The sequence below is a fragment of the Mytilus galloprovincialis genome, chromosome 4, assembly GCF_965363235.1.
Source record: "Mytilus galloprovincialis chromosome 4, xbMytGall1.hap1.1, whole genome shotgun sequence".
Classification (NCBI taxonomy): domain Eukaryota; kingdom Metazoa; phylum Mollusca; class Bivalvia; order Mytilida; family Mytilidae; genus Mytilus; species Mytilus galloprovincialis.
Genome location: NC_134841.1, coordinates 26,370,642 through 26,442,730, shown reverse-complemented (window position 1 = coordinate 26,442,730; position 72,089 = coordinate 26,370,642). Strand labels below are relative to the sequence as shown.

At 31.2% G+C, this 72,089-nt stretch overlaps 2 protein-coding genes across 3 annotated transcripts in view; both read left to right on the top strand.

Moving 5' to 3' along the window:
- Positions 1-19,941: 19,941 nt before the first annotated feature.
- On the top strand, positions 19,942-61,622 carry LOC143071717 (neuronal acetylcholine receptor subunit alpha-2-like). Of its 2 annotated transcripts, none has more exons than XM_076246216.1 (5): positions 19,942-20,657; positions 48,547-48,591; positions 48,903-49,012; positions 57,059-57,594; positions 59,935-61,621. In XM_076246216.1, the coding sequence occupies exons 1-5, from the start codon at positions 20,475-20,477 to the stop codon at positions 60,486-60,488; spliced, it is 1,428 nt and encodes a 475-aa protein (XP_076102331.1). In that variant the 5' UTR covers positions 19,942-20,474; the 3' UTR covers positions 60,489-61,621. The 2 variants fall into 2 exon arrangements, with proteins under 2 accessions (XP_076102331.1, XP_076102332.1); XM_076246217.1 differs by lacking the exon at positions 19,942-20,657 and adding an exon at positions 20,740-20,845 and having other exon boundaries at positions 59,935-61,622.
- An 8,922-nt stretch (positions 61,623-70,544) lies between these two features.
- The window catches only part of LOC143071715 (matrilin-1-like), a 5,207-nt gene continuing 3,662 nt past the window's right edge, over positions 70,545-72,089 (top strand). Inside the window, exons 1-2 of the mRNA XM_076246215.1 lie at positions 70,545-70,577; positions 71,079-71,169. Of these exons, the coding sequence (XP_076102330.1) occupies positions 71,100-71,169 (70 nt within the window). The 5' untranslated portion in view covers positions 70,545-70,577; positions 71,079-71,099. The remainder of the gene's footprint in view (positions 70,578-71,078; positions 71,170-72,089) is intronic.

Below are 72,089 nucleotides of genomic sequence, written 5' to 3'. Positions count from 1 at the left end.
TTGACAATTAGATAATATTTGTTGATTTGATTGAGTAGGTTATTAAGACAAGTTTAACATATCAATTATCATCTGTGACAAAATATTATACCATAACGTTAAATCGCGTTCGTATAACTAAGACAGACGAATTCACTTTTACCGTTAAGACTCTTATAATTAATAATAATAATAATAATAATAATAATAATGATAATAATAATAATAATAATAATAATAATAATAATAATAATAATAATAATAATAATAATAATAAATTCTTTATTTAAAGAGGGTAACTCAATTAGAACTAGTCTTATTTTCATTGAGGCCCTCAAACAAAATACATTCATACATTTTCGACCACGTTGTGTCCTGCTCTTTTTTGAAATTAATTTTAAATGTAGTAGACAGAGAACTCTTAAATGGTGTTCCACATAAAGTGTTCTCAAATTGATGGTACATGAAATGAAAAGTTGAAGATAGAAAAATTCAAGTCTTTTCGCTAGTTCTGGTATCAAATTATAGACGTGAGTCAAGACGCGAAACAATGCCTTTTTTCTCGATACATATTTCGATCAACATTCATCGTAAGTTATTATGGAACGTTCATAATTTTAGAAATTTAAACTCCTGAGAGATGTGTTACTAATCTACATTATATCTGTGACATTCTTTATTCTAAGTTCATTTTGATGCGTCCCACCAACCTTTTTGTATATTGAATTCAATTAAGAAATATATGTATACTTGTCATTAAATAAAGTTAAAATCTATCATGCAGAACTAATTTTATTGAGTAATTAAATTTTTCAAATTCACTACAACATGCATGAGCTACATACTGCCTTGCTTTACCAAATCTATCTTGCAGGGTAAAAAATGTTTTAACACCAATGTATTATACAATGAACTATTGGACCTCAAATGCATTGTGATAATTCATCAAAGAAAGCAGGCTTATTAATTGTCCAAATATACTTAGTATGTCTGTTTGGGTTCTTTAACATTTTTTTGTCAATATAACGGAACTATAAAAAAATTTCACACAAGTTGGAGGTTAAACTAGCTATAAAACCAGTTATCCTCATTGTTTCTTCGAAAAATACCTGTACTATCTCAAGATTATGGCAGTTGTTTTCCACTTGTTGACAGCGTTTTATTTTTGATTTTGTTTTTTAATTTTCCAGGGAGTTTTTGTACACCAGACGTTGGGTCTGCATTATACTCATCATAAAACATTTGTATACTTTTCATTGAATAAAGTAAAAGTCTATCATGCAAAATATTTATTTATTTAAATTTTTAAGAAGCACCACAATTTGCATGAGCTATATACTGCCTTGCTTAACCTAATGTACCTTGCAGGGTAAAAAATGTTCTAAAACCAATGTATTATACAATGGACCATTGGACCTCAGATGCTTGTGAAAATTTATCAAAGATAGCAGAATTATAAACTGGCCACATTAAATAAAGGCAACAGTAGTATACCACTGTTCAAAACTCATAAATCTATGGACAAAAAATACAAATGGGGGTAACAAACTAAAACTGAGGGAAACGCATTAAATATTAGAGGAGAACAACGACACAACATTAAAATGTAACACACACAGCAACGGACTAAGCATTAGACAACATCCGATGAGAATAACCAATATAACATCAAAACCAAATACATGAATTTGGGATAGAAAAGTACCGTGACACGTCTTATAGTAATGTGAATTCACACATTAAACTATCATATCTGTTTGGGTTACTCAAATTTGTCAATATAACGGAACTATAAAAAAAAACTTTCACACATGTGGGAGTTTAAACTAGCTATGCAACCAGTTTAACCCCATCATTTCTTTGGAAAATACTTGTACCACCTCAGGATTATGACAGTTGTTTTCAAATTGTTCTGTTGATTTACAGCGTTGAAATTCTGATTTTGTTTTTAATTTGCTTGGGAGTTGAGTATGTTTGTTAGACTTTTTTGTAGACACACGAGTGTCCTCTACATTAGACTCATCATAACACATTTGTGAACACTGCCTGTCTATTAACTCAAGTTTATATTATTATAGTTGTTCTGTTTGATCTGTTTTTCGATTTAAAAGAAGCTAAAGAAGACACTGCAAAAAGGAATGTGTCAATTTGTGTTTTGCTACTTTTTATTTTCTTCCTTCACCGCATAGATGCGTATTATCAGGTGTTGTAAAGATAACCAATTTCTATGCTATTCCCTGGGAGACAAACGGATTTGATGATAATTGGAAAATTATCAGTAAGGAAGTATGCTTAATAATCTTGAACATAGCTATAATATCAATTGAATATCATCCTTTTTATTGACTTGTCAGCACAGTTTATCTGCTTTTATTAAAGTTATTAAAGAGGATATGGTTTAATGGTTTTATCAATTTTCTGTCGAATAAAATGCATCGAAGGTTACATAATAGAGCAACGGAAAGCCTTGAATTCCTATCTATTTTTGACTTCTTTATTTATATGGATAAAGCTTTATGAATAATTGAAGATAACTAAGAAGCTAACAAGGATGTAATATAAGTTGAATACTTCAGGAGTCAAAAGAAAAGATACAATAATAATCTACTGAAAAAAAGACCCCAAAAAAATAACAATTAATATAAAAAAAAAAAAAAATAAGCAAGATTAAAGTTGTAGGCAAATGTTTTAAAATAAAACAACAAAAGTTACTAAAGGTAAGTATTGCATTTATGGAGTAAAAAGTAAAATCACAAAAATACTGAACTTAGAGGAAGATCAATTGGGAAAGTCCATAACCACATGGCAAAATCAAATAACAAAACGCATCAAAAACGAATGGACAAAAACTGTCATATTCCTGACTTGGTACAGGCATTTTCTAATGTAGAAAATGGTGGATTAAACCTGGTTCTATAGCGCTAACCCTCTCACTTTAATGACAGTCTCATCAATTTCCGATATTTTTACATTGATGCGTTAAATAAACAGACACAATAAATATAATAGTCAAAATATGGGTACATCAGTCATCATCGTTTAACAATTTTAAAAGGAACAATTTAACAGAACACAAAAACATCTACTATCTACGAACACATTCATTGATTTGAGTGTTTGACGTCAGAAAATTTTATACGTCACATAAATTTGTCGTTCAATGTACGAACAAACAATTTTAAAATTTTCATGGGAATGTTAGCATACAGGGTTTAAAAATCAAAAGTATGTAAGAATAAATTTAAGAAATAGACCGAGATCTAAACTAGTCCAAAAGTTATATATAGAATTTATAAGAATCCAAAAATAGTTAATTCCACTACGCGATTGAATGATTTTGACGTTTGTGGTTCAACGTATATTGTAATTCATAATAGAAATATATCATAATGCCATATAAATAGAACAATATCATACTGACAGGATCTTTTAAAGTACAGAGTCACGTTATAAGAACAATGAATCAAAAGAAACAAAAAAATCTCTGTACGGCTATATTATTTTATTTGAACTATTTCGGACAATCTGTTTTACTGTTGTGACAAAAAAGAGAAAGCAATCAAAAGCAATGTGTTGACTATGATAGTTATCAAAGGTACCAGTATTATAATTTAATACGCTAGACGCGCGGTTCGTCTGCGTAAGACTCATCAGAGATGCTCAGATCTAAATTGTTATTAAGTCAAACAAGTACAAAATTGAAGAGCATTGAGTACCCACAAGTCCTAGAAGTTGTCCCAGAAAATCCTAGTATAACATAACCCTGATAAAAAAAATTGCATATAAAAAGGAAGATTGGTCAACAGTAATCTCACCAAAAAGACAAGATTTGACTCGTCTGCTTAGGAAAAGACAGCAGTTTATGCTCCACTTTTTACAATCTTGAGTTTATACAACCTTATATATTATTTCAACGAGCTACAATAGATGACAGTAATATAATCAGCACAGAATTATGAAAATAAGGCTTGTTTGATATACTGCTTTCATTAGGTCTTCAAAGTTTTGGTGATTCTATATTTACGATTTGATTTTTTTGTGTTTTAATACCACACACGTCAATCAAAGATTTATTGCTAACCTTTGAAAGAAAAGGTTATATGTTCAAATTAATAAATGAAGCACTTATTCATTACAAGCTTAAGATTTCATAATGTAAAATAATATGGTGAAAAAATCTTAGGACAATATCTAGTGCTCGGTAATGCAATTCTTGGAGAAAAATCATGAAACAAAGTAACACATTTTTTAATTTTTTTTGCCTTTTTTCCTTAAATTTATTTGTATTATTTTCTGCATGTTTAGTTGCGTAATGTCTTTTTGTACTTAAACCAGATTTACAGATAATTTGCCTTTGGTGCTCAATACAATGAAAGTCAATCATGAAAACACTGCTACATCCAAGAGAAATCTCACAATGAAAATGTCAAATGTATATAGGAATGCTTTAAGTGAAATAAATACCCACCAACCCCCTCGAAAAATACAGTCGAAAAGAAAGTGACAACCCCACAGCAAAAAATAAAAACAGAGAAAAAGACAAACAACAGCTACACAATCATATATAGAAAAACAGAACAATAAAGACTGAGCACACACAAACATAACAAAGAAACCGGATGTGATTTCAATCCATATGTAGATCCTGTTAAACATGTTTAACTTGCTGTCGTGTTGCTCGTAGTGAGTACACATTTGAATATGCCAAAAATCGAGGAAAAAATAACATGGGGCTGTGTTTTTGACCATTCGAACATATCGTGGTTATGACCATCCGAATATATTGTGGTTTCGACATTTGGAAAATACCCGTGGTCATATGGGAAACAGTTATTCATTATCAATCAACTAATTCGCGAAACACTTCCGAAGGGATGATTTCAATTTTATCTCTTGGAACCTTAAACACAGCATCAACAATTATAAACACAGTTGTTGTTTTGAATTGTATTAAGACAGACACAACTGGTGTGCAGGAATTAAAGTACTTTAAAGGGTCCAAATATATAGTATTGCTAATGATACAAATTAAAAAATGTTATACGTTAACCTGGTTTTGTAATAGATTGAGTCAAAATTTAGATTAAAATCATAGACTCATTTCTACCACGTTAAAAATAAATTATTTTAGGTCTGATGTTTCCACTATTTAAATTGAATACATGTCAAAATATTTTCAAAGTAGAAAAACAAGAAATGAATGAAAACGTCCGTTCAAATCATTAACATGTGTTCCAAATTACCATGTCAATACATACTTCTATAATTATTACATGAGATTTACAAGATAAAATACTCACTATTGAACATTCTATAATTTATATTCAGGTTTTTTCCCAGAATATTACAACTATGACTGAAACACTCGCTCTCGTTTTTTTCTTACAGTAAATCATGAATAAGAAGATATGGGAAACGGAGAGTTATTTTGGATTTTGATAATTATATTCCTTAGAGAAGGTAAGCATATGTTTAAGCCAAAATTTCAGTTTTCATATTTCTTATGATATATATGTATGCCTCTGTCATCAAGAAGACGAATCGAAAAGCGATTTCCATCGGTTGTCCAGTTAAAGATATAAGAAGATGTGGTATGGGTGCCAATGATACAACTCTAGTCATAATTTGTAAAAGTAACTGTTATAGGTCAAAGTACGGTCTTCAACCAAATAGTTATCAAAGGTACCCGGATTATAATTTAGTACGCCAGACGCGCGTTTCGTCTACATAAGACTCATCAGTGACGCTCATATCAAAATATTTATCAAGCCAAACAAGTACAAAGTTGAAGAGCATTGAGGATCCATTATGAAAAAAACCACGAGGAACGAGAAACACTTATGAACCACAACAACAAACGACAACCACTGAAGATCCCCCGAACATCATACGGTATGCCTGTATGTATTGAAATGTTGATCTATTCAATAGCATATGAAGTGTTTTACATATTGGTTGTGTTTTGTTCATGATCAAATGAATTACTCGAGAAATAACGTCCTTGGGACATGAATAAATGTTTTTATTATTTCTCATTATTCTCGAAGATTTTGATCTGATTTTTTAGTTCTCCAATGAATATTGCTGCCTTTTATAATCGAGTTCACGTTACCTTCCTTGATGATTCACATGTTTGTATTTTTCAAAGGATTACACCCTAATCATACGTGTCGTTCGTATACCCCTCGTTTTGACTTATTTTTTTCAACACTTACACATGTGATATTGTATTTTAACTTTCCATGGACACTCCACAAACTTGAAAGAGAGATAAAGTTTTTCATCTACATCATACCATTGAAAGACAAAACATGGTTTCATTCACTATATTGTTGTGGCAGTGATATTTTGCTTGCAAAAGGCAAATTCTGAATTCAGTACCATTTTGCAGAAATCTCTTTCACTAACCTTCGACAACATCATATTCCAACTTTACCATTAAGGACAAATAAAGACTTCGCTTTTATCACAGTGACTGCGCTACAACCAGAACAAATCAATGGTGTTTATAGACGAGAGAACCATATATGTTAAAAAATAAATAAAAAAAAGTTCGACCACAAAAACAAAGAAGGTCTTTTTTAGTCTGATATTGAAGGACTATGATTTAGTTCCGACCTTATTACTTTTAAGCATCTCATATGTTATCACAAATTGAATATTGTGATTTATGTGCTGTTTCAACAGCAGTCCGAATTAATGTATTATAAAATAACTATCGTATTATCTTAGTATAAATGATGAGTTTATTTGCCCTTCTGAAGTGATTTCTTGTTATACATATGCTATTTTTAAGATCATAACTATAATTTGTATCATGGAATAAGATAATCATTGAAATAATACCAAATAATCAACAGAGGATTTGCTGTTTTTATTTTAAAGATTTTTAATATTCTTACTACTAGTGTAAATATGTGAAACTCTACTTTAAAAAAGACTTTTTAGATTTTTCAGGTTGCTTTTTAACATATTTTTCAGCTAAAGCTTGTATATTTTTCTTTGTCTTGTGAATAACGTAGAAATGTAACAACGATGTAGTTTTGAAAAATCATTGAAACAAATCCAATAGCCATGGTATGATACAAAAGAACCATTTCCTTATTTGACGTTTGACTGAATACCAGTCTTTTACTCTGTTTTAATGTCGTCTGCCGCCTTTGTATTGTCTGGAATGGGAAGGCTTTGGTACGACATCTTCCCATTAACTGATTAGTTTTGAATGATAATTCATCCTTTTTTCGCAATAAATGTTCCGACAGTTTGACCGAAACATTATAAACAAGCTGTAAATCATTATGTTTATAAACATCGTTAACTAAGGTTTTCTTATCGACGTACTAGTCAGTATTTGTCTTTGGATGTATCTGGAAAGAGTATTCCTTAATTAACACACAATGTTGTTACATGTATGATATGCTATACACTTTAATTGAACTGGATGACGTTAAATCTGGTTGTCATAGTTTCTACTTTTTTTCGAATTTGGAAGAGGGTCTTTTTACTTTTTCGGAGACCCTAGGATCACTCCCTGTTTTTGGTGAGGTTCGTTTTACTCAGTATAGTTTCTATGTCGTGTTTAGTGGCATTGTTAATTTGTGTTCGACTTATATGTTTGAATGGTACTTTTCACTTATCGCAAAGGTTCTAATTTCCATAGTATTCTTTAAAACCCTACAAGAAACCGAAAACCTATGTATTTGTTTAATGAATTAGATTGAACTATCAAACAATAAAAAAGAAAAGATGCATGGTTTATATTGAATACATGTACAACATGTCGGTCTTTTGTATTTCACTCACTGAAGAGTACAATTTATAAAGTAACGTTAAGGTTTCACATGTTTTTTTTTTTCAGTAGCTTGTAATCGAATTAAAAACCTATCAATTTAATTACACCTTACACAATCTTGTAATGACCGTATAACTAGAACAAGAAAAACAACACCGGGTTGTTGTATGAACTCTGTATTTTGAGAACAGAAACGAGGCAACGTCATATTTTATAAACCATTTTATTTTTAAGTTAGTGTATTATGCTTGGGATCTGATATTTAAATATTACCCACACATTGTGTCATAATGACAAAATTATTTTTATATTTCTTCCTATGGGACGTTTATATTTTCTGACGTCATATATGCGAAACAATGAATGTAGTTTTTAAAATTTGGTAGATGCTTTTTGTGCTTTTTTTGTTAAATATTTGTTTGGTTTCAGATTGTGACATAATGATGACTACTATACCCATATTGTGACTATTCTTCTATTATGTCTGTTTTGTTCACACATCGTTGTAAATATAATTGACTGTGATGCGACTGTCATACAAGTGAGAGGTTTAGCGCTATAAAACCAGGTTCAATCCACCATTTTCTACATTTGAAAACACCTGTACCAAGTCAGGAATATGACATTTGTTGTCCATTCGTTTGATGTGTTTTATCATTTGATTTTGCCATTTGATTAGGGACTTTCCGTTTTAAATTTTCCTCGGAGTTCAGAAGTATTGAGATTTTATTTTTACCATGTAGACAGAAGCATCTATCTATACTATTACATGCTATTGTGAATTCGTTTTTTAATCAAACTAAAAACTGTATAACATAAATTGGCTTCAAATAAATATGTCACTACAGCCCCAAATTCATTGATGTTTTATCTGATTTTATTTAAAATTACCAATAGCCTCATATATTTTCAAAGGTTTCTTTGTTTGACTAGTCAATTTCCGGCATTCCTTATATTTCGAACTAGTAAATACAATCTAAATATGTAAAAAGTAAAATAAAAAAAATACTGAATTCTGAGGAAAATTCAAAAAGGAAAGTCCCTAATCAAATGGCAAAACAAAAAACTCCAACACACCAAAAGAATGGATATCAACTGCCATATTCCTGACTTGGTACAGGCATTCGTGTGCAAAAATAAGGTTAGTAGGTTTCCTAACTGTGAATGGTATTTCACAACGGTAAATGATTTGAGTAACGATCAAACCATTTAAATTCCTGTTACCTAAATATCAAAGTATACTATACATACTGTAGAAAAAGCATAATGGGTACGCGTACTACAGTTAATAACACAAGTTGTATGAGTCCAGAAGTTCCTGTAGTTATACCGTTCAACATTTCTACTGTTCAGTATTTCTCCAAACATTTCATTGTTATTTTTACAATGTATCTATAAAAAACAATAATTGTATATATTCTTGCGACGACACCAAAAAAGAGACAATCGAATACTATTAGGACAAAACGTCCAAGATAAAACACTTGCACCCGTTTAAAATAAAATTCATCAATAAACTCAAGTTCTGATTACTTTCTTTTAAAGGGAGATTTAAACATTAGTATGGGTTACGGTACCCCTGAAATTTATTTAATCAATTTTACACCAGCTATTATTATTAACTGAAACTCTGTAATTCAAAGTAAGCTCTGCTCTAAAAGAAACTTTTGAATTTTTTTCTCCCAAATTTCTGCGTGTTGGAAAGCAAGTTTAAAAAAACTAATTGCGTTTCATACATTGGCATTAGCTGCAAAGAAGATTAAATGCTGAGAATTAACGTACAACAGATCAGGTAATTTTTGCATAAAGATAAATTGATATGCAATTTTAAACAGAAAGAATTTAAAATATTTTGAAAATACGCATACAGTATAGATTTCATTAGTATTTATGATGATTCGATCTAAAACTTTGCAAACTACAATTAATTAAATGTTGACATAATGTAAATCATCACAGGTTTTGGTCTAAAATCAGTTTGTATGAGTATCCTATTCGACTTTTTCAGAAATAATCATCAACGTGCTATGATTATGACGTAATTTCGGCATGCGATGTTGGTGGCGTTACGTACAGATAAACTATAAATAATAGATTATAGTAACGCCACGGTATATAGGAATTATCACTTAATCGACAATTATATAGTCCAAAATCACATAAAGGGTTGATCAGGGTTTTTAAATATGGTCACTTGCACTTTTCCCATCCGACAGTAAAAAGAGATAAAGAATATTTCCGTTTGACTATGCATGATGCATATATGCCCCTCTGGTAGGATTTGGGACATTTGGTTAGATGTTTCATAATGAAATAGTGCCACAATCTCCCAGTGTATGTAAAAACACTCTAGCACCATCTCTTTTTGATCTGTATGTAATTGTGGATTTGAAAACAAAAGTGAGACAATTCTTCTAAGAAACCGATCGTGCTTTTTAAAAGAAATTTTACAAATGAGGCTGTTATATATATAAAAAGAAGAGACCAAAATGACACAGAAATTAACAACTATAGGTCACCGTACGGCCATCAACAATGAGCAAAGCCCATACCGCATAGTCAGCTATAAAAGTCTCCGAAATGACATTGCAAAACAATTCATACGAGAAAACTAACGGCCTTGTTTACATAAAAAAATTAACGAAAAACAAATATGTAACACCTAAACAAACGACAATCACTGAATTACAGGCTCCTGACTTGGGACAGGCACATACATACATAATGTGGCGGGGTTAAACATGTTAGAGGAACCCCAATCCTCCCCCTAATCTGGGACAGTGGTATAACAGTACAACATAAAGATCCATAAGAACGAACTATAAAAATCACTTGAAAAAGGCTTACTCAGCAGATGGACAAAAATACAAGTGGACGTGGCCGGGTACTTGTACATCCCAATAACAAAAAGATACTAGGAACATATCTGAGAGTACTCACAGTTAACTGACAGCTAGTTCAAAGCCATTAACAACTAATAAAAAAAATCATACATCTAAGACTAAATTATCAATTGTAGATCGATGAATGTGTATATGTATATAGCATACTAGTAATATTTAGTTGGCTTTTAATTTACTGATAACAAAATCAATATTTATACCAATAAAAAAAATATTCAATGATTTTATTACAGTGTTGAATTGGTAACCTTTTAGAATAAGTTTATTTAAAGGAGCGATAAGTTTACAATGATCATTTCTAAATTTTTCAGGCCCGGTAAACAACATATCCGTAAAAATGAGGATGTGCTGTCCCGTTAATAAGTTTTCTACAGGTACAACCAAACTTCAAAACCAAATCTTAATATCTTAGAAAAATTTAGTTAAGGTTTTAAGTAATTTATGGTAACGATATCCCTGGTTTAATAAGTTACCAGTAATACATAGATTACGTTCGTTAAAATCAAAAACGACACAACAGACCCGGACATAGCGAACGAGCTGTGAATTGTAAACTCCGTAAGATGGTGTCAAAGGAACATCACCATCTAAAAATGGAAAATTAACAATAGAAAACGAAAAATCGTCTATTTTGTCGTAAATTTTAGTGTGGAGTTTCTCGTTTAAAACCGAAATATCTAAATCTAGGAAAGGACAGTTATTACCGTTTGAATTTGATTTATTTAAAGTAAGTTCCTTGGGGTAAGTTTCTGCAGTATATTGAGAAAATTCTTGATTATTTAACGAAAAAATATCATCAAGATAACGTAAGTGTTGTTGAATTTATCAATTAAATGCAATTTCGACGGGTCTCTACTGAGTTTAGTCATAAACTGTGATTCGTAACAGTACAAAAACAAATATGATATTAAAGGGGCGCAATTAGTGCCCATAGGGATACCTATAACCTATTAATAAATTTTGTTGCCGAAACGTACATAAAAATTATCAAGGAGAAAATTAACAGCTTCGCTCATCTCATCACACCTCCAGTAAGTATATCTAGCATATTTACCTGTCTCATTAGAGAAGAAGGCTTTAAATGAGTCGCAGCAAATATATTTGCATTCAGATTTACCAAACGACCATTTAATTAAATAGGAAAAACTTTCGTTTAATAAGATAGTGTGGAAGTGTAGTGTAATGAGTAGAACAAGAGCTGTCAAAATGACAGTAAACCGGATTCTTTAACATTTATTTGTGTTCTGGCATTTATCAATATTACAAGGACCAAAACTAATAGGTAAAATTTATGATTATCAATATCAAACTTGACTTCCATGTTGTCAACAATAACAACATATAAACTAGATAGAAAATGACCCTCTAGCAGGACAAACAACCGTAACTCCTGAACGGTAAAAGTCAAAATCGTCATTATTGAACTTGACCTCCATTTTGCTGTCAGTAACAACATATTAAAATTTTAAAAGGTTTGGTTGACTGGTTCATGAGTAAATGCACGGACACGACATTTTTTAAACTTTCAAGAACCGTAACTCCTGAACGGTAAAGGTAAAAATCGTCATTATTGAACTTGACTTCCGTTATGTTGTCAGTAACAACATATTAAAATTTTAAAAGGTTTGGTTGAACGGTTCATGAGTAAATGCACGGACACAACATTTTTTAAACTTTCAAGAACCGTAACTCCTGAACGGTAAAAGTCAAAATCGTCATTATTGAACTTGACCTCCATTTTGTTGTCAGTAACAACATATTAAAATTTTAAAAGGTTTGGTTGAACGCTTCATGAGTAAATGCACGGACAATATTTTGTTGCCGCCCGCCCGCCCGCCCGCCCGCCCGCCCGCCGTACATCCCCAAATCAATAACCGACATATTTGACACAAAAATCCGGTTAAAAATAAAAACTGTCAACAGAATAAAAAGGACCATCAAAAGCAAGTAATTTATCTAAAACATCCAAAGATTTTTTTACATTCCTAAAATGGTTTATTTCACTATGTTCATATATTTTATTACAATAGTTTATGATAAGCTCTTTAATAGTAGTTAATGAACTTGTTAAAAGTACTGAAAGATTAGTTGTAGAACACTTACTAGAGGCCGACATGAAACGATTTTTAAATAACTTCATGTAATCTGTTTCAATATGGCGAGAACACATACCATCAGTATGATACCGCTCAATATATATACAGTTTGCAATAAATCAAAGCTATACCTACACATATACAGAAAACATATTTGTGTTGACTTTATATTGAGGTTTGCTTACAATTTGCAAACAAATATGTCTGCCGCTTCTGAATGTGGTTTCTGTATTCTTAAGCATTTTAAAGAACAGTTTTTAAGATGGGTGTTAACTTGGATTCGCTCTGTGTTAAAATTACAAAGTGGACGATCAAAATAAAGGTAAAAAAAGTCCAACAGATTGAAAAGCAACACAGTAAAAAAAAAAACAGTTGATGAACTTCTGTTCTTATTGCACAAGTGAGATCCGTGTGTTAATGATACTCAAAAATAAACTGAAATTTATGTCCTTTATAAAGTAATAATCGAGAGAACGATGACAGAAGTGCAAAACATGTGATCTCATTTCAGCTAGGTGACATATATTGTTGTTACCTAGAAATAAAAAGTTTACAATGGGAATATTAAAGTCATCTCTTTTGTTGTAAAGTTAAAATTTTGACCTATATTCACTGTCCATTTCAATAAATAAGTCAAGATATGAGTTACACATAGCTGTATCTGTAATATCCTTTGTGAATCTAATTCTTTTTTCATGCCGCGAAGTTTAGGGATTTCCAATAGTTAGGCAAATTAAAACCCAATGCTATGATTTATTGCTGATCATTTTATGCCATTATAGGATGAACACAAAAGAAAAAATAAATCAAAACTCACACGTTCCACGGTTAAATTATTTTTGTGAGTACTAAAACCTCAAAATTTTCTCAGGCTGTCGGATAACATAAGCTACAAAGACGAAACAGAATAAAATTACAGTCAAACAATCATATTTAATACATGTTCATGTGCAGGAGACGAAGCAGTGTACACGTAAAACTAGTGCTGGACAATACAGTATAATAATTTACATATAGATACTAAAAACTTGTTTTCAAGTATTTATTGCTGGCAGAATAATTACCCATTCGTTGATACTAATAAACGCGATTTATTTTATTTTTGTAACCTAGATCTGAGGTTTTCCCTGTTTGTTTTGTTTGAATCATTAATAATTTATATAAATAAACGTTTTTACTGGTTTATCATATAGCACACACGCATACAGGACTGAGGTTTATGTTCTTTTTCACAAACATGTTCTTCTCTTTATCGTGTATTTTATCAGAATTGAATCGTTTAACCTGTCTTTTACGATATTTAATATTTATACAAAACAACATATTTTATTGATTCCAAGTAAACGAAAAACAATGATAACGACAACATTTGTCCTTTATTCAAATCTATATACCAGTCATGACAATATCACACCAGTCATGACAATATCACATCAGTCATGACAATATCACATCAGTCATGACAATATCACACCAGTCATGACAATATCACATCAGTCATGACAATATCACATCAGTCATGACAATATCACACCAGTCATGACAATATCACATCATACCTTTGGTATGCGTATTCATTGCTCAACTCTGCTTTTGACAGTTTAAATGCATTCATTTTGAAGTTCGGTATTTTTACTAAATATTATTTTTTCTACATTTTTTTCGAACATTTTTTATTGTTTTGATTAAGAAGTCACTGTTCTGTTGTGCAATAAAATTCTGATTACATCCCTTAGACCATTAGTCAGTAACATCATATGCGAACAGTAATTTCTACAATTTTCCCTAATAAATCTTTTCCGACCACTTCATTAAGGGCAAAAACTATGTTGTTCAATTATATGCAAATGGTAACCTTCATATGAAGAAGAAGTTGCATCTTTACTGAAAGGATAATAAAGACTTATAACAATATAAATTACAATTAATGACTAACGTAAATACACACAAAGGTATCCCAAAACGCAGTTAATTTTGGTATTTGTACTAAGATTGACAACGATGAAAAAGGAACATTCGACGTAGCTGTGTATTTATACGTCATCAAAAACATTAGAACAAACTCTCTTTTTTTTTAGCAAGAATTGGAAAAGATTGTTTATTTACTTGTTTTATTGGAAAAAGAAGTCATTTGATGTGGTTTAAAAATGTAAAACACCAAATTACCCTATACAACTTGACAAAGAATCAGTAAAAAGAGGTACGACCATTTTCCCTTTATTTTTCCTTAATACCAGGACAATTTTCAATGAGTTTTAGAATATTCACTTTAATTTGATAGAATGAAAGCCTATCTTGCCTGTGTACTCTGTGAGTTGTGTTTTTCAATTTTTACAAAATCATGGTTTAACCAAGTTTCAATGTCGAAAGAGACATCAAAACCGCAAAATTTCGTTTTGGAATATTACATCCTTCAATGCAAACTATTACAAAAGACATGTAAAATTAGCAAATGGTAAAGAGGAAAAACACCGAACTTTAAGTAAAATTCAAAACATAAAGTCCATAATCCAAAGGCAAAATCAAAAGCTAAAATACTCCAAACGAATGAATAACAACTGATATATTCCTGACCTGGTACTGCGGGGATTTTCTTATGTAGAAAATGATGGATTAAAGATGGTTTTATAGCTAACTAAACCGAGAACTTGTATGACTGTCGCATACATTGTCAGTATATTGACAACGATGTATGAACAAAACAAAAAGATTCATGTGAACAATTTTGTAACCAACCATAGCAACATGTAGAGCTGAACTACGCTTTGATTTTATTGAAATATGTAAAAATGTTTGTACATTGTAATATATAGAATCTTTGCAAAAGTATTTGACAACTTTTACATTTTGACCAGAAATTTGAGCTTAATCTTTGATTGGACTTTGTTTGTATTATGCTGCTTTGAAATTTTGTTTTGTGACTTATTTGTGATGTTTTTCTTTTTCTACAATGGTTCTATTTTGTTATATTATTTCTCTTCGGTTATCTTTCTTTAACGGCAATTGTTTCAAAAAATTATAGGTTATCTAGTTCTAAATCTCAATGTTTTTATTACAATCTAACGAGGATTTAATTGAGATCGTTGAATTTTGTCCACTACTCCGCTGTATATCCATCCTATTAGGATTGTAATACGTAGGATTACGTTCAATAACCAGAAAAGGAACTCATACCTGATCAGTACAGTTCATCTACACTATCTGATGTAGTTTTTTTTATAGACGGTTTTATTACTGGGAACACAGCTTGGCAGCTTAGAAATGGAGACAAGTATAAGTACAGAGTTTGTTCACTTTGATTGTAAATTTATTGATATTGGTCAGATTTCAGGAAAAAGTTGAACGTTTAATGAAATATTCTAAACATTTATACCACAAATAGAGCAACATGAATTGTGTATCTTGTCGATGCCCATTCTCACTAATGTTGAAGTTCCTATGGTCTGTTTGATCCTGGTCTTCAGAATTGAGTTCCAATGACTCCAGTTGTTAAATGTTCTTCCGAAAAGGCATACTCACATAATTGTCAACCTGTTGGTTATATAAAGAGAAGATATAGATATCAAAAGGATATCCAAACTTATTCGTCGAAAATATGCCGGCTAAAAAAAGAAGACCAAAGACTAACAATACACAAAACTAAACACTGAGCAACACAAACCCCATCAAAACCGGTGGTGGTCTCAGATGCTGCTGAAGGGTATGTATATCCTGCATCACATGTTGCAACCGTCGTGCTGCAAGTATAATTATAAACCGGATGACAAGTCTTATTCGGTAGGTCACATTCGGGGAATAGAGGACATGATATCCCTCGTCATCTGACTACTAGCATCCATAAAGTTTACGAAACGATGATTTCAAATTAAATTCAATCTCATCACTTAAAACTCTGGGTTTAATTCATTATCTCGGGGAAATCATTATGAGAAATACAAGCACCGGAACATATCAAGACGCTGCTGGAATTTTGTTACACAGAAATGGAAAGTAGCTGGAATCATCTCTTTTGTCGTAAAAAAAACTTGTTTTCATCCGAACCCCATTACAAATTTCAAGATGTGTCAAGATATGAACAGAATAAGTGCATTTGTTGTATCTTCTATCTCAAGTTCGATAAGATTGATGCTTGCAGCATAGTTTACCAAACTTTATATCATTTAGTTAGAGAATGCTGTCATTCTAAGAAGCTGCTGTGTGAAGTCAGGCTTATATGAATAAAGGAAAAAGTCGGCAAGAAGAGGAACATATTTGGTTCTTATTGTTTGTTGAAAAACGCGTGCTCCAAAACGTAACAGATATGTTGCCAATCAAGAATTCAATGGTCTTGAAAATATCAGTTTTATAGAATTTAACTAAAATATAAATTACGGGTTCCGTAAGTTGGCGTACGAAGCTCGTTTACACAAAAAAGTCTTGTATACCAAAATGGAATTGTATCACGAGAAAAAAATAAAACGTGTAAACATTGAATAGCATTAAATAAAAAGAGCCTAATATAAACAGGACAGCCGTGTTTTTATCACAGTTACATGATTTAATTTACGATAAATTTAAAAACAATAAATTGTCAACAACGAAGAGCTATCGTTTGAGCTGGGTTGTAAGTTTAGAAACTGAGATACTTTAACAATAATGGGGTCTGTTTCACGAAGCTATCCTAAGACCTAAGATATCTTGAATTCAATTTGTCCCTGTATCGGTTATAATAACGAATATCATTGTTGACCGTCAACCTATAAATATTTTGTTACGAGAAGGAAAAGGAGAACAAATAAATAGATAATAATTGTACTTAAAGGCGTTATTACAACTTGAAATGTAGACAACTATGAAACAAATAAAAAACCAACCATATTTTTTTGCCTGGACAATGGGTTATTCGTTATTGTTTGTCTTTGTTAGTGGGTCTGTAGGGAAAGATGGGTATATATTATACTGTCAAGTACTTTAAAGTTACACCTCGTTTCCTCTGTATGCATTATTTCTCCGAAATTGGCCCGGTCTCAAGAATATCTGATAAGGGATATTCCAAAACACGAGTCATGCGCGCGGAACTCCATTCATTTGGGTTTTTGTTAAAAAGACTTGTTAACGTTCTAATTTATTCCATCATTCAATATTGCAAAAGGACTTTAATATATTGGTTTTATCATATTTTCTGTCTAACAAATGGATGTTACGTTAGAATTACATAACATCAGAACATTATCAGCTTGTTAGTGTACCAGGTTCATGCGATATTAACTACTAATACCATTTTTGTCAGATATTCAATTTGTGATCGTTTATCTGACCTTTGAATACTACAATGATTATGTTTTGTGGGCATCGATTAAGATGTGGCCGGGTAAAAATATACTTCGAATATATATATATAAATGTGTTAGTGATCGATAGAGGGAAGAAAACGTACACACAAAAAAAGCATGCACAAAAATATAGATCCATGCAGAAAATGTAGAGCTCTTGAAAAAGGTTACTATTAAAAAGAGTTGTATTTGAAAGTATTGACATAGATTTGCAGCTTTGAACACATTCAACTTCTATTATTTATTTGTATACTCTCCCCCCCCCCCCTTTTTGCTTAAAAAAACCTGGGATATGCTGTCTGTCTGTCTGTCTGTCTGTCTGTCTGTCAACCCGTCACCTCATCCGTCGGTCAAATCAATATCTTTCGTTGCATAAGTTTTGAACTACATTACAAGGATTTCTGAAATTTGGTTTCGTGGTTTATAATATGAGTCAGCTTAACCGTGTGATGCGTTGCACATTCATTACTCAACAACTTCCCGTTTACCTTATACTTTTAGCGGGAGGGGGTATCATTAGTGAGAAGTAGATCACCGATTCGTCGTTCCTGTTCCTATTTCACATGATTGACATAGCATGGACTTCGTGTTCCACTTAGTACCATTTGCCACGCTACTGAGAATCTATAAGGATGTACAACAGTACTTAATAAAGACGGCAAGATTGATATATCAGCTGATTACGCGCTATGAGCTTATTTTCAGTAATTTTGAGTTTTCTGTGACTTTATCTGGAATTGTTTTACTGAAGCTTTGTTTTTTTTTTTATTTTAATTTGTTGCATTCTTCTTCTTCTTTGATGACTTATCCCTGTCTTGTTATTTCATTTATTGACAGAGAATACAAATTTAAAGATTTTAAAATCACTCTGGTTCTCTTAATGATAATGTATTGTTTATCAAAAATGTTGTGTCTAATACCGGTATTTGGTAGTCGCTTAAGTAACAGCTTGTCTAGATCCGGTTTTTTTTATGAATACTTGTTATATATCTAATTTGACGATGAAAGTCCCTTTACTGTGGGAAAAAATTCTGAACATTTTCAAAATCGAAAAGGAGTTTATATTCACCTAACAAAAGAAAAAAATAAGAGTTTGAAGCTGACTTGACACACGCATACCCGAGTTAGCGCGCGATATGTAAATAATTGCCTGTTATCTTACGGTTAAGTTTCAACATGGATTTTTACTCTGGAATGAGAAATCGTTAAACTGTCACACACTCTAGCGACAATGAAAGTTTAAAGTAAATTGATTCAAGCTTTGCTGAGTTATTGCGCGATATGGGAACAGTTGTTTTAAAATCCAAAGGTTAATAGTTCCCGTAACGATGTAACGCAAAACATATTCTTTGTTTAATTAATTCGAAAAAAGGTATTAAAGCATTTAATTGCCTTTGTAACAATTGTGGACGCTAAGGAGACGGACAGACGGTCAACAGTATACCATCATACGTCCCGTCCCGTCTGTGAATCGGATGCAGTATAATATCATAAATACAGATACTTCTATACCATGTATACACCATATGTGAATAATAAGCTTTCGCAGGAGTATTCATCAGGAAATGTTAATTAATTAACCCAATGATCGGCAGGATCTACTATTAATTAATTCCAGTGATATTTAATTCTGTCTGCCAACATTTCAAATGCTCTCATTCTATTAAGTTTGTTTAGCAATGGCATTGACTTGATTGAACTTAACAACTAAAAAGAAACATGCTTTCTTATTTTCTTAAACAATTGCGAGATCGATACGGTTGTGAAAAGTGTTAATTTTAATGTATTATCACCTGTCTGTGATGTTTAACTTAGACATGTAATGGACAGCTATTAAGTAGCATGTTTAGAGAATGAGTTTTTGAAGTTATTTACATAATGTTGGTGTTCAAACGAAAAATGACGTTATCGGTCCTTATGTACTAAATATCAAAACTTGGGTTCAAATTATATGCTGACGGCATGTCGGATACCTCTTTATGATAAAAGATGCTGTTACCTTTTTTCTGATGTGATTGAGCTATTTAGATTAATTATTCGTGTTTTATCATGTTCTAACTGTGAAAAGTAGCTTTGATTGGGTGATTCGTTTTACTATACATTGAACAGTTGGACACGTCAAATAGTGCAAGGAATTTAATGGAAATTCATCGTTGTCGTCAACTAATGGATATTTTTCAATTAAAAGTATATTAAATCAATATATGATATACGAATTATAAAAGACAACCGATCCTCTAATGATGTATATTTTATTGTGGAAAGTTGAAAATTAATTCATATTTTTAATACATTGCATTTTCTACACTGATTCAAGGAACTCGGGGAAAATGTCACTTACTATTTGCCTGTATTGAACCAGGAATGAGTTATTACCTTAAAAGTTTAAGAAATGCCAGCGTTGGCTATTCTAATGTCATCTTTTTTCGTCATTTGTTTTGGACGAATCCCAGATGAGCAAAAGTTACTGGAAGTTTTGTTAAAAGACTACAACCCAGGTGCAAGACCCGTATTCAACGCTTCTCAAATATTGTTGGCTAAATTTGGATTAACACTCATTCAGATCTCAGACATGGTGAGTAAAATATTTTTTATTTTTATTTTTCAGTTTTGGGTTTACACCGTTCACAGCAACTGCCAGATGAACAGCGTTTATTGGAGTATATATTAGACCGTTATAATACTGCGTCCAGACCGGTTTATGATGCCTCCAAAAATGTCACTATCAGTTTCGGAATGACACTGATACAAATTGCTGATATGGTAGGAATATAAAATGGTTTTTACTTCAATGCACGTCAAATGAAAGCCTCAATTTTACAATACACTTAAAAGAATTACAATCGCAGTATTTATTCTTTCACAACGAGACACAATGAATACTTATTTATTTGTTTGAATGTTTTTTTTTTAATTTACCAGTTTACTGTTGCTTTTTTATTGAAAAAAACAAATTATGATTTATTTAAATTATATTTTCGCAACCATTAAAAACAATGGGAGAACAGGAATCTATTAGATCACCTTTCTTCCATTTCAATGTCTTCAGATATTAACCTAACTTCTGCACATGAAAGAACATAAAATGTATTAAATAAAGATAATTTTCATGTCTATTGAAAGCGTAAGCATATTAACTTCTGATGTTTAACATCTTAGCAGAACATTTCCATTATTTGACTAAGCATTGATGCTAAATATTATTTGGACGCAGAATGAAAAAGATTTGCTCAAAATTACTAAATATAATACAAACTATAGGGAAATTAACAGTTTGATATGTTGTGTGGAAATGATATTGATGAAGACTGTGTGCTGCACTATATATGTCCTTTATGGTTATATTTTTTGTCGTTAGGTTGCTGTATATTTGATGTATAAGTTTCATCTCCTTTGTAAACAAGGAGCACGTATTTTTTCCGAAAGATCAGAAAACAACTTTTTTTACCTTTTTTGACCGTCCATTTAAGATAGATAGTTTTAAAGCTCATGTACCTTGCATTTATTTTTCTTTACAACCAAAGGTTAGAAGAATTGAACATTCCATGTAGTTGACTAAAGAAAGCTCGCAATTTTCAAATTATAACAAGTTCAGTTGTAAAATGGTGTAGAAATTAGTTAAATTATATCCGTTCAAAAGTTTAGATCCAAGACAACATTTCCAAACAATTCCTTACACAATATTTAGGTTATGATTGATAATGGTTTAAATCACGAATGCAATCATACTTTTTCAAGGAATGATTGTCAGTGTTCTAAGCCAAAGCAGCATAAAAGGCTACTAAAGTATCTTGAGTCTATAAAAACGAAATGGTCGATATAGAATAAACATTGATAGTTCTGTTATGTACCTTTTGTGACTTCACTGATTTGTGAATAAAACAGGGTAATTTGGTAAGAAAGGAACTTTTAAAACTTGCAAAGCATTATTTCTTTGGTTTTAGAATAAAACATCTAGTACTTTAGTAGGAACGAAACATAAAACAGGATAGTTTGGTAGGAACGGAACATAAAACAGGGTAGTTCGGTGGGACGGAACATAAACAGGGTAGTTTGGTAGGAACGGAACATAAAACAGGGTAGTTTGGTTGGAAAGAAACATAAAACAGGGTAGTTTGGTAGAATACATACAGTTTATTATTACTAGTACAGCTAATGAGACATCTACAATGTATCTCCAATCTCCAAAGTCTAAATAATAAGGATGTGAACAGTTTCATGCAACTTAACAGCTTTCATTAATACACAAAACCAATACCGAACAGATAAAGCTATTGAATTCCCGGGTATGGAAAAGTTGCAACAATCAAAACCAGAAAACTAATGTCCTGGTTTATGCTTAAACTTTAAGCAAAAATAATTATGACAGAAAAAAATACTGGATTACAAGTTACTGGTTTGATATAGGTGCATACAAATGTAGTGGGGTTAAACATTTTTTTAAACTCTCAACCATCTCCCTAACCTGGGACCAGGTGTATTATGCTACAATAGAACAAGCATTACACTTTAAAGCTTTGCGCCTATAATGGTTGTCGGCGGTATAGCTTTTGATAGCAGCATGATATTGTCACCCACTCCACTTTTGGGACTAAAACATCGCCTGAAACAGTCACAAGATTTAATCAAATTAAAAAACCTGCCCAAAAATCGGCTGTCTAAAATTATCCTAGATGAAATTGTACCTGTTAAATGTAATGAATGGAAATATATCGAAAATATCGAAACTATTTTACAGACTGCGGGTCTTGACCATTATGCAAATGAAAACATAAACGTTAATATCTTTAATAAATTTATTTTACAGACTGCGGGTCTTGACCATTATGCAAATGAAAACATAAACGTTAACATCTTTAATAATTTTTTTTGGGAACGAAACGACCAATACTCAACTATGTAATATTTTAGGAAAGAGTAGCCTAAACTTATTCCAATCCTTTGTGGTTGTTAGTCGTAAGCAGCCGTATCTATCAAATGTTGACGACTTCCGCTCAATTGTTAAAAAATGTTGATTTTGTATTATTTATACATTCAGTTTATAAGATATTGTTCATCTTCAAGACTAAAGGTCATATCAGTGTATTTATTGGTATATATGAAAACACACTCAACCATAAATGAAAGGATTGCTTATCAATATTTCTTCAGGAATAATACATAAAATCAATATGAACAATTTGATAACATTTTATCAAAATTTATCAGAATCATCAACTCACGCCATGATCCACTTACATCATACGCTTTGTACTGCAACTCACCTTAACCAGAGGTTTCGAGCAGTAACTTCAAAGTATATTATACACTAAAGTACTTTGTGATTATTAGAATCATAATCCGAAATTCATTTCTCAGCTATGATTTCAATTGTGTACTTTTAATGACCGAAACAATAATTTTCTTTTTTACAAGAAGACTTTGTTTTAGTTAAACATGACGTCCGTGGTAAGTCCGGGTCAAATTTATTAAGGTCAGGTCAAACACATATGACGTCATAACTATGCGAAAATTGGTTAACACATTGAAATGAGCCTGATTGATACAGGCACGTGAAAGACCGATACATGTGGTAATTTTATGTAAGGGGTTGACTTGATTTTGAATTAAATGTTAGCTTCATAGCCACGTCTCCTTAAGACTGTGAGATGAAGGACAACAATATGAGTGATGTTATTATGTTCTGATTTTTCCATTTGCTCGTAAGATTTCCGGTAATGATTACATTCTCTTTATCCACTCTTTTCCATATATAAATGTGGTATTATTATATTTACTGCGACCGAAGTTTCATTAGATTTTAACTACAAAGTTCATTATTATTATTTCTATTGTTGTCAATGGTATCTTAATTCACAAGATGTCACAAATAGTACAATTTCCATTTTGACAAAACGGAAACATCATAAAAATGGCTGATAAAACCTTTATGCTCGTTTGATTAATTTGTCATTGGGTTTACAATAGATGCTGCAGAAGTTGTAATTATTAGTCCGTATGTTTTATCTGTTACTTGAATGAACTCCAATAATTGACGTTTGGCATTCGTTTTTCGAGACAACAGAAAAAATCCTTCTGATAATTCAGATTGACGATTTTTTGGTGACTGAATTGATTCTGTAATAAAAGAGTAATTTAAGAGGCACCAAGATTTAAAGCTATAATAATTAAATTGTATGAAAAGGATGAAAAATAACCATAGGCTCTATCAAAAAGTATATGTTGATAAAGACAGACAACCGATAGCTAAAAATGGCGAAAAACAACGGTTCTTAAAACCTCAAACAGAAAGCTAAAGAACGAGCCTCACGAACCTCAACAAGAACTAAGAATGAACTATATGTACGGAATTTACCATCAATCATCAGATAAAGTTATATATGACAACGCTTTCCAATATAACTTATGTTTCTTTTAATCTACGGAACCAATGACAGTCGCAATTTCATTATCTGATCTTTATCATCATCTCTTTGTAATTGTTGAAGCTTTTAAAAGTATTTGCAAAGGATTAATATAAACGTAAATTGACATATCCTGACAAATCCGTATCTTAATAGAATCTACAAATATAGATGAGTTAAACTTAATTAAGTAAGCTATGCTTATAACCACGTCATTTGGAACTGCTTGGTAATTTTGTCATTGGCAATCATACCACATTTGGCTTTGTTGGATAGTTTTCTCATTGGCAATCATACTATTATGGACTCTGTTGGATAGTTGTCTCATTGGCAATCATACTAAATTTGGACTTTGTTGGATAGTTGTCTCATTGGCAATCACACTATTATGGACTCTGTTGGATAGTTGGTTTATTGAATATAAAACCACATGTGGACTCTTTTGGATAGTTGTTTCATCGGCAACCAATCCATTTTTTTTTATAATGGACTTAATTAGTAAAATTTATTCTCAAATTTAAAGATTTATTTAGCATTTCACCAGTGATTATCCTTTCCTCTTCGTTGTTTTGTCAAAGATATATTGTTTGGACTTTGAGCTTGAAGAAATTTAACGATTCATGCAAATGATTAAGACAAGGTTTCTGTAGATAATATGTGGAAAACAAACAAACATTTCATTAAAAATAACTTAAGGGTATTAATAAAGTTTGAATGGCATCAACATACTTTCATAAATAGTGAAGATCATTCTATGATTTTTAGATTGAAACAGCAATAACCGCGTCGTTCCTTTTGTTTTTTTTTTTGTTTTTTTTTAAAGTATGTGCATAGATTTTGTGTCATGAATAAATACAGAAAATCTCAGACAATTTTTTTTATTTGAATTCATAATTTGTTTAAGATTCTTAGAGTCGATAAGAATAAAAAAAAGTGAATTCTAATTTATATAAATGACATTTTTAAATATGAGCCTGATGATTCAATCAAATAATAAATGCAAATTTAGCTTAAACTCAAGCAGAGTTGCGAAAACCTTTATAGCACTGACAAGTTATGCATTCATTAAAACCATAACTTAATCATAAATACATCCAAATGCGTTTATACATGCAGCTTTAGATTATGGCTTGTTTAGGTTTTTTTTTTAATTAAATGAGAAAAAAAACCCATATACTTTGGCTTTCTTAACAAAGTGTTTCATTTAAATTCCAAATGGAGGAAAGTATATATGAGATGAAATTCTTTGCCTCAAACTATTTCGGGTTTGTTTGAATACCATTCAAACATCGTTGTTCATGGCAGTCTGAGCATTTGTAGATTTACTTGATGTCAACTTCAATAATTGATCAAATGGTATTCTTTAATCATTCTAAATATGATAAAGATACTATTGCCTACTAATAAAACAAGAAATTGGTTCTAATTTATATTATGGTGTATGTTTTAGAACTTCAACTAACAGAAATATTAGTTCAAAAATATTTGGAACTAGATTGTGAATTTTTTCTCGTCATTTGAAATGCATAGATATTACTAGTATATGAAATGCGCTCTATGTACTTTACCACAAAGAGAAAAAGTTTGTAATATGGAGTCGTTTCAGATTTGTTGATTTAGATACGACTTGTAACATACTGAGATAGCAAATCTAATTAAAAGTCATCTTATCTTCAAATTAATCTTTTATTGCAAATATCTAACTTTGAGGAAGATAACTATCTATTGCGTTTATTTGAAAACAATGAAAACGGTAATGCATATTTATTTCATATATTGTATTGTATGTAAATTATAAGATAATTTCACTGATAATGAATGAGCATATGTTTCTGAAGAATTTACATCTTTATATTGAATTTATATAAAAAAGACAATTTCACAAATGAATCATAGAAGCAGCAGCAGAGGAATGGAAACATATTTGAAAATCGGTTTATTGCAATCAATATAGATAAGTAATGAAAGTATTATGCACGAAATGTTCATACGGGTACCACGATGTTTAATATTTGGAAAGTCCAATACAGAACAATTTAAGACCAAAACCAAGCTCAAACAGTTTAAACCATGTCCCGCAGACCAAAACGAAGTTCAAACAAAACTGTCTTAACCATATAAAGATGATGTGATGAAACGATGTTATGTTTATAAGAAAAGTGTAAATTTACAAAAAAACAGTTTTCAACTATTGACCGTTAAGTGAACTAGTATACGTCATACACTTCATTATACTAAGAGATAGATTTATAAGATCAACTTTGCTTGTTCTTGAATCCTATACATTTATTGCATGTGCTTTATATTTTTCTGTCATGATGTATCTGAATAAATATTGTTAAAACTAACATTTCATCAAAATTAAGAAAATAAGCAATGGAAACTAACGAGAGAAAAATCTTTGAATGGTATCATTTCATTTGTGAGACGCTTAATAGAAATTTGATCATTTATACCAAAAAACACATGAAGCGAAACTGATTTGATTAACGCTATGTGTCAAATTTACCACTTGCACTACAACTAACTGCTATCAGTATCATGTAATATACTATACATTGCACTTTCTCTTTAGCCATGGCGTTGTCACTTTAATTTTGATCTTTGAGTTGGAATGTCCCTCTTTTATGTAGATCTTTTAGCCTTTTATTGGTATCCCTTTTCTTTCATTTGACCAATGGAATATTATACAATTAGAATTATGATTAAATTACCTTATTCTGGTATTAATTGTAGTTTTGGATAATCGCGCTACAAAAATATTCACTTAAATAATCAATAAAGGTTTTGATTTGGTTAAGAATATTTAATCATTTCATGCAAATAACCATATCTATCCATTACCGTTTTGATTTGATTACAAACACTATTGTCCAATGCTAATTCACAGGTTCAATATCTTTAACGTTTGTCAGAGTTGACAAGACAGAACCTTGATCTGCACTTACCATTGTAAGTCAATGCAATGTGAAATTTACCATGGTGGGCCCACTTAATATTTCTTGCTGTAATATAAGGCATTATAGACAAATTATATAGAAAAGTGCATTATTAGCGCCCTCACGCCTCATTTCTTATCGTTTTTTTAAATTTAATTTTGAGAATAACATAAGATTAGCGTTGTTAACTTTGGAAAACTAAACATTAGTCTTAGATGCATGATTTCTTATTAGTTGTTAGTGGTTTTTATCTAGCTGTCAATTACTGCGAGTACTCTCATATCTGTAATTGATATATTTTTCTTATTGGGATATACAATTACCCGGCCACGTCCACTCTGTGTAGTATTTGTATTTGTATCCATCTGATGAGTTGAGCATTTTTCAACTGAATTTTATAGTTCGTTCTTATGTTGTACTGTTACACCACTGTCCAAGGTAAAGGGGAGGGTTGGGATTTCGCTAACATGTTTAACACCGCCACACTCTGTATTTATGTGTCTGTCCCAAGTCAGGAGCCTGTTATGCAGTGGTTGCTGTTCATTTTCATGTATATAAATAAGGTCGTTAATTTTTTCACGTTTGAATTGTTTTACATTGTCTCACTGGGCCTTTTATACATGACTATGCAGTATGGAATTTGCTCATTGTTGAAGGCCGTACGATGACTTATAGTTGTTAATGCTTGTGTCTCTTGTAGTTCTTTCATAAAAATTGGATTTAAGATTGTGTTTCCCAAAACGGATCTCGCTCTGTTTTGAGTTCAAGCGATTTCCTCATTTTTTATTTATCTTGAATTGTATTAGTTTTGAACATCGGTTTGGTGCTCTTATTTTACTAACTGTTAACGACAATACATTAAGACAGATTCAAATGCAATCAGATTGAACAAAATAAAACGAAAACGAAAAAACCTAAACAAACACAACACAAAAAGAGTGATTGGTTTGAATCTATTAAGCGGAGGTATAATAGCATATTTTATTGAATAAATTAGGAGTGAAATTTTCTGATGCAAACATGACATTTACATCAGCTAAATGAAGTTTACGGAATCTAAAGAACACAGTAGCTATTGAGTCGTTAAATTTGAAATGAACAACCAATTTAACCAACTCATTAATGCATGGTTAACTATATATTTTACACGTGACTAGTTTCTGAAGATTATCGGTTTTGATATTTTAATTGAAAGTCCTTTAACATGTATTTTGAATGTCAGATACAGAAAAACCAATCAATTATAGTTATAGTATCATTTAGAAGTGATGTTTTCGGATTCCAATAATTTTCCCAATGATTCGTCTTTAAAAAAGGCAAAAGAACTGAATGTTATCATAAATAATGAAGCAGTTTGGAGGATTATGATATGAAAATTTCATTGGACTAGTTCCCACATATCTTCGAGACATTTTTCATTTGGTTATGATAAACCAAATTTTTAAGGAGAATATAAAGTTCCATCTACTATTTTTTTAATCACCAAGGGTATTTTCGTACTGATGTTATCATTTGGCTGTCGTCTGGTTATTGGTATCGTTGGGTTGTTTACTACTTCACGTATCATACAAATCTTAAATATTTAACTATATACTAAAATATATTCAAAACCAAAAACTGCTTACTATTGCATTTAAATATCACGCCCAATTCACCAGGAATTTGACTGACACATATTTTAAAATTCACCAACAGTAACGATGATCTGAAAATTTGATCAGTTAGTGCCAATTATAGAGTGTTACCCATTGAAATCATCATTAAACATTTCATAAAGTTTCAATGGAGGACAAGATGCAATTTATTCAGTGAGCTACTGGGTTGATATTAAATCCACAAAACGATATGCACTATGCAATGAGCTACTAGGTAGAAATCACTTATATTTTATGCAACTGTCATACAAGTGAGAGGTTTGGTTAGCTATAAACCAGATTAATCCACCATTTTCTACACAAGAAAATGCTTGTTCCAAGTCAGGATTATGACAGTTGCTTGTTTCATGTGTTTAAGCTTTTGATTTTGCCATCTGACTAGGAAGTTTCCGTTTTTAATTTTCCTCGTAGTTCGGTAGTTTTGTTATTGTACTTTCTCAACCGAGAGGGTCGTTTGACAACTAAAATATAGTTTCAACATTTCAATTGGGAACTTGCAAATGCAGAATATATAAATGATATGATATAACTGTTCTGGCGTTTCTTATACTGGGTTTCTTAAAAAAAGGTTGATGCTTACACTTTTAAAAGCTATTGTTTTTCGTTCAAGTCATCTCTTTGTTAAATTTTAAGGACGTTATTTTGATTGATTATGTAATGGAATATCCGTTACACAGATGACCATTGATATTTTCCTCTTGTTACAATTTATTTTATGTATCCTCTTATTTTGCATCACTGGTTGCGACGTATATTGACCTTACTTGTAAAGAGCAGCGCAATAGTTGTATATAATGAAACAGAAGCAGGTTACTTTTCCACAAGGCCTGTGTTCTCATCAAGTTATTGATGGGATGGGGTTAGCATTCTTATGACAGTTGTTGTCCATTCGTTTGATGTGTTTTATCAATAATTTTGACATTTGATTAAAGACCTTCAGTTTTGAATTTTCATCGGAGTTCAGTATTTTTGTGATTTTACTTATTATCATTATTTACTTTGTAGTTATTAGGGAATTTTCGATTGTCAGTTATTAATTTAAAGACTGTTTAACTCCTCCTTGCTTTACAATGTATTCTGACTGCATAAAAGAAAAGGAGAAAAACTGATGGACTGAAAAAATAATTCAAACAGATTTTCTGGCTATCAATTATTTTGGAATACAAAAGTAATATTTATTTTTTAATAAATTAATCTCTAAAATTGTAAAAATATTTAAGTCTATGCACCTCAATACACTCTTGTAAATCATTTTTTTTTAGATTGAATTATACCAATTTGTCCTTTATTACGAATATTGATTCTTGAAACTTCTGAATTGAAAAAAAAACAAGTGTTGGAAGAAGACAAATTCGATTTTGCAACAATGATAAATGATACTTATATATCAAATAACGATTAATTAGGTTCCTTTGATTGTATGTACAGAATGTAGTGTCATGTTATAGTAGTCCAGACAATTCGTTTATCTTAATACGGACACATTAATATCTACTTATTTGTCTTGCAGTAAAATAGATTATCGCACTCATTCTTTCTGGATCAATGGAAATCAAACTAACTCACGCTTTCATGGTACTTGTATATTTGTAATACAGTGTAACGTTTCTAATTTTGCGTTGTTCTCTTTTACGGTAATAAGAATATAAGTTGCTGAGTTTTAAAACAAAGTAATAAGTATGATTTTTTCTTTCAGTCTCACGATATTATAGAATATCATGTATAATGTGATTTTATTCCTTCTTTTTTTCATAAAATTAAGTATTTTGTTTTATTATTTCAATATAAGATATATAAATAATAATAAAAGTAAATTATTTTATTAAAGTGTCACGTATTGATTAACAGCTGAACAATATACAATTAAACATATACAATATTTAAAATAATCAACACCAAACCAAACAAATTGACTTATGAGACACTGATATAACGTTTGACTTTGTCAGCTTTTATAGACATCTTTGATATTCTAACTTCCTTTTTTGAATTAACATTGGATATTTTTGTTATACTATTTTATAAAAGATAATGAATAAACTTTGATTATGCAATATAATGATGTCTGGAAAGGCAACGCATGTTTTCGTACAAACCACTTCTATTGTGTAATAACTTTTAAGACGACAATATTTACATAGTGATTCCACTTTCTAAGCACACTAAAAGATTCAGTTTTCTATTTAGAATATTTGATGGAACGACACGAGAGCATTACTGCATTTATTAGTGTAAATTCCCAGACGTGATTTGCTTTGTTAAAAAGTTTTATTTCAGATTTCAAATTTGTAAAACTCTACAGATTACGTCAATAAAATCAATTAAAAAAATCTATTTTAACTGACAAGGAAGGTAATTACTCAATGTTACTCTATTCCCGCAAAATATTTATTGAGTTCATTATAATTCAACATTTACACGTTCAAATCACTCTGTTTAACATAATGTATCGTGTACTTTATGATTTTGAATTTCTTCACCTCTATTATAAATGAACGGATCATAACCATCAGTATCACCCACACCCAGAGAAAACAAAATCTAGGATTGAAACTGAATGATATCGTGTTTCTATCACCACCTGGGAAATATTTTAAAACTATTTCAGTTCTTATACATTATTGGCTTTCAAATGTTAGACCTTGAATGTTCTTGATCATGTTGATGAAGATAAATCCATAGAAAGCACTCCGGACGCACACAATTTATGAAATGTTGTTTTCCTTTGAATCTAATTTGTTGAAACATTGCTACTTTTGATATGGTATTGATTAATATAAATAAGAAGATATGGTATAATTGCCAATGATACAACTCACAATGTTTAGAAAACATTTGAAATAATATATGTCATAGTAATACCTTCATCACAGGTCCTTGGCTCACACTGAAAAGCAAGATATAAAGGGTCCAAAAATGACGATTGAAAATCAACAAAAACAGTACAACCTTTTTTCATGTTTATTTTAACAAGTTGATAAATTACTGAATGAAAAAAATATTTATTGTCTCATGAACATACACTCCTTATCATTTCTTTACCAATAATGAACTTATAGTCCTGGTACCTTTGATAACTACTCGGTCGATGTCACTGCTGGTGGACGTTTCGTTTCCGAGGGTATCACCAGCTCTGTAGTCAGCACTTCGGTGTTGACATAAATATCAATTATGTGATAATTTTTATAAATTTTCTGTTTACAAAACTTTGTATTTTTTTTTAAAACTAAGGATTTTCTTATCCCAGGCACAAATTACTTTAGTCGTATTTAGCACAACTTTCTGGAATTGTGGGTCTTCAATGCTCTTCAGATTTATACTATTTGGCTTTATGACTATTTTGAACTGAGCGTCACTGACGAGTCTTATGTAGAAAAAAACGAACAAAAACGCGCGTCTGGTGTATTAAATCATAATCCTGGTACCTTTGATAACTGTTAATGAGTTAACAAAGAGGATAATAAAACTGCAAAGGTCCTAAGTATTTGGATATCAAATTAAGAATAAAAATTAGGACTATTTTCATATAATCTTCTACACATGTCTATTCTATAAAAGCGACAAAAAAATTTTATAATTCATTTCAGTTTTTAAAAAGGAGTAAATAGATAAAGATGTATAAATTGTATGTGCATATTGGATTCGGTAATAAAAAATATAAGGATTTCAGTAAATAAGGAGTTTATTCCTTTTCTGTAATTTGTTCGTTTGATAGTTTTACAGACCTTAAAGGTGGATAAATGTGTTAATGAAGAATTAAAGACCAGATTTTTACATTCCGATTTCTTTCCTTTTTCAGAGGATGGTTTGGCTTATTATTACTTGTTTGTGTTATTGGTATGTAAATAAAACATTTACAAAACTCGCATTCGTACTTTAAATGTTTCGAAGACATTTTATTTGTTCTCTCTTAATTTCCACGTTTAGACTTCCTTTTTGTTTGTAGAATTACAATTGTACATATCTTTGATGCTGATATCTTTCTATCTGATATACATGAAGATATAGTCTCTGATGTATTGACAATAAATTATAATATTTCTATTTGATAATGGCTATGGATTTTTTTATTGTTTAAAATCATGGTCGATTTCCTTTGAAACATTTCAAAATTTAAAGTATATTTGCTAAATCAGCATATTTTATGTAATAAAATCATCATGCAGATCAACACCCATATACGCTATGCAACTTGTGATTCTTTTGAAGATTCCTGCCATTCATTTTTATGCATTGCTCTAGGTATTGCGAATAAAGGCACAATTAGAAAAACACTGAACTATGAGCAAATTCAAAACGGAAAGTCCCTAATAAAATGGCAAAATCAAAAGCACAAACACTAACTTGGTACTGCAAGCATTTTCTTAAATTTTCGAAAATGGTGTTTAAGTATAATGCTGTTCAATAGTCAAAATTTTGATGACAAACTTAAACCGAGGGAAATGCATTAACTATATGAAGAAAACCATTTTAAGAAAAAATGATAAGTTGAACCCTTGTCGTGCATATGGCAATGTTGAAATGCAATGGTAGATTTGGATGAATTATTGCATTTTTCAACAATGATGATGATACTTTCCTTTGTAAACGTTTATTCATATTATGGTTTGCAGAAATAAATTAATGGCCTAATTCCTTTAACGTGTTAATATAACCACGGCACCGACGACCCTGTTGCTGGACATTTCGCCACTGATTGTATTTCAATTCCTGTAATCGGTAGTCATACATGCTAAAATGGAATCTCGTTAATGCTGTCATTTTCCATAGATGTTGCAATTATCTGAAACACTAAAGGTTTCTTCCTCATGTAAACATGACTTTTATTTCAACTTCTTAAGTTAATACTGTTCTTTATTGCTTTAGTTTTCAAACGATTTTGGCTTGTTCTCCTAATATAAACGTTTACTAGACGCATACGCATGTCTTGCGAATCAAATTATAAATCTATATTTTTTTTGGCGCGAATATTTTCATTTCAAAGCCTTGGTTTTGTTGGTTAGACTTGATATTCTTGAAATTCTGACCCAATTACATACTTTTAACGATTTAAGAATATACATGTGAAACCCTGTTTGCTTTGAATTGTTTAAATGCCTACACATGACAAGCAACACTGGTTGTAGGAACCTTCTTGCCCTTCCGGATATTTTAAGCTCATCCATGTCTTTTTGGTTGTCAAAGTTTAATTTTCTGTTTAGCTTTGTATGGTCTGTTCTGTTACCTTTTTGTCTTTTCTACAGTTGATTTCAGTGTTTTATTGTTTGATAGTTTTTGTTTACCTTACATGATGTTTTCATACGTTTTGAACAAGTATAATTAACGTCGTTTAATATCATTCCAGGTTCTGTTTTGGAAGCTTTTTTCTGACTTTATTATTTTTATAAATTTTATATTCATGAACGTTAACCTTCTTTGTTTTGTTATACGTATATGCAAATATTTCTATTTTGATTCACTTTGAAGCAATATCGTATTCGCTTCTAAACTACCATTATCAAATAGATGTGGATACTCCACTGCCTTTCATATTATTTATACCAAAAAATTACGTAAGTATAACGAATTGGAAAAAGTATTATAAACTACAATCCAATGAAATGAATTGATTTATTTTCTGCATTTCTATTTAAATTTGTAAAAACGAAGAATTAAATCAATAAAAAACCTGATCTACAATTGTAAGCATGCTTCCTGTAGTAAGAATACAATATCATTGAAGAAACGATATAGATATGATCGATAACAATTACATGAAACGGTAGCTTAAAGATTAAACAATGCTTGTATATGAAGAAAACCATGATGTGGGGTAAACGTCAGTGAGATAGCAACGCAACGATAGAAATAACCGAAGGACATCTATATTTAGTTGCTTCTTATCCTATATGCAACACTTTAAATCAATAGTTCTACAAGACCCTAGTATCAGTCAACATTCTTGATCGAATATCCTCTTTCCGACGGTACCGGCTTTAGTGCATGCATAGATATATATGTAATATCTACTTTAAATACAATGGTAAGACATCACTGATAACAAACGATATATTAGGCAAAGAAATTCTTTGTATGCGTTATAGCAGAATCATTTAATCTATTCGTTTGATGTGTTTGATCTTTTGATTTTGCGATTTGATAAGGGACTTTCCTCTTTGAATTTTAATCGGAGTTCAGTAATTTTGTGATTTTACCTTTTATTACTGGTCATCGATTTATTTCGCAAACAACCTAAAACTTGTATTACATTAAAACTGAATATGTATAGGGTACATCTGTTGTTCATTGACTTTAATTAACCTTGTAAAACAAGACTATATACTCTGCAAATATTTTGAAAGGATAAAAGTTATCGGAAAGAGATAATGACTGATATTCAGTAGTATGCCTAAGGTGAAAGAAATTTCAGGCATGTTATTAATTTCCTTGATATACCTACCATGAAGGGAACTGTTACTGACATGTGTGTTTTATCTATCAGCCAAACGATTGCCATCGATAATCATTCAATCAAATGGACAAAAGAAACATGTTCCTCAAGTTTGAAAATCTAAGAACTATTAGACAAATAGGCGTCAATGGTTTGTGTAGACTACTTGTATTCAATGGAGTACATATTTCGCTTTAATTTTTAGAATTAAATATATTGTCGAGTTATACTTTTTAAAAGACACTAAAATAATACTGATAATTATAATCATCATATGTTGTCAATGATTTTTCTCTTATAAAAGTTAAGGATTACCACTTCATATTTAAAGTGGCACTAGCTGCCAAATTCTTGTTCACCGATTTGACTCCAATTCTCTTATTTTATTATTCCAAACAATCAAAAATATAAAATAAACAATTAACAGGACATGGTCTCAATATGATGCAGCTTTGTTCCGTGTGAATTTTAGCCAAGATGCCATCTAATTAACTATGGAGTTGACCTTCTATGACCATTTAAGCGATGTAAACATAAACATAGATGTAAATAGATTAAGTAACTCGTGCAATTGGATTTTTATAGGTCTGGTAACTTTTGTATTATAGATTAAAAATTTATGTTTATTGTCGTTTTTACTTTTATAAGAATTTTTTTTGTGGATCGAGGCAGTCAATCAAACAATTTACCTTTTTTTTACTTTTAATGTGTACATTCTTTTCCTTTAAATAGCTGTACATGGCAAATACATGCGTTATTCTATCTCTTTCTACGGGGTTAAATTGGAGTTCACATGAATACGAATTTAAAGAGGTCGAATTATTCACTTGCAAGTGAATAATTCATTATCAATGTTTATTAGCTTAATTTGAAAAAATGAACTATTTCAGCTGTTAAAAGCAAATTATTATTTCACTTTTTCACTTTCATTAATGATTGAACAAAACAAAATTATACTTTAGATTTATTATACATCTCGTAGCTAGTGCCCCTTTAATGACAACGACTAGTTTTTACTTTAAAAAATACTTTCCTCGGAGTTCTGTAATTTTGTAATTATACTTTTTCTTGCGTTGATGAAACCATTTCGTTGAGCATTCCGACACATCACATAAAAAAGTATGTAAACAACTATGATTTGTGAAGACATTTTTTATATGACAAACATTGGTGTATTTACCCATTTACCTTTTCCAATTGTTCTTATCGGTGTGTTTTTTTTTTCTAAAAGAAGAACAAGGTTTAATTATATGTCATCACAAATTACTTAATTGCAATAAATATTTTCCATAATTCACCACCCCTCTGCCCCACCCCAACTTTTGAATCATATTCAACTGATGAACGCAGACTTGTGTTTTTTTTCTGGGAGTTATGCAAACATTTTTGTTTTACTTGCAAATTTTCTATAATAATTGAGGTTAATATTCGTTATGTTTGATTCCATTATTCTATCATCAAACCATAACAATGGTCAATACTTTTGCCAATATATTGGAAATTTATTTTTGAAAGCCCTATTAATTAAATTTACTGCAGAAAGATAAAAGTTGCAACATACGACCAAAAGACTGATTGAAATAAGATATTACATAAGTTTGATTTCAATACTACATTTATCATTTATACAATGTAACACACTTTTTTTAGAACTCCGTGCATTCTGTCATTACTTTCATCAAATTGTTTTATTATTTTAGATGTTCAGCGAATCTAAAATAATCAAATCTGTACAGGAAACGTTAGAACATAATAAAACATCGGTATCATGATAACATCTATATTACCATTGCACAAAATTGCCACATCCCTTTTCGACAAGAAACTTACGTCATATTAAGATAAGGTTATTAATGACAGTTACCCAAATTATCAAATAATAATTTATTGCTTTTCAGACATTCTTATATTAGTTTACTTTGATTTAATTCATAATAGCGGAGTAGGTAACATTGTCGGCAATATGTTTATCCCTTGTATTTTTTTTATAAAGAAATGTAATACTTTTCTTTTGCTGGAGGTTACTAACATTATTCAGATTAAAATGTTCTTCTGCTATTGTTTGTTTTCAGAGATAGACATATATCGCTACGTGTAACTTAAACTAGCTTATTGACGAAAAGATATACTTGTTGTCTCTTTGACACATTCCACGTTTCCATTCCCAATTTAAGTCAACAAAAAATGTCAATGAGGAAAACAACCTCCAAAATAACCACTTTTAGAGGTTTTACAAAGTAAGTGTTTTGTTATAATTTTTTGTCTTGTTTTCGTCACCATCATCATTTTAACAGTAATGATACCTGTCTCAAAGGGGTGATCAATTTATGTGATTCAATATAATTTAAGTCTAAGTAAAGCTCAGATCATCCAAAAGTGCTGAGAAATATCCACTTTTACACTCTATGTTAGTCTTTTCCTGTAGTAAATACTAATCTGATATTGTACTGCAGTTGTTTGTAAATTTGCTTTGCCATTAAAACATTCTTAGAAGAATTCATAAAGAAAAAACTTTATTTATTTTTAAATCGGACTTTCTATCACAGCATTACTTTGTCCAAAGTTAAAAGCGTAAGTGCAAAGCTACAACTTTACACAAATGAGATGCAGATAATGCTTTTAATAGTTTGTTTTGAAATAAGATCCACTCTGCCAAAACCCTGACTGAAAGCTCACAGTTCAACACTAGGACACGTTATCTTTTGTTATTAAAATTAACAAAAGTTATTAGAATATTACTGAAACAACTTAGTAAATATATATAATCTTTACACAATATATCTGGATATGATCAATATTAGAACGTAATTTGCATTATCAAAATTTACCTAAATGCACGGATTATTACAAGTACACGATATTAATAAAGAAAGTCAACGCTCTGCTACTTGCTTGAGAGTTAATATTTTACGGCACTCCACGAGGCATGAACTTATCAATGATAATAGTCTTAGACAAATCCAGTCACTGACTTGTATTTTGTCTTTCAAATTAATTACAGTCGATTAAAATGTTTGATAAAAACAAACGAAAGTCGATTTAATTTCCAACCATAGATTTTAAAATCGATTACAATTATTGATCAATATATAGTTGGCACGAATAAACTCAAATACGAAATTTAAGCAGGCATAAATTAGTAAACACAAATAAAGGGAACTTTATAAAGTCTTTATGGCATCTGTATTAACATACCTCGAATTTCAACAAACTTACCTTTAAGTAGACGTTCAGAAATGGTAAAAATGCGAATAAAAATAAATTGTGCTGATTAAAAAATCTGTTATCAACAATTTCATCAAATGTGAATCCTTTATCTTGCAATACATAAGACAAATTGATGTGCTAGTATAATGCATTGAAGATATATTTATCTTTCAATCAGAATAAAACTTATGTGATACATTAAATTTAAGCATGTATGAACAATTTGATGAATTCTAAAGGACTTCAAAGAATATTTTACTATTGTCAACATAATGTGATCGTAGGTTTGAACAGTCTGAAACATTCTACATATGAAAACACCTGTACCAAGTCAGGAATATGACAGTTGTTGTCCATTTGTTTGATGTGTTTGAGCTTTTGATTTTGCCATCTGATTAGGGACTTTACTTTTTGAATTTTCCTCGGAGTTAAGTATTTTTGTGATTTGAATTTTTCCTGCGCTTCTCTGATATTTTCCTTTTAAAATGATATTGCATAATATCAATCTTCTATAACTCATGGATATTTAAGCAGATTAATATACTTACTACCAAAAAGTAAAATAACAAAACACCGAACTCCGAGGGAATTCTAAAAAGCAGAAGATGTTTAACAGTGTAAGAGAGATGTGGTATGATTGCCAATGAGACAATTATCTACCAGAGTTCAAATGAAGTTGATGCGAGTAATTATATGTAATCGTAAGGGTTTTAACGATAAGAAAATCCCATAGTATCTAGTTTGCTATAAAAAAAAACCATGAAAAGTGTGGAATAATTCAAACAAGAAAAATAAAGCCATAATTTATTATAACAAAATAATTTACGTAGTTCTTTACAATGGACATTTTCGTCATTTGCTCTCTAGTGGATACATGTTTTTTGTAGTTGTATCATTGGTAATCTTATCACATCTCATCCTTTTTCATATGTAAAACCTAAGTGGGAAATATAAGACGTGTTGTTACTATTAAGCCGAACGTACATATAAACAAATAAATACGCTAATTCAAAAAGTAAATCAGGACGTTCTGATTTGCATTCAATGTGCCAATTTTCTTCAGAAATATGTCATTAAAAACATAGCAATGTTATCATAAGAAAATTACACTCAATAGGATTGTTTACGGTAGATAAATATGTAATTATATCTACCCATTGATGAAAGCACAACACATCTGGTGTTGTTTTAGACCTGCTGTTAGTATTTACACTTATTAGATTAATACAGGTGGAAAATATTTTCTAATAAGAAAAAAATCTACGTTGATAGATGCCTCACAGTTTAAAGATTACAATACATAATGAGACAATTCCTATAAATGCGCTATTAATCATTTTTCATTCTCCTGATAACTTTGATTATGAATAAAAATTCTACAAAACATTTAATGCTGACACAGAACAACCGTTATAGACACTTAATTAATTTGTTTTATGTTGTTTTTGAAGTAATACTGAAAATAAACATACTTTATGAGTCTCAAAACTCTTTTTTAGATTGACAAAAAACCGATAAGGCGCGTCATTTCTCATCCGAGTCGGAAAAAATATCTCAACAACGTTTATTAGCAATTAAGGAATTTATTGCTGCTATTCTTCGTGATATCGTTTAAATTTATCTTTTATTAAACACAATAAGAAACCATATGTATATGTTAGTGGCAATAAGTGAAATTAGGTATTAAGCTTAAATCATAGGCAATAAGCTAACGCCTAGGCAGTAAGTCTATTGCCTAAATGATGTTAGGCATTAGTCTTAAATCCTAGGATTAAAGCTTTAATCCTGAAAATGTGTGCAGGCATTAAGCTTAATGCCTAAAATATAAATGCGAGTAAATAAAAGACATTTATTTAAATAAAAATATATTTGTTACATTATAACATTATGAGAACTGGGGCCTGTTTATTGAAACTATCCTTAGATCGGTTCTACAAGATATTCTTAGGACAAAAATTAGAATAAAGTTGGGACCGACTTACAACATGTCTCAGCATGCACATCGAAGCTATCTGGTGATTAATTTAGCTAGGAGGTCCTAACCGTTGTCCTAAGTATTGACGTAAAAGAAAAAAGCAAATGCAAAATTGAAATACTATATCCAATTTAACCAACAACTATAATTCAAAAACCGATTCATTATTATAGGATTAAACACATTTTTTCTAGAGGTTATTGATGTGTAAACCGGGGCGATTAACTCACAAACTGAATAAAAGTCCGAAGGACTTTTATGTTGAGTTTGTGAGTAAGAGCCCCGGTTTACACATCAATAACCTCTAGAAAAAATGTGTTTAATCCTTATAATTCTTCAGCCAAACATTTGTAATATCTAATAAACATTTTTTGTTTTATGATGGCTACTATATATATTACCATCAAAAGCACAATGGCAAGTCGTAACTAAGGAGTACGCCGCCATCTTGACTTTCTAAAAACCATAAATGTCAGATAAATACAACGGAATCTTAAATAAAATAGCACCTACCTCAAAAACTTCATTTTAATTAAATGTTATTCGAATTTGAAGCGTACACGTAACGAAATAATCTTTCCCTTGAAAATTTCCATTCGTATGACGTCGTGTTTTGCCATGACGTAAATTCGCCAAATCCTACATGAAATTTCGCGGAATTTTATTAAATTTTATTTCTATACATTTTCAAAGCTTAGTGAATTAAATTTAGTTCCTTTTTTTTGTTATATATGCACTAGAATAGTCACAACTGTTATGCAATTGTTTTTAAACCTCAAATTGCTGAAAATACTGGGATCACTGCAAGCTTGTGTATCGCGCATGAATAGATTACAAAAGTAATTTCGGAAACATGGTTTATCGAAGTATAAACTTAGAGAAAAATTCTAATTGACCAATCCATTTCAAGTATTTATAGATATGCAAATCATATAAGAATTATTAGAAAATAATTATAAGTTGTAAATTCAATATGAAAACTTGATAGAAATTGTGTTCAAATCCTTTTGTTATCACAAGTTTTGGATCTTTTTATCTTTCTTTATCTTATCCAAAATGTTGTGAGCAAAAAACATATCTTAATTTTGTCTACTTTTGATCAGTTCAAACCAGCTCGACTAGTGAAGTGTACAAATTTTCAAATTAATATTATAAATATTCTATAGAATCTCTCCCCCCCCCCCATTTTATTTTTTGTAATACCTCAACATATGAAAAAAGTATGAGTTAATTCTGTTTTTAAACTTTTCAAATTACTAAATAAACTTACTTTTGAAGATCTGTCAAATGAATGTATATTTATACATGCATTATAAGATATATAATTAAGAAACGACTTTAAATCAAGAATAAATAGGCGTTAGCTTATTGCCTAGGATTTAAGCTTAATGCCTAATTTCACTTATTGCCGCTAGCATATACATACACATTTATGTACACGTTTCATCTAGATGAAGATGTCGTTTTCTTTCATTTGGTTGCTGATCCCTTGTTTCCTTGTTCTTTATAATTCCTGAATTTACAATGCTATTCTACTAACTGAATGTTATACAATATTAGAAGAATCAGTTTCACCCAAAATGCTTCATTTTATACTACAAATCATGCGCCACTTGTTTGCATTATACCTGGTATCATTTGCAGCAAAAACAGAACTATTCATTGCAATTTAACAACACCTTACAAATGAACTTTGATGTTCTCTTGGATAGCATCTTTATAACATGCCATTCGAAGGAATTTGCGCATTAACGTCCATGTGCCGGTTTAATGAAGATATGATAGAAATCCTTTTATCACACAAATATACTGGCTGTTTGTATATTTGACGGCAGTACATTCTGGTGATTTACTGTTTAACTTCATCTCCATTTCCTTCCATGGTTTGTACGACAATAATCCTGGGTATTCTTTATTTTACTGCATTTAAGGTATAGTAATTCATATAAAATAATATGGTATATGGAATACCCAGATTAATTGACCACAATCCTTGTGCGACAGTTGTGATATATCATATATATATATCAGGTACGCCAAATAACCGATATGCATATTTATCAAAAAATTAATATCTACTTGAGTACTTTATAGATTAGTTAATATTCTAGCAAATTATGGAACATTAAAACAAGTACTTATTGAAATATCTGAGAATACTGTTGAATACAGCAGAATTGGAAGTATAAGGTTATACAAGCGTTTATTCATGTAAGCAGTACATTCCTGTTTTGATCGGATATCTATTATCTCTACATAGTATTACCCCAGACGTTTAAACTATTTAAAAATACGAATGGTCTTAAAAAGAAAGGCAACATATATGATAACCGATCCGCGAGGGACATTACGAGACTACTGTTCAGAGTTGTTCAAAATTGATTAAGTGCAGCCTGAAAAGACTGATTCAATATGTGTTTGACAAGTAATGTACAGAGATGAAGAAATTTATATCTAGGTCAGACAAAAAAAAACTTAAAAGAATTTCAGAAAAGTACAAGAAGATGTGGTATTGGCGAATAACGATTACGATTTTTATTGTATTTTTAAAATGATGTTCAACGTATTGTCACAAAAGAAATATGTCAATAATAGTATTGGCACATAAGGACTGCAGCCATTTAGTTTTTAATATGATATATCAAAAACCACATTCAGCATACTTTAGGGCAAGAATTTTAAGTTGAAAAATATCTTTTGTTTTGGAACAACATAGTAACAATTATCGGTGAATGAAGTTGCACGAAACTCAAGAGACACAATTTAAGTGAATGAATGGTCTTTGTAATGATGTCTTTGTTAAATAACATTTAATTTAATAAATAACATATAATTGTCTGCTCTGTTTATTTCATGTTTGTTTGTGATGCTTACACACAATTCACCTCGATTTCCTTCTTCTTCTAGCAAATAATGGTACGTTAAATCAAATAATTAATGGAATACTGGGAATATTTATAATAGTAATAATAATAATAAGATCTTTATTTAAAGAGAGTAACTCATTTGGATTAAACCAATTTTCATTAAGACTTTCCATACAATGTTAACAATATGAATAAAACATAATTAATCTACTATTACACACATGTAAACAATAAACGTATATAAGGTAATATAACAACAACAACAAAAACACCTATGGTATACATTGTGGCTTAACTTATAAATTTAATACTTTAAAAAATAAGATGACTTGTAAGAGTTTTTGAATGCAGATATACTTTTTGATTTTTTAATTTCACTGGACAGTGAATTCCACACTTTTGGACATATTGTTGCATAAAGCAGAATTTGGATTATAAGGTTGTGTTGTTCAACTAAATACTTTACTGCTTGATATATATAGCGTTTATTCATGTAATCAGTGCATTCCTGTTTTGATTGGATATCTGTCATCTCTACACAATATCAACCTACAAGAGTAAAACATAAACGGTACCATTTTTTCTGAACCAGATACGCATTTCGACAATACATGTCTCTTCAGTGATGCTCGTGGCCAACGATAAAAGATATTTAAAAATATTTCCGAATAAGAAAGGCAACATAAATGATACATGAGAGACCCCGAGTGAACATTGTTCGGAGTTGTTCAAAATTGAATCAGAGTAGCTTGAAAAGACTGGTTCAAAATGTCTGACAATTAATGTACGGAAATGAAAAACTTATATCTAGGTCAGACACAAAAAACTAAAAAGAATTTCATAAAAGTACAGAGAGTTGAGATGCTGACGAATACCGATGTCGACAGTACTAGTATTTAAAGATGTTCAATGTAGGTTATGCTTTTTGACACTAATAAAATATGTCAATTATGGCATTGCCACAAAAGGATTGTAGTCAGTTACTGTATCTAATGATATATCAAAAACCACATTCAACATTTTGAGGGCAAGAATTTTAACTTGAATTGAAAAATAACTTTTGTCTTTTTTTTTTTTTAGAACAACAGAGTAACGATTATCAATGAATGAATTTGCATGAATGTTGTTTTTGTTGAATAACATTTAATTAAATGAATAACAAATAATTGTCTGCTTAGTTTATTTCATATTTGGTTGTAATGCTAATACACACATTTCTGCCTGTAATTTCTCCATTAATAAATAACGTAATTAAAATTCTCTCAGACAAAATTGACAGCATTTGTTTTAGATTTTTGTTTATCTTTCAGATGTTTGTACCATCTAAAACTCCCTAAAGTTTTGATATCTGGCGTATTTGCATTGAAATTGATACTTACGTTCATTTCAGTAGTTTTTATGAATTGTATTTTATTGTTTCATAAGGTATACAAATGTGTTAACGAACAAAAGATATACATATAATGTTTGATGTCTCATTTTTACGATGATTGTTATATAATATTATGCTTCCAAAGTCTTTTATTCGGTTTCCGGACTCTTATGTGAAATTTCTTTTTAAAAACCAATTCCTACATTAAATTCTATTTTCGATTTTTCTTTACATGCCGAATCCTTCGTTTCATATCTGAATAGTTTTTTCCTTTATAAAGTATCTATTAAAGGCAACTGACATTTCTACAATATCCTTATAGAAATAAAATATCAGAACCATTATATCAATACTATTGTACAACACTTTTTTGGCATTGAATTCATAGTTTATTTTGTGTTTTTGTTATCTCTAATACCATTATTTTAGAGTAAATTGCTTTTCCTGTAGTATTTTTGTTTTGATTGATCTTTAATTTCCGCCACGTTTATATGCTGATCACGATTACAAAGGGGGGAAATCAAAAATAAATTCTATCCAGCAAAATTTGCATGAACATGTGCCTAAATAGTTATCAAAGGTACCAGGCTTATAATTTGATACACAAGACACGCGTTTCGTCTACATAAGACTCATCAGTGACGCTCAGATTTGAGCGTCACTGATGAGTCTTATGTAGACGAAACGCGCGTCTGGCGTACTAAATTATAATCCTGGTACTTTTGATAACTATTTAAACCACTGGGTCGATGCCACTGCTGGTGGACGTTTCGTCCCCGAGGGTATCACCAGCCCAGTAGTCAACATTTCGGTGTTGACATGAATATCAATAATGTGGTCATTTTTATAAATTTCCTGTTTACAAAACTTTGAATTTTTCGAAAAACTAAGGATTTTCTTATTCCTGGCATAGATTACCTTAGCCGTATTTGGCACAACTTTTTGGAATATTGGATCCTCAATGCTCTTCAACTTTGTACATGTTTGGCTTTATCAATATTTCGATTTGAGCGTCACTGATGAGTCTTATGTAGACGAAACGCGCGTCTGGCGTACTAAATTATAATCCTGGTACTTTTGATAACTATCAGATCAAAATATTTCAACTACATCTATCACCGTCATTCAGGCACATTTAATTTTATTCCTGATTGCATAAAGAACAGCGGTAGTAAGTGTCAGCTGATTATGCAAATATTAGTCTAAGGCAGGTGATATTTTCATATAATAATTGGTATTTTCTTACTCTTTTGAAGGAAAAATTGTATATTTTCTCTAATGAGATACATCACATTTAAGTTTAACAAATTATCTTAAATGTAGACATAAATCTGGGATGTGTTTTAGTTGATTTTAGTCTCAGATGCATGATTTTTTATTTTTAATTGTTTTGGCTATTCACTAGCTGTCAGTAACTGCGAGTACTTTCAAATTGTACGTTCGTGTTATTTTTACCTGTTGATATAGTTTGTAATGTTAATGTTTACTTATTTAGTGTTATATTTCGTCTCTCCTTTTTTGACTATATACCAGCTTTGATGAGTGTTTGGTATGACTATACATTTTCATTTCTGTTCTCCTTTTATACTGTAATAAAAACTTAATATTTTTTATTTACCCGTGTACATTATTCTATTTGGCGGTATTATGTTCAAGATTATGGTTTCCTTTCTGTTTAACATATCACCCTTTATTTCATTTATATTGTATTTACATTGTGTCATAGATCAAACTTATTCGTTCAGTGTATGTTCATTTGTGCACTCAGTGAGGACTGCTGTAACCATATTTTTACTATTTTACCGATTATGTGTGTTTTTTTCAATCATCGTTGTAAAAATAACGGAATTTGATGCGACTGTCATAAAAGTGAGAGGTTTAGTGCTATAAACCAGGTTCAACCCACCATTTTCTACATTTAAAAATGCCTGTAGCAAGTCAGTTGTTGTCCATTCGTTTGATGTGTTTTATACTTTGATTTTGCCATTTGATTAGGGACTTTCCGTTTTGAATTTTCCTCGGAGTTCAGTATTTTTGTGATTTTACTTTGTAATAATACGTCTTTTGAATGAATTCAGCCATTTCAATCTGTTTTTTTATAATGTGTCTTTCTATGTTTGGATGTTACACTCTTATTTCCGATAAGGATGAAGGGCGGTACCTATTGGAACGTTTATACCAGTTCCATTTGTTTGCACTTGTCTTAATTCAGGAACCTGATGTTCAGTGTTTGTCGTTTGTTGATATGCTTCATACATATTTCACATTTCTCATTTTTATATAGATTAGACGGTTGGTTTTCATGTTTTAATGGTTTTACACTAGTCACTTTTAGGGCCCTCTATAGCTTACTGTTCGGTGTGAGCCAAGGTTCCGTGTTGAAGACCGTATTTTGACCTATAATGGGTTACTTTTACAAATTGTGACTTGGATGGAGAGTTGTACATTTGGCTCTCATACCATATCTTTTTATATCTATAATAATCTGTAAGGAAAGATTAAAAAGTCATGCCGTAATTAGCCTTGAACTATTATACAATATGGTGAGGAAATTACTCTAAAAACAACTTCTCTATGGGAGCTATCTATATTATAAAACGATGATATGTGATTGTAGAGCCTACGGTTATTCCCCTGTAAAAACAGACAAACGGATATTCACAAACAAAACAGATGCAATAATTCCTACTGTTTTACTGTCAATATTGTTACATTAAATATGCTTTCTAATTTATAGCTGTGAGGACTTTATTTCATTTTCTGATTTATACGGAATAGTTCTAATAAACTAAGGTACAAAAGTATACCTTCATACATAGTCATGGCAACCAAAACCTAATACACTAATACACTATATGTCGCTTTACGTACGTTCAATTACAGGCATGACTGTTTTTGAAATGATTATAAAAGACTTATAAAATCAGCTTGACTAGTAATCCAATATTATCTACCGATAAATTCATGTTTTTTCATTAACTCTTTGAAATTCAAGTAAATGTTGAATTCTGATTGTTATGTTGTCAAAGGAAACCTACTTGATCACAATGACTGTGATATCGATTATCTGTTAAATTAAATCTTCAGGAAAAAAGGTGTAACTCAGGTGTAACTCAGGTGTGTTCCTCTTTGATGCTACATTTGAATACAATCTAAAGCACTAAGAGCGTTTGTAATGATTTGTGCATCAATTATCAACAGAAGAACTCAAAACCTGTATAAAACATTTACATCAAATGAAGAAATGTGTATACATTACCTCTTTAGATCTATAAAAAAAACCCGATAGCTTATATTTTTTTCATTTTTTCTCCTTTTATAATCAGCATTCTACACTATTGGAAGCAATAGTAATTTACTACCATGAACATGTCTATTATTTCAACGTTTCTAGTCAATAGGATGCAAAGCCTGTCAAAATATAAAACGTTTTTGAAACATAACAAATCTTAACAGATAATGATGAAAACTTTCGAGGTAAAAATATTATAACAAAGACTTTTTAACATTCGAAAAACATTAACAAAGATCAGTGAACTTGTAATACATGACGTACTGATAGTGAATTAATCGCCTAGTCATTTGTAACTGTATTTTATGCACTTATTTTTACAGGATGAAGTAAACCAGGTACTGACTACCAATGTTTGGCTAGAACAGGTATTTATATATTATTTGATTATTTGCTTCAAGTATCGATTGCTTAAAACATGAATAACTGATATCCTATTGTTTGAAAAATATGTGTTCCTAAGTTGTCTTGTAAATTTTTAAGATACAGTGTAAGGTTGGAATAAAATAAAAAACATTAACTGCATGGAAAAAATAGTAAGACAAAAATGCAAATACAAAAATCGATAAGATTATACTTTGACAAAATGTATAATATTTTCTCTGCCTGTATCGATGGTGGATCACAACAACGACCTTTGTTTTATCATTGAGTTATTTTCTGGTTTATTTATCCGTAGGAATGGATTGATGAAAGGCTAGTGTGGGACCCCGCTGAATACAATGGCCTAGAAATACTAAGGATGCCATGTGAAAAAATATGGCTGCCAGATATAGTACTGTATAACAGGTGAGAGGCATAAATTGATCATTAATTGATTGTTGGGAGTCTAATTGTGATTAGTATTTCATGTATTGAGGAGTTTCATAAGTGACCGACGAATACAAGTCATTTTTTAGCACTGATCATATACGATCGATTGGTTGAGTTTCATGTCAAAATGCCAGTTTTTTATTGGTTGATAGGGGGAAGACATTTTACTTAATCCTTTGAAAATCACTCGATTACCTTTCACTGAGGTGCGATGTCTTGTACCGAGTTCGGAATATGGCAATTGTTATCACATAGTACGTTGTTATGTAAGTTGGCATTTTCTATTTGGGCCAGTTCAGTGTTTCTGTTGCTTCATTTTGTTTCCTTTAATAGTCGATGTGGTTTCCTGAGTTTTAATTTGTGACTCGGCTTTGATTCAGTAAAATCGATTTATGACTATTTCATAGCGGTACCGTTGTTTTATTTGCTTTGCAAAACGCTCCTTACAAATCCATTAAATAGATGTAAAAAAGTAAACTCAATAAAATACTTAACTCCGAAGAAAATTCAAAACGGAAAGTCCCAAATCAAATGGCAAAATCAAAAGCTCAAATACAACAAACGAATGGTTAACAACTGTCATATTCTTGACTTGGTACAGGAATTTTCTTATGTAAAATGGTGTAATAAAGAATTATTTTGCCTACACATGTATTTCTATTCCAACTGGACGTGGCTTCATAATTCCAAATCATGCAGAGGTTTTATATACCTTTGATTGAACTTTGACTTTGAAAATGAAATAAATCTATCATATGGATAAAAAGGGTCGGGTCAGAATAGTTGGCAAATTGAGACTACCATGGTCAGTGGCGTAGCTAGACAAATGTTGAAGGTGAAGCCCAAATTGGCAGGGGGTCTGGGGGCCGCTTAAGGCACCCAGTGGGTCCAGGGCAAAGCCCTGGTAGGGGGCCAGGGGGCGAAGCCCCCGGAAGCTCCTGGATTTTAGGGTTTTAGACCCACAAATATTAACTGAAAATATTGAATGTTAAGGTGTAGTCAAAAGCATTTTTGTTTGATACAAGTCAGATAATTTTGTGAAAAAATATATATTGTTCCTCAAAGAAACTATAAAACCCAGGAGATTCCAGTGGGATAAAAAGGTTATATTTGCTAAGACCAGTGTCTCGCCTGCTTTAAGAATCTAATAAATGTTTTAAGAACTTTAACTGCAGACTGTATGTAACTGGATGAAAAACTAAGTCCATATATAAGTAATATACGGAAAAACAGGAAATATATTTTTTTTTAATTTCCTTCTAGATACTAGCTTTTGATCATATTCAAGCTTCTGTCCAAGTTTGGTAGAAATCCAGGGTTGTTTAAGAAAGTTATTAACATTTCAAAAACTTTAACCACACAGTGAATATTTCTGGACGCCGTCGACGACGACGGAATGTAAAGATCGCGTTTGTGACAAAGTCGCAGGCTCGACAAAAACCACACGATTAAAAATTGTTTGGTGATGAGATGTAAACAATATATTCAGGTTAATATAATGGGTACCCAGGTTAGGGCAGGATGGTGCCTTCAAATTAGTTTAGCCCCGCCACATTCGGTATGTGCCTGTCCCAAGTCAGTAGCATGTAATTCAGTGTAATGGTTGTCGTTTGTTGCTGTATCATATTTGTTTTTCTTTCATTATTTTGTACATGAATCAGGCCGTTAGTTTTCCCGTTTGAATTGTTTGTGTGGATATGAATTATTAAAAGAGTCAAAGCAGGGACTTTCTATACTAACTAGTATAGACTGTCCCTGGTCAGAGTCAATCTCTCTCACCAACAAAAGAGCAAGCCTAATGTCAATTACTTTATCAATGGACGTCTCCTTGTACGCGTGAAGGATACATCCATAGCCCCGAAAGTCGTTCGGTTGTCATCGTATAACGCAGATATGTTTTAACCCGGCACATGACACTGAAACTGCGTTGCTTCAGCGGTGAAATTGGTCACAGGCATTGTCAATTCTGCGTTGCATTGTAAATAGCAGAACACCCTGCAGACACAATATTCGTCTGCTATAAAAAGAGGGAAAATAAAGCGCTGGTGATGGGAACGAACGCCGAGAGTCTGAGAAGTGATATCGACTCGTTGACTTCTACAACTTTTTGTTTATTTAACCGCACAGTGCCCATTTATTTTCCCCTTCACTTTCTTTCACTCGGAGTCTCCTCCTTCTCTCTCATACCTCTAGCTCGTTTTTATTTTTTATTATTTTTATTATGATTTTTTGTTTTTGACAAAACGATGTTGAAGCCTTGGCTTCCGAGCTTCCGCCTAGCTACGCCACTGATGGTTATAGAAGAGAATATTGTAAATGGAAAGAATTGTTGACTTCTTAACGAGTTATTTGAAGTGTTCAAACGTACTGAACGCGAAGGATTCTCCCTTAACAAGACACCAAATGTATGATCCCTGTCCTTACCGGACTCGGCAATTCATATTTATACAACTCACACAGACGCCCTGAAATATGATTATTACGGATGCTCAAGTAGAACAAAATATAGGCAAAAGGTCAAATGTGAGTAAATTGAATTTATAGCAAAGACTCATATAAGGATTTTCTATAACGTATATTATCAAAATACTAGAATTTAACCACTATGCTGTATTTTCAGAAATAATGGCCATATTGAATAAAGGCAACAGTAGTATACCGCTGTTCAAACTCATAAATCCATGGACAAAAAACAAAATCGGGGTAACAAACTAAAACTGAGGAAAACGTATTAAATATAAGAGAACAACGACACAACACTACAATGTAACACACACAGAAACGGACCAAGCATCAGAAAAAATCCCCCGAGAATAACAAATATAACATCAAAACCAAATACGTGAATTTTGGATAGACAAGTACCGTGACACGTCTTATCGCAATGTGAATTTACACTCAAAAATAAGAGAAAACAAACGACGCAACGTTAAAATGTAACACACACAGAAACGAACTATAATATAACAATGGCCATATTCCTGACTTGGTACAGGACATTTTTAACAGGAAAAAATGGTGTGTTGAACCTGGTTTTGTGGCATGCCAAACCTCCCTCTTTTATAGCCATGTGAAATATAACATTAAAATGACAACCCAACACCACAGGACTACAATATAAATAAATTGGAGAACATAATAGACAAAGAAACACACAAACAACAGCCAACAAAAGGCAACAAGTTCAAAATTTTAATACGCCAGAAGTGCGTTTTGTCCACACAAGATCTACTAGTGACGCCCAGATACAAAAGTTTGAAAGCCGAAACAAGCACAAAGTCGAACAGCATCGAGGACCAACAGATCAAAAAAGTTGTGCCAAAAACGGCCAGCGTTTTCTGTTAGTTACCAGAACATTCCTATTATTTAGAATAATTTATACTTTTGCAAACAGTAAATTTATAAAATTATAAACAAAAGATGTACATGATAAGACTGAAGTATTAACTAATTACAGGAAACAACTGAAATACATTACATAACCAGACATTTGTAACACAAAATGTAGAAAAATCCGAATAGGTTTAAACCTAAACGCCAAGTGACGTCATATTTGAAATTGTAAAAAATGACAAAAAAATGACGTCATTTGAATTTGTAAAACAGATCATCAAAAAATGAACAATGACGTTACATTTGAATAAATAAGATAGAATTAGGATTGATTTAAGATTATATTTGAACTAAATACTGATATTGCATTTAATAACAATGCACATTTTAATACTTATTAATAGCAAACTAAGGTAGCAATAAACTATATTATAAAGCTATGTCCGGTTTGTTTTGAATCTAACTTCAAACGTAAAATATCGTACTGATTACGTTGAACAAAATGAAATCTAATGAATGAATGCGGTGATAAATTTGTTTTAAACCATAACACATAAATATAATAAAAAAGACGTCAACACATTTGACAAAATCCGATGAGAATTACAAATATAACATTAAACATTTAAACTAAATACATGAATTTGGGATAGACAAGTACCGTAACACGTCTTATAGTAATGCCAATTCACACTCAGCAAAACAGTCACAATCAGGAATAAGTCACGTTCGGTAATTAAAAGATTAGACGACATAATGACAAACCACAATCTACCATGTGGTAAAAATGTCTTTAGCTAGTTTGGTGAAAGACACATCGTATGGATCCACCAATTCGTGATGGTCTCCATAAAATTTACGGAGTGTCAATTTTAATCTGTCCTCCTCATAACTTTGTTGGAGCAGTTTCTGCGTAAGGAGCACACTCCTGTATATGAAGTCCATATAGTGTGAACAAGCACGAGAATAACGTATCAATTGTGATATGTAAACACCATACGAAGGGGCAGAGGGTATGTTACTGCTGAGAAATGGGAAATTGATAATTGGGAAATTGAAATCGTCCCTTTTATCATAGATTTTCGTGTGAAGTCGTCCATCTACGTCAATATTGAGGAAAAGATCAAGTTATGAAGCAGTCCTTCTAGTATCAGTAGTATCCTTAATTTCAAGTTCACTGGGATATATGAGATGTAGGTATTGGCTGAAATATGGGTTATTCAATGATAGAACATCATCAATATATCGGATAGTAAAATTAAAGAATTTTGCAAGGTGCTTTTTCTTTTTGTCTTTTAGAAGGTTCTGAATGAATTCTGCTTCATACGAGTACAAAAACAAATCAGCCAGCAGGGGTGCACAATTAGTACCCATTGGAATACCGACTGTCTGTTGAAATATAAATCATCCAAACTCAACAAATATATTATCGATTAAAAAGTCCAGCATGTTGATAATATCATCTTCAGTATATTTTCTGGAAGATTCAGTGTGATTCTTCACAAAATATGAACTATTGTAACCCAAAACAAGAAATTTGTATCTACGGTTCCCATTTTTATAGAAAAAGCTCTGTTTTATGAGATATTGAAGTCGATCTTTCAACTGAGCATGGGGAATAGTAGTATATAGCGTAGACAAATCAAAGGTTTTTATGTTGCTGCAAAATTGCAAAGATTGTGATTGAAGGTTAAGCAGTAGATCTTTCGAATTTTTGAGAATCCACATCTGGTTAACAATATCTCAAATTGGTCCTGTGGGTCAAGTAATCTAAAATATATACACGGAATAACAGAGTAATGCCTGTTAAATCAGAAAAACATACGTTTGAAGATAAATCGTTTTATTCTAAAATGACTAGTTGTCTTTGGGACTGTCAGTGTTTCTGATTACGCAAACGTGAATTTCTAGCTTTTACATTGTAGCTGTATAATTTGTCATTTTTGTTAGTCCAAACGTTTCTTCCAATACCCTTATGCAATAAATTACCCTCTTTATTTGTACAGAATGACATTATGTAAGGTTTGATAAAAATGTGTTTTCATCGGGCAATGATTAATTTTACACGCAAACTTAAAATGAATCAATATTGATTTATACAGCTAAAACCTGCAGATGTTTTGTTAGCATACAAATTTGTACATGTAGTAATTAATTGTGCAATCCATACTTCGAATGTCATGCAACTAACAAAACTTCCGCTCGTTCGATGAATCTTCGTGATCTTAATTACATTATTTTGATTCAACTGACGTTAAGAAATGTAAGACAAAACCCTATTGAATGTCAATTAGACAAAACTATTTTACAGATCTAAACTCTTATACGGGTGTTAAAATTGTGGGTTTCTTAAACTTTGAGGTACTAAATAAAGTATATTTTCGATTTTTTAAGTTTATACTATTTATGAAATATGCGACTTCAAACATTAGGGTATACGGAGAGAACTGGAAGGTACCCAATTTCAATTCATGTCAAAGTTCGTATGGTAACCTTTTCATGTCGTCTTTTACATTGTAAAAACTACTAACTCTCCTTTCTTTTATAAGTATTTTTTTGATTTCTTCGTATAATTATAGATTTGAGTGTCAATGGCTATGTTTCTATATTAAAAAAAAAACACATATTAGACAATTGTGTGATTTCAACTATTTGGAATCAGTAAGGTTATTTTTCTGCTTTGTTGATTTGTAAATGTGAAGGACTGAAAGACCAGTTTATACAGGAATTGACTGAAAATTTTATACCTTTACAAACATATGTTATAGAATATTAAAAAGAAATCTTAATTTGCGTAACATTTACCTACATGTATTTTCCATTTAAATTTTAGATGTTAAAGTCACTATTTACTAGTTGAGACACAGATATGACATAATTGTGTCGTTTCTTATGGCTAGGGTGAAATAAAGAAATTGATGACGAGTATCATTTTGTCGTGTAAATCATAAGATAGTAAAAGAAAATATTTGTTAGAATTTCGAAGGAAAAATTGACACACCTTAAAATTATGTAAACTGTTTTCCTCAAGTAATAAAATATACTTAGAACACTTCGTCGATACATTGAAACTGTTAATGTGAATGCCTCTTCGTCTGATTAATAAAATTGAGAATGGAAATGGGGAATGTGCCAAAGAGACAACAACCCGACCATAGAAAAAAAACAACAGCAGAAGGTCACCAACAGGTCTTCAATGTAGCGAGAAATTTCCGCACCCGGAGGCGTCCTTCAGCTGGCCCCTAAACAAATATATACTAGTTCAGTGATAATGAACGCCATACTAATTTCCAAATTGTACACAAGAAACTAAAATTAAAATAATACAAGACTAACAAAGGCCAGAGACTCCTGACTTGGGACAGGCGCAAAATGCGGCGGGGTTAAACATGTTTGTGAGATCTCAACCCTCCCCCAATACCTCTAGCCAATGTAGAAAAGTAAACGTACAACAATAATATATGTTCACACATGCACTGTAACTTATAAATACTTACTGTCTCTATAACCATATTATTAGTTCTTGGTAATAAAACTTCATTCATACAGTCGATGTTCTACGATAAAGAGGAACACAGTCTTTTTCTTTTCTGAGTTAAGTTTAGTTGTTTTTTCTATTTATTACTAATGATACTCTATTACACAAATTTATTTGAAAGACAATACGTATAACCATCACCATTCTAACAATGGCAATCATCATAATACCGATTTTTTTTTCTCTTCGTCATGAACTTCATTTATTTGGATTAAGCAAACTATAATACTTTATATACATATAAGAAGATGGGTTATGATAGCAAATGAGACAAATAGCCTACTATCCAGATATGGACCGAAATGAACCAAAAAATAGATAAAACGAGGGCTGATTTAGAAAATTCAATGAAATGATCTATCTATCACAAACATATCAAGCCTTTGGAAGTTTAATCGAGAAAACAAAAATTAAACAATTGAATAAAGATTTTTCATTTTTTCATCTTTTTATTCATTCTAAAACTCCCCAAACCTGGTCACACTGTTAACGTTCCAACGATTCATCAATAATACCCGTAATCAGACCTGATCAGCTCTAAATTTTATTATACTTTTTAGCAACTACGTCATAACATAGGATGCCATTTTGAAAATTATACAGAAATAAACATAAAAGACTTATTTGGATTGTTGCATTGTTCAAACAGTTTTACAAACCGTGCTGGTTGCAGGACAAGCTTCAGTTTATCAAGTCTAGAAAGTTCTGAATGAATCTCAAAAACCAGAATAGAGTCGATGAGGGCTGGTGTGGCTTTATATTAAAACAAAATTAGCCCCAACATCAGTCGGTCATTTGACCCGGGAAATACCGATTGTTTTGTTTAAACAAATATATGTAAAAACATATAATATGTTACTCATATCAGGATGACACGAATATGATTTCCTACACATGGGAAAATCGTTCTTTAAATGTCGATGAAATACTAGTATGAACATACTGTTCAGTGCATTAATTTAAGGTATGAGTGATCTGGTTATTTTGTTGAAGATTGTTGATACATAAATATAATATATATATTACATTCATTGGCCTCTATTTGGTTTGTGGGTCGACTGAGTCAATAATTTTTTTTAAATATTTTTTTCTTACGATAGTGTTTTTGAGTTGCTGTCTTACCCATTACCAATTTCATTTTTACATTTCAGTGCTGACGACTTCACCTCAGGTTACATGCAGAGTAAAGCTATGGTATCGTGTAATGGAACAGTTTTCTGGCCACCGCCTGCAAAATTTAGAAGTTCATGTAAAATTGATATAACATTTTTCCCTTTTGACGATCAAACATGTGTAATGAAATTTGGATCGTGGACTTATGATGGATTTCAAGTTGATTTAACAAACCGTTCAACCTTTGTAGATTTATCTAACTATGTGTACAGCGGAGAATGGGAACTTCTTGATATACGAGTTGTCCGAAATGAAGTTTACTACGCATGTTGTCCGGTACCGTATCCGGACGTTACATTTACTATAATTATACGTCGAAAAACTTTATACTATTTATTCAATATAATATTTCCTTGTTTGTGGCTGTCTATACTGAGTTTGTTAGGTTTTTGGTTGCCACCAGATTCAGGAGAGAAAATCACGCTTGGAATAACCGTTCTTTTGGCGTTTTCTGTATTCATGTTACTTATTGCAGAAAATATGCCAGCAACATCGGAGTTTGTTCCATTAATTGGTAAGTTTTAAAAAAAACAAGAGTACAGATTTTGTTAAGTATAATTAATTCGGGTTATTTTAACTTTTTATTACAAATTTGCTATTGACGAGAGTGCTTTATTTGAGCTGCATAATAAAAATCACAATAACAGGGAAAATTACGCTTTTACTTCTAACAAATAAAGGTTTCAAAATTCGACTTTTAGAACGGTTTTACATAACTATTTACAGTTTTCTTTAGATACATAAACCAAAAAAAATAAACAAACAATACATACTTATACATACCTTGAATAAACGAATAATGTGGTTTCATAATATAAAAAAATAATTACGATTTAGGAATAAGAGGAGCCCCCAAAAATGTAAATCAATGGTTTCATCCAAGTGCATTTAAGGGAAACTGAGAAATATTGGCATAAAGCTTAAATTGAAACTACACATCTAATGGACTGATTCATCAGTTATTACATGTTTACCAGGACGTGGATATGCTAATATACCAGTAACATGATCCCTGTGTTGTACTAGTCCGACATGAAGACTTCGATTTTTAATGTCATAGTTCACAAAACAACCACGCCAGCTAGTCTATCCGAACCCATCATTCAAACTCTGAGACGACCACGCTTTGCTCTCGCTCCTTAATTCCTAGCACTTATCAAATGAGCAGAAAATATCATTTTTAAGACTCATTTGAATCAATCAGAGGTCGAGCCTACGTCCATGTTACCGCGAGACCTTTATAGTTTTATCTATAATACTATCCTCTTTTTATAGATAACGTACATCTAGCATGTATATATTAACAAAATACAACTAACTAAAATTTGCCAAACCGAGATATATGTACTTTTTCCTCGAGAGTAAGGAAATTTTGAACATAATTCCATGTATAAAAAAACGATTTCCATTCCAGAATACTTCTGTGTGTAATTTTAACAGTTCAAATTAAATGTAAAGTTTAAGGCTATTTGTATCTTAATGAATGCAAACTTTAAGGTTGAGAATGATCATTCAATTTTGAAATTAACGTCACAAGCTGGTTGATCATTACAAAGCGAGTGTCTAAAAGATAACTGTAACAATATTTCCTTTTCCTGAATAGCTTATCACCAATGACAGGTTTACAAGGACATACGGAATATATCATGCTTACTGTCAGTGCACACCTGATCAATCGAAGTTTTCATATGATGCTCTCTAAGCCACTTTATTACCACACTGACTTTTTGTCTTATTAGAACAATTTAATTACATTTAATCTCTATTTCAAAAAAAATAAAAATATCTGTTTAGGTTTTAATGTTTCGAAATAAATGAAAATTCCAAGGACATTTATTAAATAAAGTGTTGTGTTTACCTAAGAAGTTGATCAATCTATTAGTTTAATTAATATATTAACATCGCCATTAAGCTGGTTGACGCAAAATGTCTATGATATGACCTGAACCATGTTCCCAGTTCTTATTGTTTTTATTTGTTTGTCAACAACCAATCACCTTTTCTTCACCATACAAAATTTAGAATGGTTTCCTTATTGTAAAAGTTGTTAAACAGTAATATCCTTAAGTGATCAGTGATGTATATTTCTTGTTCATTTCATCTTAACGCCGTTTTAGAACGTAGACGCCTGATATCAGAGACAATTGTATTATCATTCATTGATAAATAGAACTATTATACACTTTAAAGTATTGTTATAATTTTCATGATTTGAATTGCTTTCTAAATTTGATAAACGCGATAATGATTTATTTGCTATGTTTTCTGAGATGTTCTCCTCCTGGTTCTTGATTTTATAATTAACCTTTGCATTTATCTTAATTCAAAATGTACATAAAATTTATTTAGCAAGTAAAATCGTAATTTGTTTTCCAATTTCATATTAACTTGCACCAGTATTCATTATACAATTTGTTCAGTATAACATAATGATTGTTAGATAAGTCATAAATGCTAAGGACGAAATCAACGGAAACAAGTCTTACTTTTACATAGACCACCCTTGTGCTTTTTAATCGTTTAGGGTTCCCTTCGTTACTTTTTACATGTCTGGGTCGTATCTAAAATTAATTTTATGTTTTCGAGTTTTCTTGATCGTATTAGAATATTTTGCTGTTATCTTTTTCACTTTTATGCTTAATATTATGTTTTCTTCATTTCATCTTATTGAAGATTGATTGGCCTTTTTAGGTTTTAATAGTATACGCTAGTTAGTACTGGTATTATAGCACACAGAACTGTAGTCAATACATTTTCAATATATTTTCAATTCAAATTATATCTGATATAGTCTATGTTATATTTTCTTCAAATTTGATTGCTTCATTTCAATATTGTTTTAAACATATTTTAGGAATATATTTGACCTGCACAATGGGAATGACATCCATGTCTATCATTCTTACAGTGTTCGTTCTTCAGTTACACCATGTTGGACCCCATCAAAGACCAGTTCCAAAATGGCTCCGAATAATCTGCTTCAATTTTCTTGGAAAGATTATGTGTTTGCGACCTCCGAGACCGTTGAATGGACTTCATTGTCACTATCCTCAAAATGATATTTATCTAGCGCAGTTTTACGAGGACATTACAGGCAATAATTGCAATGGAAGTATTCCTAACTTTCGTAACAATGGTAACTACAGTACTGAGAAGGACGCCAATCATGTTCATGAAAAAATAGCATCGGAAGTAGAAGTTGACAATACACAGGAGCGCATTACAAATCATTTAAAACTTTTAATTGATAAACAGGATTATGAAGATAGACATCAGTGTATAGTGAACGATTGGAGATTTGTTGCTTTAACTATGGATCGAATATTATTTTGGTTATTTTTATCAGCAACAACATTATCATCTATTGCAATTTTAATCATCCAGCCAATGATGAAACCAAAAGTTTAAAGCAACTTACTAATGTCATATTGCCTTTCAGTTCTTCTTTCATATTGATGTTTAGTTGAATATCATCATGATGAGTACCATATTTTCAATATTTCTAACCTTCTAATTATTTCGTATATCTGTGATATAAATAGTAGAAATTGTAATGAGACAACCGTTAAACAGGGTTTTTCTTTTGCGTATGATAGATAATAGGTCAAATTTAGTGTTGATGTTAGATATATGAATGTCTCTACTGAATTAATTCACATTTCCCATTTAATTTTATTGATTCTATTAATTGTTCTTTAAAACGACTGGACTAATTCTATATGACAGAGTAAAAAACATTGACATTAGCATTTTACCCAGTGACAATTGCTGTATAATTATGCATAAATATCAGACTTTTCTGATTTCTGCTGTGTTTTTTTTTACAGTTAAGAACCTTATGGTTTAATCATTTCTGTTAGAATAAAACTTCGTGCCTCTTTCGACATCTACCATCATGTCTGCAAGATTTATTTATAATCAGAACGTATATTTTGAAGCTATTGACAAAGTTTAAGTCACAGTTTGTCAGAACCATTCTACGAAAAAATATGGTTTCCAATTCAAATTCCTTAAAACCGGTAATTAATCATCAAGGTCATATTATTGTAGAAAAGACAACATTTTCTGCACACACTTGTATGATATATTGGCTTAATTGGAGGGAAATTGGAGTAAGATAATTCATTTGGCTAATTTAAACCTGTCTGGGTAAAAAAAAGGTTTAAAGCTGTTCTTTTTCAAATGACTACAACAAATGACCCAGCTCATCAAATACCGACGCCACCGAGGAATTAAGACATAAAGATTTTACATAACGTTGATTATATTCTTCTTACCAACAATTTAGATTTAATTCCGTGAGGAAGACAGGTTGAATATACTATCAGAGTACATTTACTGCAAACACAAAACTGAGAAATTCATACATTATAGTATAACATGTTTTTCTCTTATCTGTCTACAATAACATTTATGAGTCTGAATATGAATGAAGAGCTATTTTTTGTGTATACTAACTGCAATGTTTTGAATGAATACGGAATATTCATCTTGGGTAATAAACACTTCGTTAAATATATTGTTATAAAAGTAGACTCAACACTTTATTTCATTAATAAAGCCAACAGTAGTATACCTCTGTTCAAAAGTAATAAATCGATTGAGAAAAACACGTCCGGGTTACCAACTAAAATCGTGGAAAACAACCGAAGAACAGATACACTTAAGAAAAAAAACACCAATGCAACATACACAGAATCATTAAGATAACAATTGCCATATTCCTTACTTGGTATAGGACATTTAACACATTTACTGATATGATGACGCTTGATAACCGTTTAATGTTCAGTTGCTAGTAAATTGCATATTATTGGCAATAACATGGTATAAAGGGGCCGGCGGAAAGACATTAAATGGATATTCAATGATATTAAGGATATAAGTATAAAACTTTGTTTTCTTAATCGACATTCTGATTATATTTGTAACTTACAAGTTCATGAAGTAACAGTCCACATGGAAACATTTGGTTCCTATACATAGTAAAACACAAGCCTTGTACTCACTATAGATATTATAAACACGGACTTACCGTTCCGACTGGCATATCATGTTGCAATGACACCTACGTCTGCAGTTAAAGAATGAAAGGAGCGATTTGAAACCAACATTACAGCAGTTAAAGAACACTCTTACAGCTTTGCGATACAGTCTACTATATGAAACAGCTATCGTTTATCCAATCATATTCATAGTCAAACTAAAGTTTATACAATTACATAAATGTATCTTTTTATCATCTTTTAAATGACCATTTAGACTAAGATTTTTTCAGTATTGAATGATCGTACTTAGTGTGTCTCATTCTTACTGAAGATGATGATTATTGACGCGTATCACTTCTCATTTTACGGTGCAAAACGACCTTCAGCTACAGCATGATTTTCTTTTTATAAAATCTCGTTGACAAACATTTTTATAAGTATTGTTAGATCTGCTTTATCAGAGGGGAATCATAAACCTTATACCAAATAAAAACTGATAACGCCGAAGCCAAAAGAAAGAAGATGGAAAGACAAAACATTGTAAACAAAACTTATTTAGCAACAAGCCTTACTCCCCCTAAAATTAAGGTTAAATGAAAAGAATTGTTCCCGGAAGTCTTACAGCTACTGGTCCACTCATGTCCCATCTTGGTGCTTCTAACAGTAAAAATACCGAAGATGATGATTTGTATTTGTCCATTATGTAAAAAGTTGATTAAAATATGATACCGGGATTTAATTAAATGAAATATTATTCAATTTTAAGAAAGGTCATGCAATGAGTTAACGTGGCTGCACTGTCAAATTAGTTTTTAAAGAACCGTTTTATTCTGCTAACAATGTACCTTCAATGGTAATAATTATTAGTTTGTTTTGATGATAAGTTCAAATAAGTGCATTAGCCATAAACGTTATTCAGATGCATATCATTTTCTTTTTATTTGGCGTTTAACATACTCATAATGACAAACTAAATATCTTGGGATATAGATAATCAAACTGTAAGATTTTCATCTTGACATAATGATTGAACTCATACCAGCTATATTTTATACAGGTTTTGTCATTTATCAAACAGAAACATAAAAAAGCAATTAGATATCTATTTGTAGTTCAGAAATATCAACATTTCAATTATCATGTATCAAAATAAAGATGGTTATCCAACAATTGAGAAAAAATTCTAAATGATAAGTTCTAGCTTGATGCGTAAAGAATGTTACTTGTGAATGATCATAGAATCGAAATAATAAGACCTATAGGCTTTATATTAACGAAAATTTTGAAGAAAAACGTTTTGTGGATACACATGAAAGAAACGTCACAAGATATATTTTGTAAAAAACTCATCGGTATATTTATTCTTCGTCTCGTTAAAGCCACAGCGCCCTCTTGTTAGTTTTCTTGTTGTCAGAACCACTTCGATTCTATGTTGGTTTTTAATCTTGTCTAAGGTACCACGCTCCTCTTGTTTTCAATCCTCTTGTAAAGTAAGCACTACATTTTACCGTTTGACTTTGTCTTGTTGTAAATTATGCCGGTTTTTTTCGTTTGAATTGTTTCAAATTAATCATGTCGAGGCCTTTCATGCTGACTACAGATTTGGGACCTATAACAGTTTTGCTGGTGTTACATCTTAACTTTCATTTTTGCAAAGAATTCAGCTGAAGCTGGTGGTTGAGACCGACTTTTAACTCGCAGTAAAGTGGGAGTATTTTGGTTTTTTAGCTCCATTTGGAAATTCACACTGTGACTTTGAGATGTAGAACAACAATAAAGTGCTGTTCTTTTGCATTTAGTTTAATTTTCTGTGTATGACGGCTACCCAATTTCTTTTTCTATTACATATATTCGTCATATGCGCTTTATTCATACTTAAATCATATGTTCAGTCTTTATAAATCATTCTAATATGACGTGCTTCTTTCGCTTTGTGAATAAACCCATGCTCTAAATCCAATAAAATTTGTTTGCACATGCGTATATTGACTACTGCAGAATTATTTTTTTTTAAATTGGCATATATTTAATTAACTTAAAACACTTCCAAACTCTAAAATTGATGTTACTAATGCATTTATTATGACTGGAATGTGTTGCAATTCTAAACTTTATAAACAAAAGGAGGTTCATGGAAGCGCCTACACAAACGCTTTACTCTTATACACATAAGACATACAAATTATTTTAATTGTCCTAATCAGAATCAAAATAATTGATGCAAGCTATACTTTATTGTAGTAATATGGGTAGGCATTATATTCGTGTTATTTTAGCCCTCACTACCGCTCGGGCAAAAATAATCACGAATTTAATGCCTACCTATGTTAAAACTACAATAAAGTATAGCTTGCATCAATTATTTCTTAAATCTTTATTTCATTTTAAACTTTCAATTATATTGTGAAAAACACAATCATGCAATAAGATGAATGGACACAAAATTAATAGTAAACAACGTTGGTACTGAAAATAAGATATGAACATATCTGTTGGTATATATACACATAAATAAACTTTAAAACAAACTATTAACAATCAAAAACGTATATAAAAAAATTATATCAAAATATCCTTAAAAAATTAGATATTAACTACATATAGTAAGTTTCAACAAAATCTTATATTTCATGAAAATGATTATATTGATAATTAGGTAAAATATATGACGAGTTCTGAACAAATCCTATATTTGTTATGTAGTAGGTATATATTTTGTTAACAATTATTCTAAAAAACGAGGACTCCTTTTACGAGACACAATCTTTCAGTTTACGTATAAGATGCAAAAAACTTAAAATAGTATGTTATTGAAAGTGAAGATTAGAAGTTGATGTCACTTTGAAAGAGTATGTTATATAAAAAAAAATAATCTTATAATGTTAAAAAAAAGAATGCTTAGCGACACGAGTAAAGTGGAAGAAATGGACGATTTCTCTTTCTTGATTGTATTTCACATATTTTATGACACTTTTGGGATATTCTCTGTCAGTATCCATGATACAAGGATATTTATAACCGTCTTGAATTCAAGTAATTAGAAATTCCCTCTATTCCAAGGAGGTTATGTAGGAATTATTGCACGTAATATAAATAAGGGTTCTCCCATTACGAACAGATAACTAATGAAATAACGCAAAGTACTTCAATTTCTTGGTAAAGTCTCGTAAATAAAGGCAACAGTAGTATACCGCTGTTCAAAACTCGTAAATCTATGGACAAAAAACAAAATTGGGGTAACAAACTAAAACTGAGGGAAACGCATTAAATATAAGAGGAGAACAACGACACAACATGAAAATGTAACATACACAGAAACGGACTAAGCATTAGACAAAATACGATGAGAATCACAAATATAACATTAAAACCAAATACAGGAATTTTGAAAAGAAAATCAAAAAAAATCAAAGTTTTGTAAACAAAAAATTTATAAAAATGACCACATTATTGATATTCGTTTCAACACTGAAGTGTTGACTACTGGACTGATGATACCCTCGGGGACGCAAAGTTCACCAGCAGTGGCATCGACCCATCGTAAATGGTTTTCAAAAAAGGATCATTTAGTAGTCAACTTATTTGATTTAGTTTGTCATAAAGTGGGAAACTACTGTATCTATCTAGTAAACAGATACTTCACCTTTTAGCTTTAAAGTATTTTGCTTTTTGGTCGGGTTGTTGTGTCTTTGACACATGCCCAATTTCCATTCTCAATCTCATTAAACCGTAAATCATATGAATTGTTATAACACCTAGTGATCAGACTTTATTTTATACCGTACTTCCTGTTCCAGGTCACATAGTCCGCATTAAAAATACATGTCTAAGTATTTGAATCAATTGATAAATTGCAAGGATTATTGATGTAAAGCTAGATGTTTTGTTTGTCCCCATACCTACGTTAAATCGAGTTGAAATCATCGGTGAACATGACATGATCATATCACATTAACACAGCTTGACAAACAAATCAAATTCCAATACAAAATGTCAGTGCATTACCGTGCAGGAATTCAACTACTAGTATATGATGCATACAAGTCTGTTCTCACGATGAATGAAATTAACTATTTACACCACTGGGTCGATGCCACTGCTGGTGAACGTTTCGTCCCCGAGGGTATCATCAGTCCAGTAGTCAACACTTCAGTGTTGAAACGAATATCAATAATGAGGACATTTTTATAAATTTCTTGTTTACAAAACTTTGAATTTTTCAAAAAAACTAAGGATTTTCTTATCCCAGGCAGAAATTACCTTAGACGTTTTTGTCGCAACTTTTTAGAATTTTGGATCCCTAGCTTTCAAAAGGTTCAGTTTGAGCATTCCTGATGAAGGTCAATCTAGGAAAGCGCTTGGACGCATGTTTTTTCAAAAAGTGTTTTTTAGACGAAGAAAAAACGTACTGTAACAATGTATGTCACTATGATGGTTATTTGAAACAATGAGTTAAAGGATTATTTATCATGCATAGAAAACTTAAATTCCGCTGAATACATGTATGCTTTTCGTGATAGAGTATGATAATTGTAGGACATGCATTTACATAAATGTCACAATAATGTATGTTTTATTACACGTATGAAATCTTGATATATTTATCCTGCCTTAATATACATTTCGTATCGTCAAACCTTTAATTTCAATAATTGCAGTTGTCTACAATAGTATTGATTTTAATATTTAAGAACAAAGGAGCAGAATTATTTCAATTTTATGTAAATTTTTGCCCAATATAAATACCCATGAAGGTTATTAAAGGTGCATCTCAAAACATATTTTCTCTTCATTGACGTTAACATTGTAAGCTGTTTGGTTAGTTATTTTGATTGTGCAAACACTGAAACAAAAAGCTCTTTTTCATTCAGTATTCGTTTAAATGCACCGATAGTTTCACTGGGTTGAATATATAATTAATAGACACTTGACTTTACAATTTAATTTATTTACGTCAATTTACATATGCTACATTTACTTGTAGACAAAATTGCGTCACATTTTCCTATACATGAATTGCTTTATTACATTTAAATGAATTAACAGTATGAGATGTTCAGGGTATAGTCAAATCAATAGAATAAAAAGCAAACCTTACTGACTAGGCTTTAAATTGTCTGTGTAACAGAAGGGAATCAGGGTAGTTTTATTATCTATTGTTTATCTAAATAAAGAGAGAGTTGTATGGCGAATAATATGTTTGAAAAAACCCAAAAACTGAATATATGGGTAACCGTATAGCTATCAAAGAAAACGCTAATTTTTCAGAGATATCAGTTTCATAAATTTGAACGCTAGACGCAAGTTTCGTCTACAAAACACTTATCAGTGATGCTCGAATCAAGAAAGTTGAAACTGAATAAATTTCGAAGGAATTCAAATTCAATGAATAATGTTAAAACAACAAAACACGCAGAGGAAAGCCATGCACGAGGCCCTTATTTGAGAGGAATATATCTACATGATTACAAATGGTTTTATTTAAGTGTCTGAAAGAGGGACGAAAGATACCGGAGGGACAATCAAACTCATAAATCGAAAATAAACTGACAATGCTATGGCTCAAAACCAAAAACACAAATAGACAAACAGTAGTACACATGACACAACGTAGAAAACTAAAGAATAAGCAACAAGAACTCCAACAAAAACTAGGGGTGATCTCAGGTGCTCCGGAAGGGTAAGCAGATCCTGCTCCACATGTGGCACTCGAATATTTCCAATCTGTGTCTATTAATTTTGCTATTCTGTAAATATCGAAGTGCAACATCAATGCAAAAATAGTTTGAAATATTAATAATGGCATTTGCAAACATATCTTTATTAACCGTTTAAGTCTAAATAACTTTTCCCCTCTAAATTCTTAAAATGAATAATGACAAAAATTAACAACATATACATGGTAGACAATTTTTATGGTGGTTAGATCCATTTTATTATTCCACTTTTTTTGGATTTTTTTAGTGTTACCGCTGGTGCCCTTGCGTTGAATAAAAATCACACTTGTTGAAAATCTTATACGAAGAAAACTATATGTGAATTATATGTCTTGATAATTGAAAAAAAAGTCACTATCGATATAATATTGAAACGAAACAGGTACATTGCATTAAAAAGATGCACATACGGAGGAGGGTTGGATAATCGTACCAGCTTCACTTCGGCAGAATCATAAAATTAATTAACGGCAAATTCGAATTACAAAATTGCTATCATTTATACCATTGAAAAAGTTAAAAGCGTGTTTGATTGAAATTTTAAGACAGGAAACGTAATTTCAAATCAAATTAAACAACCTATAAAATAATTTGTAAAATAATGGAGAACAAGTAATCTTAGTGCATTCATTTCTTCAAGTATTTTCACATCTTCAAGAAACGGTATGAGAAAAAAAAATGAAACAAGTAAAAAAAATCCGAAACTCAAGGAAATTGCAAAACGAAAGGTTCCTTAACAACTGCAACATCAAAAGCTCAATCACATCAGACAAATTGAAATAACTGTCATATATATTTGACTTTTCCTTCTGTTTCTATGTTTGTTGGACTTCGTTTTTGGTGCATTTAAGTGTTTCAACTGTTCCGTTGTTATCCTTTTATAGTTGATGTCTTTGTCTCAGTTTTAATTTGTAAATCGGATTTGTTTTCTCTCAATCGATTTATGAATTTTTAACAGCGGTATACTACTGTTGTTTTATTTGATACAGATATTTCCTTATGTAGAAAATAAAAATGGGAGATTAAACCTGTGGTTTTATAGCTAGCAAAACCTCTCACCTGTATGACAGTCGCGTAAAATTCCTTTATATAGACAATGATGACTGAGATGAAAATTGATAATGTGATATATTATAAACCCTGCTATATTAGACCGAATCGTTCAGTTGGATCTTTAAGCTACTCCACAAGGTTAAAGTCAATAAAAAGACATTTCCCGGACACATTAAACTCAAGACAGGTACTTGCTCATACTTTTAAATGCTGTGTGCTAATCGAAGAGGTAGTAAATATCAATTACAGGTATTTGGTTGGACCCAATCGGGGATTTGATCTGACACATCCCGCACTAGAGGCGATCAAGCTACCACAAGAATACCAAGGCGGTCCTCGTTTAAGGTGTTGAAGTTACGAACTCTTTCAACAACACTGTGAGGTCCGTTATTGGCCTGTTGCAAGTAAAATATATAACATTATCCATATTACCCTTTTTCCCAATGGCTGTTTAAATTTTCCGGTATTCGTCCTTGTCCTTGCCAAATAAATTTTCTCGTACTCAATATGGTTGAAATAATTGCTACTGGACGTCAAGAAAGCGAAATCAAATAATACATTAGTTTTTGGTATTTTTAAAGGGTCTCTTTAAATTTGATAAATAAATTAAACACAATATCCAAAGTATTAATGAACACATTACTTATTTAAAGTAAAAAATAAGAAACTTTTGACCATCGTTGAAAAAAAGATCGATTGTCTTGTGGCATGTTTTTCTCTGGCTGTTTATGACGTCTTTACACTAAGTCCATTGGATGTTGGATGTGTACGGATTGATAGTTTAGTTTTAGATGCATGATTTGTTTTATTAGTTGATAGTGGCTTTGAACTAGCAGTCAGATAACTGTGAGTACTCTCAGATCTGTTCCTAGTGTCTTTTTTTTTTCGGGATGTACAAGTACCCGGCCACGTCCACTTGTATTTTTGTCCATCTGATGAGTTAAGCCTTTTTCAACTGATTTGTATAGTTCGTTATTATGTTGTACTGATGTACCACTGTCCCAGGTTAGAGGGAGGGTTGGGATCCCGCATACATTTTTTTACATAAATAAGGCCGTTAGTTTTCTCGTTTGAATTGTTTGACATTGTCTTATCAGGGCCTTTTATAGCTGACTATCCGGTATGGGCTTTACTCATTGTTGAAGGCCGTACGGTGACCTATAGTTATTAATGTCTGTGTCATTTTGGTCTTTTGTGGATAGTTGTCTCATTGGCAATCATACCACATCTTCTATATTAACCCCGCCACATTATTTATGTATGTGCCTGTCCCAAGTCAGGAGCCTGTAATTCAGTGGTTGTCGTTTGTTTATGTGTGGCATATTTGTTGCTCGTTCATTTTTTTATATAAATAAGGCCGTTAGTTTACTCGTTTGAATTGTTTTACATTGTCTTATCGGGGCCTTTTATAGCTGACTATGTGGTATGTGCTTTGTTCATTGTTGAAGGCCGTACGGTGACCTATAGTTGTTAATGTCTGTGTCATTTTGGTCTCTTGTGGACAGTTGTCTCATTGGCAATCATACCACATCTTCTTTTTTATATTGTGAGTAATTTCGCATAAATTTCCAGAACTACAGTCATAATAATTGCTGTGAAAAGCCAAATTTCCAAGTATCCTACAAAAAAACATCCTGAAACTCGATACACTGTTTTGTGACGTTTTATGTACATGTAACTATATATATGACTTTGTAACATATTGCTGTAGTTGTCACTGCAGTAGTGTGACAGTCAACGTAAGTAGCGTGAGTAGATACAGCTTGTTTTATTCTTTCTTTAAAAAAACATACTGATTGATTTGTTTTTCCGTATCGTTAACTATTTAATTGACTCTCAGACAGAACTCCTGTTAAAATCAAGTAAATAAATGAGCTTTTCTATATGGTAATTTGTGTCTCCTTACTTTTCCACTAATAATTCAATATTTACAATGATAATTATATTAAGTTCTGTTAGATGGTACACACAAAGCTATACTAAAAAAAAAAAAAACAAAAACAAAAATAAAAAAATATATCAAAAGTTGTCAAAAATCAAAATGAAAAATACAATAACCATAACACTCCCCTTACAAAAAAGTAAAATAACAAAAAGACCGCTGTCATAAGAAAATTCTGAAAGTCCCTACTCCCGAGTAAAATAGCAAAATCAAAAGCTCAAACACATCAATACCAGATTTTGTTAAAAAAAAAAAGCAACACCTTCATTTTATTCTAATTCAATGTTTTATTTTTTAGCAAGTTAAACAGCCCATCACAATGAGGATGTTAATAGGAACCATACTATTCATGTTATTGCATGTCATCACAGTTGAAGCTAGAAAAGATAGTAAGTGAAATATAAAACCTTTTATTCTGTAACTGTAGTTATTTCCTAAATTAGAAACACAGCTATATTTTTTGCAATGTCAATTTCATCATGGATCGCCTTTTCTACTACCAAAGGTCCATTTAGGGATGACAATAAGTCTAAAATTTGAAAATGTGTTAATCTAAGTTGCAGTATAAAACACATAAGGTCAATGTCAGAAAAATATAAACTTTTTTGTTTTCGGCACAAAAATGGGGAAGGTATCGATAGAAAATAAACTCATCATAGATGCCAGGATTTGAAAATCCATATACATGTATATGCCAGACGCGCGTTTCGTCTACAAAAGACTCACCAGTGACGCTCGAATAAAAAAATGTTGAATAGGCCAAATAAAGTACGAAAGTGAAGAGCATTGTGGACCAAAAAATAAAAAGGTTTTGTAAAAAACAGCTAAGGTAATCTATTCCTGAAGTAGAAAAACCTTAGTATTTCATAAATTCTAAAATTTTGTTAACAATTAATTTAGAATTAATTTAGAAATATAAACATACCTCGCCCTTAACGAAGTTTCTCAGCTTCATTCAAAAAAGTTTATATTTTTCTGACATTTACCTAATAATGAATAATTTTCAAATGCCATATTCTTATTTTATCCGAGAGTCTATAAAAATTGAGAAAAATTTCAAAGCCACTGACAATGAATTACCTAAGAGACAAACATATAAAAAATACTCTATATTAAAATTCTTTCATCGTCAAAAGTAGGTCATCCTCCATTTTTTTTTTTATCAAATTTGAAAAGGGAGTAATTTTCAAACAAAAATAATATAGGGTTATTGCATGAATATTGGGGAATATTGTCCCGAGTAGAATTCTATATTGCACGAGCTTGCGAGTGCAATATATGTTCTACGAGGGACAATATTCCCCAATAT

Coding starts and splice junctions, on each gene's coding strand:
- LOC143071717 (XM_076246216.1), top strand. CDS start 20,475: ATGCCAGCGTTGGCTATTCTAATGTCATCTTTTTTCGTCATTTGTTTT. Junction 20,658..48,546: donor TCATTCAGATCTCAGACATG/GTGAGTAAAATA, acceptor TTATTTTTACAG/GATGAAGTAAACCAGGTACT. Junction 57,595..59,934: donor GGAGTTTGTTCCATTAATTG/GTAAGTTTTAAA, acceptor AACATATTTTAG/GAATATATTTGACCTGCACA.